A 71,034-nucleotide genomic window follows, 5' to 3' on the forward strand; every position below is an offset into this window, starting at 1 on the left:
CCCATCGCTTTGCTCTCTCAGGTTCTTCGTCCATGGTTTAAAAGGTATATACTATGCAACACTGTAAAAACACATCATGAATTTTAAAAATGCTTCCTAAGAAATGCAATTTCAATTATATGAAAGTGGTAAACAGTAAAAACAGTAAAAAACACAGTAAAAACTGTGTACACTAGGTGTACACAGTTGTCGAATTCGTTGTGGATTCATCAATAACTGTTGGAGGAAAATAGAAAAATGTCACAATTCCTTTTCCTATTTCCAATAAACAATATGGATATTTATGGGCAAACCCAAAAACAGAAATATGCATCTTTTTAAGGGGGGGGGGTAGTGAGGCTTGAATTCAGGGCCTGGGTGCTGTCCCTGAGCTTTTATTCTGCTCAAGGCTGGGGCTGCCTCTACCACTTCAGCCCGCAGCTCCACTTCCAGTTTTCTGGTGGTTAATTGGAGACAAGAGTCCTAAGAACTTCCTTTTGGGGCAGACCATGATCCTCAGAGCTCAGCCTCCTCAGTAGCTAGGATTACAGGTGTGAGCCACCACCTCCCAGCAGAAATAAGTATCTTTTTATAATTAATTAATAAGACAAAAAATAGGTGAGCTTGGTGGCACATGCCTATAATCCCCATGACTTGGGAGACAAAGAAAGGAGGATTCCAGTTCCAGTCTGGCCTGGGCAAAGTTTGCTAGACCTTATTTCAAAAGCAAAGTAAAAACAAGGACTAATAGAGGAAGTGAATTTGATCAAAGTCTATTAAAATGCCACAATAAAAACCCCTTGTTAAAAAAAAAAAACAACACTTGTAGAGGCTGGGAATGTGGCTAAGTGGTGGAGTGCTTGCCTAGCATGGGTTCGATTCCTCAGCACAATGTAAACAGAAAAAGCCAGAAGCGCTGCTGTGGCTCAAGTGGTAGAGTGCTAGCCTTAAGCAAAAAAAAAGCCAAGGACAGTGCTCAGGCCCTGAGCTCAAGCCCCAAGACTGGCAACAACAAAACAAGCAAAAAATGATACCTCCAACCAACTGATACTAACAAAAATGTGAAAAGGAAAAAAAAACACAATTTTGGCCATTGTTGTGGTTGTTTGACACAGGTTCTTAAAATGTCGCCCAGGCTGACCTGAAAATGCCAATTTTCCCCAGTGCTGGAATTACTAGGGTGCAATGGAAAGGTTTCAAAAGTGGCACTGTAAGTGGATAAGTGTTTATGGCTCAAAATTCAATATGAGGATACAAAAGTAAAACAAACAGCCGGCCATAGATGGCTCACACCATAATCCTAGCTACTCAAGAGACTGAGATCTGGGCTGGGGATATGGCCTAGTGGTAGAGTGCTTGCCTTTATACATGAAGCCACATAGATAGAAAAAGCCGGAAGTGGTGCTGTGGCTCAAGTGGCAGAGTGCTAGCCTTGAGCAAAAAGAAGCCAGGGGCAGTGCTCAGGCCCTGAGTTCAAGGCCCAGGATTGGCAAAAGAAAAAAAAAGAAACTGAGATCTGAAGATCAAGGTTCAAATGGTTTCATCTGCATCACAGATATAAAAGCAATTGGGCTGTTTCTCTCTCTTTAATCATTCTTTATGTTCATCGATATCTTAATACTTAAGGATAAAATTGCTGGTAAAAGGACCAAGAAGCAGAGCCAAATAATAAACATCCGTATGGCACCCATATCTTTATTCTCACCAGTGAAATCTTCCTTCTCCTTATTTGGGTTCTTTATTCCATAAGTGAGGGATCGGAGAGTCTGAGGTGCCCAGATATTCAATACACACCCAAGCATTATACCAGAATTCTGGTATCAGGGACTGGGAGTATGGCTTAGTGTTAAAGTGCTTGCCTCATATACATGAAGCCCTGGGTTCGATTCCCAGCACCACATATATAGAAAAAAGCTGGAAGCGGCGCTGTGGCTCAAGTGGCAGAGTTCTAGCCTTGAGCAAAAAGAAGCCAGGGACAGTGCTCAGGCCCTGAGTTCAAGGCCCAGGACTGGAAACAAAAACAAAACGAATTGCGGTATCACTAGTCTTCCGTCCTCCATCACAAGTCACCGGATGACACTCGCCGAGTCCGCGGCCCCAGCGTGCCAGAAACGGTCTTTTATGTCGATCCTAAAGCAAGAGGGGCCCCGTGTGGGATGGCGCTTCGGGATCGGCCTCACTGGGGCTCACCGCTCCAGTCCGAGCCCCTCGGGAGCCCGAGGTCGGGGGACCGCAGCGCGCGGCCGGCCGGGGCGGCACCGTCCGTGACACACTCGGGCGGGACGCGGAGCTGGGGCTCGCTCGGGCGGCGGAGCTGCGGCCTCCGGGGTCCGGGGCCAGGCCGAGGCCCGGCGCCCCCGGTTCCGCGGCCGAGCCGGGGGCTGAGGGAGCGCTGCGCCCCCCACGCCCCCGCCGAGGAACCCCGCGACGCGGAGCGCGCCAAGGGGCGAGCCCAGGCCAGGCCCCCCCCGCGCTCGAGGGCCGCCGGCCACCGGGCAGCTACGCCGACGACCGGGACCCCGGACTCACCGCTCCCGAGGACGCCGCGCGCGGGGGCCGGAAGTCCCGCCCACTTCCGGGCGCGCCGCCCCGGCCCTTCCGACGCGCGCGCTACGACGCGAGAAGCAACGTTCCGGCTGCCGGGGGCGGGCCTGCCGCAGGGGTGGGCCCCGGCCTTCGGGGCGGGGCGGGGCGGAGCGAGAAGGGCGGAGCGTGCGGGGCGGGGCGGGGCGAGCGGGGCGGGGCGGGGCGAGCGGCCGCCAGGACACTCCGTTCCAGCATGGGGCACACCCCCACAGGACCAGCAGCCATATGCAAGGTCTGTGGGAGCTGACGGACCACAGCATCCGCATAGACCAGATCGTGAACGGGAAGAGGATGGAGGAGCCGCTCTCCCAATACATTACAATGCATGCATTATTTATCCACAGAAAATATATCCAGACCTTCCCTAGCCATGTTTCCTAACCTGTGGATTGTAGACATGGATCTGGAAGCTACACGAGAAAGGGTACTAAAGCCAAACCAAACATCCCTAAACTCAGGATACGCTCTCGGCTCGATTATGGCTAATATCCTAATCATATATTGTGGTAGGATAAAAGTTCCCCCCCCCCACTTGTAAAACTAAGGGGCAATAACAGAATAACAATCTGTTCTTTGTTCATGGATGGCTGAATCCAATTCAGAGTTAGGAAATTCATGAGTGACCCACAGAACAAAAAGACGAGGAGAGGCAAGCCAGTCTATTCCAGAATATTTAATTTAAATGAAACAATAATTCCAGAGGAACACCCAAAAGTTCCATAGTGAGACCTTAGTTCACAAAATGAACACATGAAGAATGATACAGTGCTGGTTTGTCCTTTCAGGTAACAGATGGCAATGGTAAAAAGGTAGTAGAATATCGAGGCTGGGAATATGGCCTAGTGGTAGAGCGCTTGCCCTGGGTTCGATTCCTCAGCACCGCATATAAAGGAAAAGCCAGAAATGATGCTGTGGCTCAAGTAGCAGAGTGCTAGCCTTGAGCAAAAAGAAGCCAGGGACAGCGCCCAGGCCCTGAGTTCAAGGCCCAGGACTGGAAAAAAAAAAAAGAATAATCCTAAACTATCTTGTCCATTGACAAAGTCAACCTACAACAGGAATAGAAAACCTAATAGTTGAGCACTGTTTACTGAGTTTTGAACTCAGGCCCCTGAGTTTCACTCAAGGCTGGTGCTCTACAGCTTGAGCCACAGCACCACTTCTGGCTTTTTGGTGGTTGAATAGATAAGAGACTGGGGGACTTCTGTACACTGGCTGACCACAGTAGCACCTTCTGAGAAGCTAGAATTACAGGTATGAACCACAGTCACCTGAGAAAAATCATTAATCTCTTCAATAAAATGAGAGAACAAAAAATGTGTACATATTAAGATCGTCATCGGCAGGAATGTGGTACAGTCAGTGGCAAAGTGCCTGTCTAGCAAGTACAATGTCCTCAGTTCAATCCCCAGTACCAAAAAAGAAAAGACAAAAAAGTTAGGGCTGGGAATGCAGCTTAGTGGTAGAGTGCTTGCCTAGCATGCACGAAGGCCTGGGTTCGATTCCTCAGTACCACATACACAGAAAAGGCCAGAAGTGGAGCTGTGGTTCGAGTGGTAGAGTGCTAGCCTTGAGCAAAAGAAGCCCAGGCCCTGAGTTCAAGCCCCAGGACTAGCAAAAAAAAAAAAAAAGCAGCGAAAAAACTGTGGAGTAAGGAGTAAATGAAATTTTATGAGTATGGGTATGGTATTAACTGCAAATACCAGATGCATTTACTATAAACATTGTCTTTATTTCAAAAAATACAAAGCACATATGACAAAAATTATCACCTGTCACTTCTGCTTTTCTTTTTTTCCTTCGGGTATGGGACTTGAACTCAGGGCCTGGGTGCTAGCCCTGAGTTCATGGTTAAGGGTAGCTAGTGCTCTACCACTTTGAGCCAAAGCAGCCACTTCTGGTTTTTTAGTGGTTAATTGGAGATAAAGCGTTCTCACAGACTTTCCGGCCCTGACTGGCTTTGAACCCTGAGAGCTGAGGCGTGAGCCTTCAGAATTTCTTTAAACTTTCAAAACAACATGGGAAACATCTCATCTACTTTTATGTGAAGATCACACGAAGAGGGTACTTTATAAGTTCATTTTTTTTTAAAGCAATTCCTTGGAACAAAGGCTTACTAGCAAGAAGCAGAAGCACATGTACAAACCATGGGAAGTCAGAATACAAGATACCTGCTAATCTAAATTTTTTGGTGCCAATAATGGGGTTGAATTCAGAGCCTGGGCGCTGTGCCTGGTGTTTTACCACTTAAGCCAAGGCTCCACTTCCTGCTTTCTGCTGGTTAATGGGCGATTGGAGCCTCATGGACTTTCCTGTTTGAGCTGGTGCTGAACTGCAAATCTCAGACCTCAGCCTCCTAAATAGCTTGGATTTCATTTGTGAACCACCACAGACAACCTAAATCTTAACCTTTAAAACTGACTCTGAACAGCTTCTCCAGAGTAGGAAATGGCGTGAGTTCTCAAAGTTATAGCTAGGTAGTTAATGCCAGCACTAACACAGCTTCCTAATAACATGCCTGATGGGAGTTACCACATGTGAAAAACTGTTTTCTTACTTTTATTTCAAGGTCAAACTAGATGGCACTATTTTAACAACATTTCAGAATCATATAACTTGATAACTCTTTCCTTTTTGCATCAGTAGAAGAGCCTGTGGAAACACTGGCTAACCTGCCCTCATCAACTAAGTATCAGCCAGGAGTGACAGAGCACACCAGTCCCAGGACAGCTGAAGCAGGATGATCTCAAGTTCAAGACGAACCTGGGCAAGAAGATCTCATCTGAACAAAACCAAACCAAACCTAAGTACAATGACTTGTAACAACACAGAGTTCAAAACTGAACCCAGTAAAATCGGTGAACGTGCTCCAGTTTCCTTTCCATTAGATGTGATTCCAAAACAATTTCATGTAGCATGTAGAAAAGTTAAGACGATTTTTTCTTCAATTTGAAGAAGTAAATCAGTATTACATGAAAACATTATTTAAAAGTTTATGAAAAACAGGGCTGGGTATGGGCCAAGTGATAGGGCATCTGCCTATCAAGCACAACAAGGCTCTGAGGTTAAACTCCAGTAACACCAAAAAGATTATACAGAAAACAACCCAAATTTGTACATTAAAAATGATATATTTTGAACTATGAATTGCTTGCCGAAGATTAAAGACAAAGACAATTGTTTTGGGGGCCAGGAGTTTGGCCTAGTGGTAAAGTGCTTGCCTACCATGCATGAAGCCCTGGGTTCAATTCCTTGGTACCACATACATAGAAAAGGCTGGAAGTGGTGCTGTGGCTCAAGTGGTAGAATGCTAGCCTTGAGCAAAAGAAGCCAGGGACAGTGCTCAGGCCCTGAGTTCAAGCCCTAGGACTGGAAAAAAAAATTAAGAAAAAAATTTTTTTTAAGTTTTATAGATACCAGCACTGAGGCTTGATGTTCACACTTGGCTTTTTTGCTCACGGCTAAAGGAAAAGGACTACTTCTGGATTTTAGCTGCTTATTTGGATATGAGTCTCCTTAAATTTTTCTCTTGAGGCTAGCTTTATTCTCAAATCCCAGCCTCCTGTGTGGCTGATTTAAATGTGAGCCACCAATGCCTGGCTACTTCCAGACTCCTTAAACTTCTTCCAGCTGAAGAAAAGGCTGCCAGCAGAGCACTGCAAATTTTGTTTGGTTGTTTTTTGTTTTGCCAGTCCTGGGCCTTGGACTCAGGGCACTGTCCCTGGCTTCTTTTTGCTCAAGGCTAGCACTCTACCACTTGAGCCACAGCACCACCTCTGGCTTTTTCTTTATATGTGGTGCTGAGGAATCGAACCCAGGGCTTCATGCATACAAGACAAGCACCTTACCCCCTAGGCCGTATTCCCAGCAGCACTGCAAATTTTAAAACAGCCGAGGCGACTCGTGCACAGAGTTGCCCACAGCTCAGTGAGCAGCACTAATGTCATCAAGCCAGTGGATGATAGGCAGGGAATACCAGGCTTAATACTTTACAAAATATATACAGAACTTGAGCATCGCTGTGAGATACAAGTCCAGTCATAATTATAACTGCACAATTTCATCTGGTAAAAGGCTGGTTAAAAAAGAGAGAAAAGTATTTAGAAATATATAGAATTCTAGCCACAAGTTTAAACTTTGATTTTCAAAAAGTATATATTTACAGTCTTTAAAATTCACATATCTGTTACATTTACATAATCTTAATTATTAGGAAAACAGGAGGACAATCAAAAAATATTTGTAACAATAGGATAAAAATCAATAGGAAGTAGAACACAGTATTAGCTAAAATAGGCAAGTCAGGGACTTGATAATTAGTGGGTTATATAAAACAAACTTAACCAAAACCGCAGGTTAAGAAACCTGCAATTTCACTTTGGAGACCTCAATGCAGGGACCCAGTTATTTTTACTGAAGAATGATGGGGAAAGTTCCCTGGAGGGCTGGAAGGAAGTCACATTTGAGGCTGCCTGTGTGACAGGACACACTGTCGGGAGGTGAGACTTCCTTTTCAGGCCGAAAAACTGTTAAACAGCATTTTGTTCTTAATACAAGAACCATTATTTAAAACAATACATTCCTTAGTTGGAGTGTTCAGCCCAGTTGATAATAAAAAGCTATTTATAAAATGTTTCAATACTGATGATATTAAAGCTACCAAAACTATGTGATAATCATGAAGTTTTGGCTTCCCAGGTTTGAGTCCAAAGTCAGTTTGCCTTCTGAGAACAATGCACAGACATCAGAAAGACATTTTTCACTCTCTCCAGCCTTCTATGTTTTCCGTCTGTCATAATCTCCAACCATTTTCTTGATATGGGACAATTTGCTCTTCAGCTGTTTGCAGTAGTTTCTCTTACTTTTGTAATCTGCAGACTGAAGATGGAGAAATGAATCACATCAAGTCAACATACTAAAAACAGGTCTGCTGAGAAAGCAGGTGAACCAAAAACACAAACAAAAACCAAAACCCACCAGTCATACAGAATGACGAGGGTGAAGGGGATGGATGGACTAAGCTGAGTCTCCTTGTTCAGTGCTATCTCCTAGCCAGGATTTCACCAAGCATGCACTCATTTCTAACAGGGTGTGAAATCATCAAGAGAGTTAGAGGGCCTGTCTGCAAACACCTAAGACAAAAATCTTACATCAGTAAAACAAGAAACTGGCATCATTATCAATCAACTGAGAGGAGAGAGCACGTTTTACTAGCAAACCTTTCACAACTCTTATTAAGATGACCTTGATGTGAGTGGGTGCTGACGGCTCGTGCCTGTAATCCTAGCTACGTAAGGGGCTGTCTCCAAATACCCTGAAGAAAACAAAACGGACCTGGAGGCCTGGCTCCAATAGTAGAGCACCAGCCTAGAATGGAAAAGCAAAGAGAGAATGAGAGGCCCTGAGTTTAAGCTCTAGAGCTAGCAAAAAAATAGAAAATAAAATGAAAACCATGATGCTTGTAATTTTGAAGTTGTAAAACAAGCCAGCCATCGGTGGCTCACGCCTGTCACCCTAGCTACTCAGGAGGCTGAGATCTGAGGGTGGCAGTTCAAATCCAGCTCAGGTAGGAAAGTTCATGAGACTCTTATCTCCAGTTAACCGCCAGAAAACTGAAGTGGTGATGTGGCTCAAAGTGGTAAAGTGCTACATTGAGCAAAAAGGGACAGCACCCAGGCCATGAGTTCCAGCCCCACAACTGACAATAAACAAACAAATAAATAGTAAGGTTTTAGTACAATGTCTTTGAAAAATTAGATCCTTCATGCCTGGTAGTGCCAAGTGCATACAAGGTCATGGATTGGCAAAGCCGGAGTTGTTGAGCGGCACAACCTCCCTGGAAAGCTGTGTGCCAGAATCTTCTTAGTTTGGACATCTACCTGCTAGGCCATCCTGCAATTCCTTCCTAACATGATACCATCCTAGTGGGTGCACATTACAAAATACATTACATGCAAAAGCCAAAAGCATTTGAGGACTCCAATGTTCACTCTCTATGGAACAAGGATTAAGTGAAGTTGTAATCATAAGACCCAATGCTGCAACAGTAATAAAAATAAATCAACCACAACTACATGCCCAAACATGCGTGGATCTCACAAACGTAACACTGAGCAAAGAAAACCACAACAAAATACATAGTTTGATTCCATCTATAATCTACAAGAGGAGGAGCGCGGAAAAATAGAGGGGAGTAATGGGCAGAGTTGCCAAGGGCTCTCAAAATTGGGCTCTGGTGTGTGGCTACTATGTACAAGTTCACCAAGCTGCAAGTTTTGACTTTTTCATCTATCTATATGTAAAGTTCAACTTAAAAAACAACAACAACAAAAACAAGCCAGGCACTGGTGGCTCACACCAGTAATCCCAGCTACTCAGGAGGCTGAGATCCAGGATAGACGTTTAAAGCCAGCCTGGGCAGGGAAGTCCTCGTGAGTCTTACCTCCAATTAAACACCAGAAAACCAGAAGTGGAGCTATGGTTCAAAGTGGTAGTGTGCAAAGAGCCGAAGGACAGTGCCCAGGCCCCGAGTTCAAGCCCCATGACCAAGTAAAGCAAAACAAAACCACAAGGAAAAAAACAGTGTAGCTGGGCACAGTAGCTCACACCTGTAATTCTAGCAGAGAGCTGAGAAGGCTGGTGTGAGGCCGGCCAAGGCAGGACTGTCCAGGAGACTCATCTCCACCATCAAAAAGCCAGAAGCAGGCTGTGGCTCAGGTGGTAGAGGAGAAAGACCTCGCGTTCAAGCCCCTGTACACACACAAAGCAGCTTAGAGTTGCAAACAACTGAAATTTAAGTTCTAACTTCTCAGTTCCAGTTTCAAATAATGATACGGGTTCGTATCCTGGTTCAAAGCCAGCCCAGGTAGAAAAGTCCCCATGAGATTCTTATCTCCAATTAACTACTCAAACACTGGAAGTGGCGCTGAGGCTCAGAGTGGTAGAGTGTTAGCCTTGAGCAAAAGAGTTCAGGGACAGTGGCTAGGCCCTGAGTTTTGGTCATGACTGACCAAAAAAAAAAAAGGGGGGGGGGGCGAATCCTTTTCTACAACCAGTACGTGTCTGTGTCTACTACGTGTAGAGTATTCAAAGTCATAGTAAAGATTAAACAAAACAGACGCAATACCAAGGTCCTTCCAAAAGCTTCTTATAACCTAGGATACTTACTCTTTTTACTTGCTTCAATCTATTGTATTCATCAGCAGCAGCCTGTTAATGACAAATAGATGAGGATGGATTTAGTTAGGCACTTGAGGCAGGCTCGGAGGGCTTACTCCTGTAATCCTAGTTACTCAGGAGGGCGAGAGCTAAAGATCGTGTCTGAAGAGAGAGTGGGTAGGAAAGTCCAGGAGACTCTCATCACTATTAAACTACCCCCCTCAAATTCCTGATGTTGACATTTAAAGCTCAAAATGTCAGCTCATGATAAAAACACAGCTTTGTTTTAAGCTAAAATTCTTAATCATAAAATTTCTGATAGTCTTGTGGGTTTTTTCCCATACATTGTTTATCAGCTTATTTTTTGTTTGAATTGTAATTTTTCCCCTTTGTCTTCCCAGCCTTGCCAAAAAAAAAAAGAAAGAAAAAGCATGTTTCTGCTAATGAAATTGAGCACATATATAATGTTTTATAGGCCTTTTGGGCTGTGAAACTTAGTAATTGGATGTCTTATTATGTAATTGACAAAATGGTGATGCGTATTAATGTTAGTTCAACCATGTACTTATACTGTCTGGGAATGTGTGGTTATAGTTCTGTGGGAGGAATAATTTGTCAGTGTTCACCAGTTTGTAAAAACTTACTGTGAGACCTTAAACATCTAAATAAATAATTAAATGCAAAAAAATACAAGGAATTAAAAATAATGAAGTGTTCAAGCTCTTAAAGCCGTGAAGGTCAGCAGATGGCCTCAAGGAGCCCAGTGAAGAGCCGTATCTGATAGGAAACCTCTCGCACTCCATTCGTGCAGGCCGCTATTTATTCTGCTCCTTCTCCACTGCTTCAGGACAACACAAATGCCACATGAACACCAGAAAATGCTTTTATTTTTTGGTCGGTCGTGGGACTTGAACTCTGGGCCGGGGCACTGTCCCTGAGCTCCTCAGCACAAGGCTAGCGCTCTACCACTTTGAGCCTCAGCGCCACTTCCAGTTTTCTGGTGATTAAGTGGAGATAAAGAGTCTCTCATACTTTCCTACCCGGGCTGGCTTTGAACCCCAGTCCTCATGTGAGCCATTGGTGTAAGCCATCATCGCCTGGCTTCAGAAAAGACTTTTGAAAAGCACCGTTACATCCTACTGTAAAACTGACTTGAGCTGGCACCGGTGGCTCACGCCTGTCTTCCTAGCTACTCAGGAGGCTGAGATCTGAGGATCACGGTTCAAAGCCAGCTTGGACAGGGAAATCCGTGAGACTCTTACCCCCAATTAACCTCCAGAATACCAGAAGTAGAGCTGTGGCTCAAGGTGGTAGAGTGCTTAGCCTTGAACAAAAGAGCTCTGGGACAGCGCCCAGGCCCTGAGTTCAAGCCTCACAACTGACCAAAAAAAAAAAACAACAACAACAAGCCATGATCTACCTGGTGAACTGCTGGAGGAGGCTGAGGATCAAACCCAGGGCTTGAACGTGCCAGGCAGTCCACACACCACTGAGCAACACCTCCAGTCCTCCCCACTAACTACACAGACCGTTTCCTACCTTTCTAGTTTCCGTACCCAATTCCTTAAAAAAACAAAATTAGACAAGTTACTATTTCAAGATTTCTACCAAGTTTTCCTCATAGCTATAAAAATCCTGCAACCCACCCCCTTCTACGTGGAGAATTGTTAGCTGTGACTTCTGAGTGCAACCTTGCCTACACTTGTCAGGTAACATCCGTTCTCTGAAGATCTTGTTACGCAGTGCTTTCCACACACAGTGTGGCACTGGCAGCCATTTAGGGGTCACTTGCCCCTAGAATACAAACTCTTTTTTTTTTTTTGGCCAGTCCTGGGCCTTGGACTCAGGGCCTGAGCACTGTCCCTGGCTTCTTCCCGCTCAAGGCTAGCACTCTACCACTTGAGCCACAGCGCCACTTCTGGCCGTTTTCCATATATGTGGTGCTGGGGAATCGAACCGAGAGCTTCATGTGTAGGAGGCAAGCACTCTTGCCACTAGGCCATATTCCCAGCCCCTAGAATACAAACTCTTAGGGGAGAGGGACCCAGGTTTTGTATTTCTAATTACAGCACTGCTAGATTATCAAAAATACAGTAAGTGATCTCTAAACGTCAACAGAACAAGGCACAGATGGCTTCCGTCTGTACTGCTAACAACGTAGGGGGCAGAGGTTTGAGGAATTTGATGCAAAGTGAGTCCCAGAGACTCATCTCTAATTAAGCATTAAAAAGCTGGAAGTAAAGCCATGGCTCAAGCGGTAGAGTACCAGTCTTGAGTGGGAAAAGCTAAGCCATAGAGAAGGCCATGAGTCCAAGTTCCAGTACTGTCAAATTAAAAAATAAAATAAAATTCTATATAACAAATAAACATCAGGTTTGAATTTACCATGTAGTCTTCACTCTCTTCTCTATAGTCATCCAATTCTTTATCAAGACGAGAGAGTTCCTTGTTGACCTCATCAAGTTCTGCTTGTAAACTCTTGTATTCCTGCAGGCCCGTGTCAAAACTTCTCTTGTAGAGTTGTCTTTGTTGATCTGAAGTGATGGGTGGATATTCCCTATGGAATGGGAGAGAGAATGACCATGAAGGTTTCACAGGCATAAAATCAGTCTACTTTCTCAAGGCCCTAAAGCTGGTGGTGAGGTATAGAAAATCACATTCTCGTTTTCTGGTTTTCATAGGATAAGGGAGGTAGAGTACAAAATATTTTTTTCTACTGAAATTAACAGAAAGAAAAGAATGCAATCAGTTCCCAGGTGTAACAAAGCTTTAAAAAAATGGAAAAAAAAAAAAAAAAGGAGTGACCAGCTGGGTATGGTGGTACTGTCTATAATCCCAGCTACGAGGGGGGAGGGCTGGAGGTAGGAGAATGACACGTTCTAAACTAGCCCAGAAGAAGTTGAGAGACTGTCTCAAAAAATAAAATACGAAATGGGTGTGGCGGCTGTCTGTGACCCCAGGTATACAAGAGACAGATCAGAAGGTTGGCAGTTCAAATTCAGCAGGGCAAAAAGTTGGTGAGAGCCAATACCAACCAACAGACGGAACCTAATGGCACGTATCTGCATTCCCCGCTACGTGGGAGGCCACGGGAGAGGATCAGAGAGCAGGCCAGTCCCCGGCAACGAACACCCTACCAAAACCCCAAAGCAACGGCGTGTGGCCCACATGACGCAGGACTGTCTGGCCAGCAATGGCCCTGAGTTCAAACCTCAGTGCCAGCAAGCCAAACAACGAGGGGCCTGGCCTAGCATGTGGGGGGAGGCCCCGAGTTCAATCCCCTGTACCACAGAAAAGGATCTCAAGTTTGAGGCCAGCCTCGGCTACACAAAGACTATTTAAAAAAAAAACACTGACTAGAAACGCGGTCCAATGGCAGAGCACTTGCCTGGCGTGCGCAAGGCCCTAGGTTTGATAGCCAGCAATACCGCCCCCCCCCCAAAAGAAAAAAGAAAGCGTAGACTTTTTTAAAAAATATTATTCCTCATTAAAAAACAAAAAAAAATGGGGGGGGGGGCTGGGAATGTGGCTTAGTGGTAGAGCACTTGCCTAGCAGAGCATGCACGAAGCCCTGGGTTTGATTCCTTAGCACCACAGAAACAAAAAAAGCCAGACGTGGCACTGTGGCTGTAGAGATAGAGTGCTAGCATTGAGGACAGAGAAGCCAGGGACAGTGCTCAGGCCCTGAGTTCAAGCCCCAGAACTGGCAAAAACAAAACAAACAAACAAACAAACAAAAAAACACGTTGCTCACAATTTTAGGAATGCAATTGGAAATGACTTATGAACTCAAGGTTCTAGTGATAGTGTTGTAGGGAGCACAGCTGACTCCATGTTGACTAGGGAAACATGGAAGAAAATGTTGGGGGGAGTAGATTAGGTCAACCTGACCCCCAAATTCTGCTTCTGTAAATGGCTTGCTTCACTTGTTGCTTGCTCTAGCCCCCCTGCGTCAACCTCCCTGGCTGGTCAGCCCGCTTTTTGCTCCCCCAATAAATCCATCTTTTCGCGAGACTCTCTGAGGGTGGACTCTTGGAGGGACGTGGAGTCTCCTCCCCCCGGACGCCGTAACAACAGCACCTCCCTTATTCTTAGTACACACGCTCTGGAACACTCTAGTCTGGCGTGTTTACAGGAGTACAGGAGTTCTGGGGGCTGGGCCTGTTTTGATCGCAGGGAGCGGCTGCTTCCTACCACACCAACGTCTTCAGACCAGCTTATTTATTTACTTTTGGTTTTGTTTTTCCTAAGTGTCCTCTCTTGACAAACGCAGAAAGCACAGGCCAGGGGCTGGGGGGCAGCTCAGGGCTCAGGGCTCAGTGCTCGCTCGCACGCACGCTCGGCCACGCCCTGGGCTCAAGGTCCAGCACCAGCAACGCGTCACAACTGGGGGAGGAAGCCGCTGGCGACTCCTGAAAGCGGGACGGAGGAAGGCCGGGATTCCTCCCACGGACCCCCTCACCCCCTGTACGTGAAGAAGACGCCATGAGCCCACAAACCCCGGGGGGAACACCTTGAACAGGGTCACAGGAATAAAGAGCTTCGTGAAAATCCAGAATTTCAAGCCTTAGATTCGGCTGTCTGCATCATGGGAGGCCCACGTCGCGAGACGGCCTCCAAGAAGCCCACGAGAGCCCGGCGTTCCAAAATGCCAAAGCAGGGCTTTATTCAGGCGAGCTGCAGGTCGGGCCTCGTCCTACCCAGCGAGGCAGCGGAGATAGGGAGGAGGACAGGAGCTGAAAGCTCACAGGGCTTATAAAGGCAAAAGCCACAAAGTTACAGCAACCAGGGGTTTACAGATCTGATTGGCTCGGGGGTAAAAACATTCCAGGGTGGACAGAAGTTACCGACACAGTCCTTCGGCCGTCTGGGTTCTGACAACCTGCCCTGCTACATGGAGTATTTGGCGGCCTGGGCGGGCTCCCGGTGCCTGTTTATTCTTGGCTAGCGTGGCCGTTTCTCAGAGCTTGTGCAGGCCCAAGGTTACAGGCACAGAGTGGGGCCTGGCTGGTTTTAAGATAGCTTTGTTCAAGGAATTTACAGCTTAGCAGTCTCGGCACAAGCAAGTCAGTTCTTACAGCTCAACATACACAACAAGATGGCTACGGTTTCAAAATGGAGTCACTGCTGCCTCAAAGCAGGATTGACCTTCACTCTTCAAAGAGAGTTGGTGAAAAGTGAGATCAAAATTTGGCATCTCTCAAATCTTTCAACCACCTTCCTGGAACCTACAAGTTACAGACAGAAGGCAACACTGGGCCCAGGTCTTAGGGGGAAGGAAAATGAAGCATCATCATCATCACTGAGAAGGGGATTTGAAGCTCTTCATGCCCCACCCAGCCGTCCTGCAGTCCCGAGAGGCCACGTGCCCGCCAGCCCCACCGCAGGTGATTCTCACGTGTGTCCTGCTCCCAGCACTTGGCACGAGACGGCTGCAATTCATTCATAGCCACGTGTATCTGGTGACAGTAACTAGAACTGACCACCGGCGCCCAAGAACTTACAACCTTGGCTAGAACACTAAATTGTTACCTGGACTATTTAGGAAAATCTGCCAGAGTTCTGTGGGATTAAACTTTAAAAGAAACACTAGATCCAGCAGCCAGTAGATCGTGCCTGTGATCATAGCCACAGAGGAAGCTGAAATCTGAGGATCGGAGTTCAAAGCTAGCCTAGGCAGAAAAACCCGTGAGACTCCAAAAAAGTGGAAATGGAGCTGTGGCTCAAGTAGTAGATGAAAAGAGCCTTGAGTGGAAAAAAGCTAAGGGGCAGTGCCTAGGCCCTGAGTTCAAGCCTCAGGACGGAACAAAAATGAAGGAACAAAGGGAAGGAGAAAGAGAAAGGGAAGGAAGGAAGGAAGGGAGGGGAAGGGAGAGGAAGCAAAGAAGGAAGAAAGGACAGAGGGAAGGAAGGAAGATCTTATTAGGAAGGTTTAACGTAAAGATAAGTCTGATCTGGCCAGGTTAACTCCTGTGCTTCTGCATTTATTTCGAAGCCTTTCTCGGGTGACTAGTGGTGGATAAGTAGTGATGGAGTCCACACCCTCTGTGTCGGGAAGCTGAAAGTGTGTTAGGACCCAGGTACAGCAGCTGACCAATCCGTCCCCTCCCTTCCTTCAGTGTTCATTACAAGAGGGCACGAAACAGATAACTACATGACTAACTGTCCCAAGCCCCACACAGGCCTCCAGCACTGGCTGGCCGCGTGCGAATGGCCCCGCCGAGGCCAGTCTCAGAGGTGGGTGCTGCGTGGGTGGCCAGGCCCGCGAGGGCTCCGGGAAAGAGAAGCCAGGCTTACCTGACCCAGTCTTCCTCGAGCTCGTCGCAGGACTCGCCCCCGGTCGTGTAGTCCGTCTCGTAGTGGTCTGGCTCCGCTCTCCTCGCCGTTCCGGATCTTCCCTTGGTGGGGGCCCTCTTGGAAGGCGTCTCCAAGTTGCCACTGCTGCTGTAACGGGGCTGCCTGAAATCGTCCACGGGTGACGTCAGGGGAAGTTCCTGAGCCACTTCAGGCACCCTAAAAAAAAACCAAAACCACAGTTGTTGCGGATGATCACGGGGCGCCGCTGGACGGGGCAGAATCACCAGCACCCGGAGACACCGACGCCAGGGCGGCCTCCGCGGGCAGCCTTTCTTTTTTTAAAATTAATTTAAAAATTTTTTGACATGGTGTTGTGCAAAAGGGGTACAGTTACATAATAGGGCAGTGTGTACATTTCTTGTGATATCTTACACCCTGTTTTTCTTTCCCTTCTCTAGGTCAGGTAGACATATATACAATATACAATGTATCAAGAACATATACAGTAGCCACGTGGCCACGCCCAAGAAAGTTCGCCTAGGGCTTTAAATGTAACGTCAGCAATAGAGTTTGCTTATCCTTGTTTTATATGAACGTACATACATAGCTTTTGAGCTATTGTGATCCACTGAGAGGTCTATTTTTGGCCTTTATATGTTGAGTAGTTGTTTGGTTTTAGTTACATAATATAGGGTCGCTGACCCAGTCCTGTGGGAAATACCATTTGACAAGAAGTTTCTGGTTTCGCAGACCTGGTCTCTACTGTCTCTCCCTCCCCCCATCACCATAACAGTCATATATCAGGGAGATCATGCCCCTTTGTTCTCTGTGTTCTATGCTTGTCTCGCTCAACATTATTTGTCCGAGTTCTGACCATTTCCCTGCGAATAACAATATTTCACCATTCCTAATCGCTATGTAGTATACCATTGGGTAAAGGTACCATATTTTTTGGATCCATTCATCTGTGGAGGGGCATCTGGGTTGTTTCCATATTTTGGCTATTGTGAATTGTGCCACGATAAACATGGAAGTACCAGATGTCTTGGGACCTGTTGTTCAGGATAGATGCCTAGGAGTGGTATGGCTGGGTCATAGGGTAGGTCTATATTGAGCTTTTTGAGGAACCTCCATACTGTTCTCCAAAGTGGTTGTACTAATTTGCACTCCCACCAACAATGGAGAAGGGTTCCTCTTTCCCCGCACCCTCTCCAGCATTTGTTGTTGCCTGAGTTCAGAGTATAGGCCATTCTCACTGGAGTGAGGTGGTATCTCAGGGTTGTTTTTATTTGCATTTCCTTTACTAGCAGGGATGTTGAGCATTTCCTCATATGTTTCCTTGCCATTTTTATCTCTTCTCTTGTGAAGTCTCTCTTTAGCTCCTTTGCCCATTTCCTAATAGGTTTACTGGGCTTGGAGGGGCTTAGTTTTTTGAGTTCTCTGTAGATGACAGATATTAGGCCTTTGCCTGTTGCTGTGCTGGTGAAGATCCCTTCCCATATGGTCTCCGTGGCCTTGCTCACGCCCATTGTGCCCACTCAGAATCCTCAGCACACAGTGGCTTTCACGTTCTTTGAATGGGGGGTCCATCTTGGAAAAAAAAAGCGATCTCAGAGGGTTTGCCAGGAAGCCCGAGCCCTAAGAAGTGTTTATCTGCCCTGTGAACACTTACGCCACAAAAGGCCACCTGGAAAATAATCACCCTGATTCTTTCCTACAGGTTCTTCCAGTTCCATTAGATGCTGCGTGCGGAAGACACTAAGGCTTATCTGGCACTCAGAGATACGCGCTTTGTGGTACTAATCTTGTGCTTTCAGAATTCTCCTTTCTACACAAAGCCTGAAAACTGAAAACTGACTGAAAGTGGAAAGTCAACGCACACACACACTAATGACCTGCAATGACCTGTAATGACTTATACAGGCGATTGAAAGCCAGGCCCAGGGCTCGGGAGCGCGGCACGCCTGCAATCCCAACGCTGGGCAAACGGAAGCAGGAGGACTGGAGACTGCGGGACCGAGATAGGGTGAGAACATTTCAGCGTTCTTTAGGTGTCTTTAGGTAGCTTTCAGAACTTGCATGGTGGATACTGCGCATTGAACCAGGGGCTGTCCTAACGCTTACGGGTATAATACACATCGCTTCATGCTGCAGCTAATTTTCATTTGGGTCAAATTTTCATTGCATGGAATGTTTCTGTCATACACTGAAAACAAAGCCTACCAAGCGTTGGGACGAGGGCAAGCAAACTTGGGAGTGACAAACAGATTCCTCTTATTTCTGTAGCAGAAGGACAAGAACAGGAAGGGAAAGACCCAGGCCAAGGCTAAGAGGCCGAGGGTTGCGAGCAGCTCTGTCCTGTCCTTCTTCCCGCCACTCCCAGTTCCTGGGTTTGGCCAGTCAGGGCTACTCACTGGTGTCTCCGTGACCCAGAGCACTTGGCTCTCAATGCTGTCACAGACATTCCTTTCCTTTTCTTTCCTTTTTAACTTTTTTTTTTTTTTGGCCCCAGTTCTGGAGTTTGAATTGAAAGCTTCACACCTCACACTCTCAGGGCTTTTTGTCCACTCTGCTGGTGCTCTACCTTTTGAATCACACACCCCTGTCCAATATTTTGCTTGTTAATTGGAGATAAGTGGGTCAGGAGGATTTGTCTGCCCTGGCTAGCTAGCTCTCAACAAGCAATCCTCGCATGTCAGCCTCAAGAAACTAAGATCACAGCTATGAGCCACCAACGCCAGGCAAGTCATGCATGCTTTGAAGAATGTGTGTCGCTTGGGTGGGAGACAGTGCCATTTATTTCCTTTTTCCAAATTCGGTGGGCACCGACAGCCTTGTGTGTAATGGTAATGTTACTCCTAGTAGAAGGAAAGGTGGCTTTCTCCACTAGTCAATAAATAACACATTCTGAGACTCCCAGCCAAAACTGTCAGCTACTGTGCTTCTTGCTTTGTTCAAAGTAGCAAAACAAAACCCTTTTAAAGGCAGTGTCTCCCTCTGAGAAGTCAGGAAGCTAAAGGGCAAACAAAAGTAGAAAAGAGGGGCGGACCAAAAAGAAGATCACTTGGCACAATTTTACAAGGTTAGGTATTGATATTATTAATCTTTACCTTGGAAAACATTTCCGCCTTTCCTCTTCCTGTCTTTTAAAACCCTACACAGTAATAGACTTCATCAATCATGAAAGCAAGAAACAAAATGTTTGACAAGAAATTTTTTACAAACAAAAGAGTTACAGGAAAGCTAGGCACAGATGGCTCACGCCTGCAATCGCAGCTACTCTTAAGGTTATAACCTGAGGATGAAGGTTCAAAGCCAGCCTAGGTGGGAAAGTCTGAGACCCTGATGTCCAATTAACCACCAAAAAAGTGGAGATGTGGAGAGGTGGCCCAAGGGGTAGAACGCTAGAGTCGAGCAAAAAAGCCAAGAGCTGGAGGCCCTGAGTAAAAGGCTCAGTCTAGGCAGTCAGTCTTGATAACCTTGAACTCTCCCTTCAGACACAAGTCCTCTGAGGTGAAAATACGTGCAATGGAGCAGAGGGAAGGAGCTGCCTGCACTCACAGACGGGCATCTGTTCTCAACCTTGGCCTGGGGGCGGGGGAGGGGGGGAGGGCCCCCCTTCCTCCCACACCCCTTCCACATTCCTTTGCTGGTCCTATCAGAGCCTGCCTCTCGGGGCGCTGCGGACTTTCTCCCACCTCTGTTTTGTAAGCGTTTGACAACACGAGCTCGGCGTGTCCAGAGCACCTGGCTCAGGGCTGTAGAGATGCCGGGGCTTCGGGTCATCACGGGACGATGACCGGCCTCGGTGGAAGGAGGCGAGCACCTGTGATCAACATCAGCGCGGGGACGAGGTGAACGAGGCTCATCACAAATGGGGGATTTTAGACCTGCTACCATCGCGGGAGGCATAATCTGAGACTTGCCAGTCCCAGAACTCCTTCTGGCCCCGGAACGGCAATGACCCAGAACGGACAAAGACTTCTTTGTGCTCTGGAAGCTTGGTGTTCTCAGTGCCAGGCTGGAGGACGCGTGCGGCTTCAGGGATGTGGCTGGCCTTCCTACCACAACAGAGGCTGTGCCAAGAACAGAACCAAGGTGCCTACCCAGGACCCTCACCAGAACCAAGCTGATGCCATGCTCTTGGATCTCCCGATCTGTGAGCTAAATAAGCCTCTTTTCTTTATGAAGTTAGCCTGCATAGGGCATTTTGTTACAGCAAAGAAAAACAGTGTCCCAAGAATAAACCAGAACCCTGGAATTCAAATGCAGTTTACCTAGTAGAATGGACGCACACGATTCGGGTTAATAAACATACATCTATCTTGTAAGGTCCAACTGGGGAAGGGCCAGGCAGACTCCTCCCTCCTCTCGGTTAAGTCTCCGCCCAGTACTTACATCACCTAGGTAACTGGCATTCCAGGAGGCAGTGACCTCCCCCTTCTCTGAGGTCACGTTCCCCACCTGGCCACACCTTCTCTCCCCCAGATAAACGGACCCACAGACAGCAGCGGCCCCACCCTTCGGCCCCGGCCAGGCCATAGGGGAAATAACGTTCTCTCTCCTGCCTGAGTACAGACAAGGTGTTCTCTGTCATCCTTTACCAAGTAAAACCTAACACATCTTGCCCTTCCTTCCATTCATGAGATCAATAACTACAAGCAACAGGGGAGACCAAGAGCTATCTGTGTTCCTTTTACTGTCACTTACGCCTCAATCTAGAAGCAAGAGAGACCAGCGCCCAGAATCTCATTCCTCCCCTCCCAACGCGATCAGCAAGTAGAAAGGCCCATTTCCTCTTGGAAGAGAAGCGGATCCGATCCTCCTCAAGCAAGTTTCCCCGGGAGCGCTCAGGCCGCTACCCGCAGAGCAAAGGTCACTACTAGAGAGAAGGACGAGTGTCCAGCTGTTGTGTGCACTGCCGGACCTACTTTAAGGAGAACAGCAGGAAACAATTCACTGTAAACAGAGGCGACAGTCCCTTTTACACTAGATGGAAGCTACTTACAGTGGCGTTGACTTGTAGGAAGACTCCGAGTACAGCCGCTTGCCCCCGTTCGCTTTGCCGTTGGAGGAGTAGGCCAGGGCGCTGTCCACTCGGTCCACGTAGTCAGACGGCGGGGGCGGGTCTTGTGTGCCTGCAGAGACGTTTTTAACCTAGAGAAGAACGCCGAGAGGCACCGTTAGTTACCCAGTGATTTTAAAGGGAAGAAATGGAAGGAAATGATGACATGCAAAATAGCTAATATTTGCTCGGCTCAATTATACTATTAGCTTGCAATGATGGCTTTTCTTGTTGTTGTTGCAAGTCCTGGGGATTCAACAGTCTACCGCGTGACCCATGCCCCCAGCGCTTTTTGCTTTTGTTATTTTTCTAGTAGGACCTCTCTCTCATTGGTGCTCAGGCCAGCCTGGACAGTGATCCTATTTACTCTAGGATGTAGAATAGTAACTGGGATGATAGGTACACCATCACACTCGGCTTTTTGTAGGTTGAGATGGAGCCTCGCTAAACCTTTTGCCCTGAGCCATCATTTTCTCAATTCCCATCTCCCAAGCAACGTGGACTTTTTCATTTTTTAAAATGGGTTTGTATAGGTTCTCAAACTTTTGCCTCGGACTGCCTCTAACCATGTCCTCTTACTGCTTTCTGAGTAGCTGGGGTTACAGGTGTGTGCTACTGTGCCAAACAATGACTATTATTAGCGTGAACAACCAACAATATCTCATGAACAGTGCTACTGCTAGACGATGATGTATTAAGAGTAGGAAAAACTCCCAGACTCTCATCCTGATGCAATTAGGTAGAATGATTATCTTTGATAATTGTCCTACCCACCTACCTTCCTCCATATTACCAAGACCAGGTCACCTTGTCTAGGCTAGGTGAGAATTTTCATTTCAAACAAGCACTCAGGTAATGGTGACACCACTTTTAGAAAACCACTGATCTAGGACAAAGAACATTAGTATCAGGCTCTTCCTAAGTCATTCATCTCTAGATACTGAATGCTAAAACCATAGAAGAAATGAATTCAAACTGACATCTGCTATAGCTTTTGTGTTTTTTTTTTAAATAGGTGATCTGTTTATTCTCCCCTAGCACACATTTTCTTTTGCCAGTCCTGGGGCTCAAACTCAGAACCTGGGCTCTGTCCTTGAGTCTCTCTGTGCTCAAGGCTAGCGCTCTATCACTTGAGCCACAGAGCCACTTCCAGACTTTTCTGTTTATGTGCTATTGAGGATTTAAACGCAGGGCTTCATGCATGTTAGGCAAGCGCTCTACCACTAAGCCACATTCCCAGCCCCCCTAGCATACTTCTTTTTTCTTCTTGTTTTTCTGAGCACTGTCCCTGGCTTCTTTTGCTCAAGGCTAGCACTCTATCACTTGAGCCACAGCACCACTTCTGGCCTTTTCTGTTTATGTGGTATTGAGAAATCGAACCCAGGGCTTCATGTGTGCTAGGCAAACACTCTACCAGTAAGCTGCATTCCCAGCCCTAGCATACATTTTTGTTTTGTTTTGCTTTTTGCCAGTCCTGGGGCTTGAACTCAGGGCTTGAGCACTGTCCCCGGCTTCTTTTTGCTCAAGGCTAGCACTACCAACTTGAGCCACGGTGCCATTTCCAGCTTTTTCTATATATGTGGTGCTGAGGAATCAAACCAAGGGCTTCATGTATATGCGGGCAGGCACTTTACCACTAGGCCATTATTGCCAGACTCTAGCATACATTTTTAATGGCTATAGTATATACAATCTGTTATGACTTGAATAGAAACTATCCCCCAAAAGCTATGTATTACAACCTTGTTTGGTGGCCAGCTAATGAGCTCTCACCTAATTAACACTTGAGGCAATATGAAGAGGTAGTGAAACATAGGTAGTGAAGCCTAGTGGGCGTAAGGAAGTCACTGGAAACATTTCTGGGCTTCCATCTTGCTCTGACCCCTTCCTGTGAGGAGCCCGGATGTCAGACTCCCAACACTGTCTTTCAAATGTCATAGAACAAACAGGCTCAACGTTCTTTTGTTTACTATTTATTTTTTCTTTTGTGCCAGCACTGGGGCTTAAATTTATGTTCTATAAATTCATGTTCTACAACTTGAGAGACACATCCACTTGCAGCTTTTTGAGAGTTGGAGATAACACTCTCAGATTTGTCTGCCCCAGATGAATCAGAATCTCAATCCTCAGATTTCAGCTTCCTAAGTAGTTTCACATTATCAGCTTATTATCTTTTCAAAAATTAGCTAACAGTGAGCTGGGAATATGGCCTAGTGGTAAAGTGCTCGCCTCGTATACATGAAGCCCTGGGTTCGATTCCCCAGCACCACATATATAGAAAACAGCCAGAAGTGGCGCTGTGGCTAAAGAGGTAGAGTGCTAGCCTTGAGCAAAGAGAAGCCAGGGACAGTGCTCAGGCCCTGGGTCCAAACCCCAGGACTGGCAACAAAAACAAGTAAAAAAAAAATAGTTTACATCTGTTATAAAGAGGTATTTCACTGTCTACCATTTTAAACTATTTCACCTGCAATTCTTTTTTTTTTTTTTTTTTTTTTGCCAGTCCTGGGCCTTGGACTCAGGGCCTGAGCACTGTCCCTGGCTTCTCTTTGCTCAAGGCTAGCACTCTGCCACTTGAGCCACAGCGCCACTTCTGGCCATTTTCTGTATATGTGGTGCTGGGGAATTGAACCCAGGGCTTCAAGTATACAAGGCAAGCGCTCTTGCCACTAGGCCATATCCCCAGCCCCCTTCACCTGCAATTCTTTAAAATTATTATATATTCTTCTGCAACAGGTTAAAAAAAGTTGACAAAAGAATCAAAGATTGGAAAGCCACGCACCAGTGGCGCACAGCTGTAATATTATTAACTACTCAGGGAGCTGTGATCAGAAAATTGCTGTTCGGGGCCGGGAATGTGGCCTAGTGGTAGAGTGCTTGCCTAGCATTCCCAAAGCCCTGGGTTCAATTCCTCAGCACCACATAAGCAGAAAGGCCGGAAGGGGCGCTGTGGCTCAAGTGGTAGAGTGCTAGCCTTGAGCAAAAAGAAGCCAGAGACAGTGCTCAGGCCCTGAGTTCAAGGCCCAGGACTGGCAAAAAAAAAAGACAATTAATTGCTGTTCAAAGCCAGCTGGAGCAAGAAAGTCTGTGAGACTCTTTTTTCCACCTGGCCACCAGAAAAGCCAGTAGAGCTATGGCTCAAGTGGTAGAGCACTAGCCTAAAGCAAAAAATAAATTAATTAAAAAATAAAAATAAATGATGAAAGCTCAGAGACAGTGCCCAGGCCCTGAGTTAAAGCCCTAGAATCTGCGCGCGCGTGTACACGCACACGCACACACACGCACACACACACACACACGTGGAATTACTTAGTTGTTTTAAAGGAAAAGGGTATATAAAAATCAAAATAATTTCACAAAGTTGTTCAATAAGAGGAAGGATGGAAGCGTCCCAGCTGGGAACTGCAAGTTTCTAGAGAGCCTCAGACTCCTCGTTTGCATGCAGTGAAAAACCTCTTCAGAAAGTTGTTCTGACAAGTGACAGGACGAATCAGGTGTGGTGGCGACCCAGCAGCAACTCAGGAGGCGGAGGCAGGATTTCCGGTTCGAGTCCAGCCCCAGCGGCCTAGCGAGATCTCAACATCCGCAAGCAAGGCAGTAGAAAGTCCTGGGACGCTGGACTCGACAATTAGGGCCACGGGGTCCGAACAAAGGATATTTCAAAGCATCTGTAGACTTCGAATTCCACTATTTCACTACACAAACCCTTGCAACCAAGATCAGCAACGATCCAGAGTGTTTGTCTGTGGTGTACCCGCCCTCCATCAGGTGCTCCAGCACGGGAAGCGTCCAAAGAGGACCCGCGGAGTCCACAGACACATCGACTGCCTCACGCTCAGACTCAGAAGGAATGGGATCATTTCCCTCAGGAACGTGGAACTTGGCAGCCACGGCCAAACCAGCGGGTGGGTTTCCAAGAAGTGCACCGGAGTGCGCTCTGCTCTGCTCCGCCCCGCCGCAGGGGGACGGGCGGGGACCAACCTCCCCCACAGGCCAGGGCTCTATCAAGCCCCACGGGAATGTCCCCCACAATCCAAGAGGCCTTCATTTCCCTCGAAGTCTACTCTGCACTTCTCAGGATCCCCCTGCTCCTCCCTCCGGCCGCAGTTTTAGCAGAGCTGAGCGTCCTTCTAGAAGTGTCTTACAGCCTAGCGTGCCCATCCCCCTTTCCTTGCCGGCTAATCCCTTCCTTGGCTGCCTCCTCTTAGAGGCCTTCCACTCATTTCCCACAGCTGTGCCTGCACAACTCCGCCAGAGCACTGGCATTGCTAAGCAACGGGTCACTGGCGGGGCCGGCTCTGGCATCAGCGCACAACAAACCCTTCTCAACCCGCCACCAAGGTGGCTCACCACACCGGTCATTTACTAGGCCCAACCTTACAGATAAGCTGGACTCCTTCCTCAGAAACCAGGAAGCTCTGACTCAGGGAGCTGGCCGGCTTTCCAAAGGGCCTAGACCTTACTCAAGAACAAACGAGGCGCTGGTGGCTCACCCCTGGAATCCTAGCCACTCGGGAAGCTGATATCTGAGCATCACAGTTCAAAGCCAGACCAGACAAGGAAGTCCCTGAGATTCTGATCTCCAGTGAATCACCCCAAATCCTGAAGGGGAGCTCAGGTGGCTGAGCACGAGCCTGGAACACCAACGCTCAAGAATACGAATCCCTGTGACTCAGGAGGCAGAGGGACCAAGGTTTAGGGCCAACCCTGGCCAAAAAAAAAAAGGAGCCAGTTAATCAATAAGCTAGGTGTGGTGGCTTACATCTGTCACCCTAGCTAAGGTGTGTGTGGGGGTGTGTGTGAAAGAGTCAATTAGTTATGACCCCCCCACCTTGGGAACAACATCTTTGCCTATCAGACTGAAACCAGATGCAAGAGACATTGTTTTAGTACATCTTGCCTCTGGTCCCCCCTAGCTTTTCCTAGTTACAATAATCTTCCGATGACCTGATTAGGAATTAACAACCAATCAAAATGCTGTACACTAGGGCTGGGAATTTGGCCTAGTGGTTAAGTGTTCACCTCGTATACTTGAAGCCCTTGAATTCCTCAGCACCACATATATAGAAAAAGCCAGAAGTGGCACTGTGGCTCAAGTGGCAGAGTGCTAGCCTTGATCAAAAAGAAGCCAGGGACAGTGCTCAGGCCCTGAGTTCAAGCCCCAGGACTGGCAAAAAACAAAACAAAACAAAAAAAGCAACATGCTGTGGACTGTGATACAAGTGTTACCTTCTAAAACACCTAATTATAAGAGGGGCAACCAGTCAGGTGCCGGTGGCTCACACCTAGTATCCTAATTACTCAGAGGCTGAGATCTGAGGATGGTGGTTTGAAGCCAGCCTGGGCAGGAACGTCTGTGAAACTCTCCAATTAACCACCAGAAGTGGCGCTGTGGCTCAAAGTGATAGGGCTCTAGCTTTGAGCAGAAAAGCTCAAGGATAGTACCCAGGCCCTTAGTTCAAGCCCCACAATCAACGAAAGAAAGAGAGGGAGAGAGGGAGGGGAGGGAGGGAAGGAGGGAAGGAGGGAAGGAGGGAAGGAGGGAGGGAGGAAGAAGGAAGGGGCGTAACCAGTGAGAGCACAGCCTAGGGTGTAAGAACTCCATTTTTCAGAGACTATGTGGGGAAGTCCAGCCGGTAAGAGGAGGGACAAAAACAAGGCTGAAAGGACAGGTCCCGGCCATCCCAGAGGACCATGCGGAGCTAGTCACAGGCAGGAGAAGAAGGCTCCTAAGGTGGTTTATTAGTGGGGCCATAGTTCCCACGGGAGAGGGAGCTACATGGCGTCTGCACCTTATCCAGGTGGCAGCTTCTCTCTCTGGGGTAAAGGGGAAGTGGGTAGGTAGTGAGTAGGAGTGGCTCATTAGGTCTGGGTGGATCTGAGGGCCAGTGGGAGGAGCCTGAGGATCTGAGGCTAGGGAAATGCTAACACACACACTACAAAGCAGATACAAGCGTTCTTCACGCTCACCCTCCATTCTCTTGGGTGGACTTGATTCTGTAAGAGTGGATGAGACATGAACCCCAAGAGGAGGCTACAGCAGCGCTGGCAGTAGAGCTGCCACACAGGCAGATGCTGTCTGCTGCCGAGCTAAGTGGGCTCAGATGATAATAATAATAATAAATAATACCAAGGATAGTAAGAAGGCGTAGCCAGCTACAGAGATTGCTGAGCCAGAGCGCTGTCTCAACCCTGCCCAGTGGGGTTAATAGAAGGAAATTCTGCATCATAAATAGGAGGACTGGGAGGCATAAATAAAAGGATGGTCTAGGTAACAAAATCTCAAGATTCTACTTGAAAAATAAAGCAAAAAAGGCTGGCAGTGTGGCTCAAGTGGTAGAGCACCTGCTTGGCAAATCCAAGGACTTGAATTCACCACCACCCCCCCATACTGCCTTCTCCTAAAAAAGAAAAGACATAGGGGCTGGGAATATGGCCTAGTGGTAGAGTGCTCGCCTCATACATATGAAGCCCTGGGTTCGATTCCTCAGCACCACATATATAGAAAAGCCAGAAGTGGCGCTGTGGCTCAAGTGGCAGAGTGCTAGCCTTGAGCAAAAAGAAACCAGGGACAGTGCTCAGGCCCTGAGTCTAAGCCCCAGGACTGGCAAAAAAAAAAAAAAGGAAGAAGAAGAAAAGATATAGACAAGAGACAATTACAATGAGGATGAATATTTATTCAAAATCTATTAAATTCATTAGAAGGACTCTGTCACATATGTGCAAATCTTCTTAACAATAGCTAACCCTTCTCCTCAGAGAGTAAAGGAAAACATCTCAAATCCCTGTGGGAGACCAGGGCACACAGAGAGGAAAGCTGGGCTTTAAGGCTCAGGTGCTCTCCAGATACCTGCCCCTCACAGGCACCAGGCTAGAGAAGACCCAGCTCCAGGAGGACCACAGGGCCATCAGCCCCACTCCCCAGCTCCCTTCAGCCAGGGGGAATGGACAGGCCAAAGTTTGAGGGGGAAAAACAACTACAATCAACCCCATTACAAACAGATATCCTGCCACTGGGAATTAGTAAACGCATAAAGTAGCCATGACCTTCACTCTCCATTCTCCCTTCATTCAAATTCACATGGAGAAGGAAAGGAAGAGAAAAAGCTCAACTGTGAGCTGCACATCTGGCCTGGCCAGGCAGAGGCTGCCCCTGTTCGCACATCAGCGCTGGCTGGGGAGAGAGGATGAGCAGCATGTTCAGCTGAGGAAACACAGCCAGAGGCTTACATTAACTTACTCAAAGTCACACCGAACGTGAAGCGGGAGGTGGGGAATGGGAACTCCGGCCCCCTGGCTCCACCGGCCCAACAAAACCGGCACCGCCGAATTCAACGTGGCTGGAGTAGCCATTGTGACTCTGGGTTTCGATTATTCTTTGTAACAAAGAACTTCTTCTCAAGGCCTTAACCGCCTTCCTGCACCCTCCTGGGATGCAGTGGGAAACTCCTAGTTGCCTGGACTTTGAGAGAGCAACTTTTGCCACCAGACAGCCGTGGGGTGTCCCAGGTTTGGGCTGGGGAGGAATACCTCCCAGAAGGGCTTCGCCGAGGAAAGTGAGGAGCTCGGAGCCGGCTAATCTCCAAGTCCCATCGACGGTTTTACAACCTGCCCACCCCACCTGCGTTGGCCACGGTCCCGGTAGGACTAGTTCCCCACGGGAAGTGGTCCAACTCGTTTTTCCTGTTTTCTGGTATTTTTACACCTGCAGATGCTGAGCCCCAACAAAAGCGATCTTTTCTTTTTCTTTTTTTTTTTTCTCCTTGTGCTTCTGGTCACTTGAAAGGACATACTTCCATCCATAATAATAAAAAAAAATCCCAATTGCAATGGTCATAAACAAATACGGGCATGACTGGTTAGATCAGGTTAGGTTGTTTAGACAGTGGCGAGGACTCGGCCCATACGCACCAGCAAAGGTGAATTCTCAAAGTCATGGGTTATTTAGAGGTTTGGAAGCAGGTGAGGGGAAGAAACATTACACTCACACCGCAAACCTTGTAAATAATCTATCTCATGCATGGCTCTCTGCTGTGGAAATGGAGATCTTGGTAGAAATGGAGACTACTTTAACACACATGTTCCCTGGTGCTACCGTGGGTCTACAGGTGTTCCAGAAGGCATGGAACATTCTAGAGCCACAAATCACCTGCAGTTCCAAGCCCCCTTCAGCTTTATTCTCGCACGATACACAAAGCATGCCACGCTATGGAAACGCTTCCCGCCCTCATCGCCTCTCAATACCAAGTAGGCTCGCAGCGTGACAGATGTCGCAAGACTCTAGGGAAAAGACCAGCCATGTCAACACCACCTGCTCAGACCTGGCCTGCTAGGTCAGGTCGGCTGGTTTCCAGTTTGCTTGTTTGTTTGTTTTTGTGCCAGTCCCGAAGCTTGAAATCAGGGCCTAGCTGCTGCCCTCGTGCTTTTGTGCTCAAGGCTAGCACTCCACCACTGAAGCCACAGCCACTTTGGGCTTTCTGGTGGTGAGAGGGAGGAGTTTCAAGGTCTTCTTCACCTGGCTGGCTTTTAGCCTCAACCCACAGATCCTGGCGCCGAGTGTAGCTAGGATCACAGGAGCAAGCCATCTGTGCCCCGTCAAGCAAACTGTTCCACCAGGGCAACCAGGAGTCACTGATGGTGACAAAGGTTGAGCTTGAGGATGCAGGCTAGAATGGTTCCTGCTACAGACAACTGTGCCCTGTGTAGACCACGACATCTACGCTCATGATTGACTTTAAAATTAGTTAATTAATTAACCAGTGCCAGAAATCTAGGAATTCCTGCTTTTAGGGAGCCACAAAAACCCTTCCCAGGGGCTGGGGATATAGCCTAGTGGTAACAGTGCCTGCCTCGGATACACGAGGCCCTAGGTTCGATTCCCCAGCACCACATATACAGAAAACAGCCAGAAGCGGCGCTGTGGCTCAAGTGGCAGAGTGCTAGCCTTGAGCGGGAAGAAGCCAGGGACAGTGCTCAGGCCCTGAGTCCAAGGCCCAGGACTGGCCAAAAAAAAAAAAAACCCTTCCCAGCTCTGAGCCCAAGCTCTACCTCTTCAGACAGCACCCTCTAAACCGGCTCGCTGGATTCCCGGCCTGACCCCCGACCTGTCTCCATCACAGTGGAGCTGCTCTCCTTCTGGGCGGATCTACCAGTCAGGTGCTTCCATGAGCCCGCCCATCACCACTCCATCTTTCCCAGGAGAGACCCCAGCAGACCAGTAGTGGGGAGCCCACCAGCCTGCTTTTACGTTAAGAATGTCTGTCCCGCCAAGCGCCAGTGGCTCACACCTGTAATCCTAACTCCTCCGGAGGCTGAGATCAACAGACGAAAAAGAAAGAAAGAATGTTTGTCCCAACCAGGCATTAATCACCACGCCTGTCATCCTAGCTACTCAAGAGGCTGAGATCTGAGGATCACAGTTCAAAGCCAGCCTGGGCAGGCACATCTGAGAGACTCTTACTTCTAAGTAACCTGCAAAAAGCCCTAAGTGGAAGTGGAAGTGTGGCTCAGGTTGTAGAGCACCAGCCTTGAGTAAAAAGCCAAGCAAGAACTCTAGACACCGATTTAAGCTCCTCACTGTGAGTTCTAACCATCGTTTTTCTAGCTAAAAATTATCAGGTAGGAATATAACATGTACTGAACCCGAGCCTGACTCCAGATGTTACAGAACTGGCATCTGCATACCTGTTCATGGAGTTTTCTTCATCCCTCTCCCCTTCCCCACCTGCAGAAAAGCTGTCTAGTCAATGAATTGGCAAAAAGACCTTGGAGCAAAATAAAACCCTCCTCAGAAGTCAAGGTCAGCCGGGGGCCAGCCAGTGGCTCCAGCTTGTAATCCTAGCCGCTAAGGAGGCTGAGAGCTGAGGCTCACAGTTTGAAGCCAGCATGGGCAGAAAATGTCTGAGAGGCTCTTATCTCCAATAAACTACTCAGGAAAAGTCAGAAGTGGAGCTGTGGCTCAAGTGGCAGAGCACTAGCCTTGAGCACTAAGAGGCTCAGGGACAGCACTCAGCCTCTGAGTTCAAGACCCAGGACCAGCAAAAAAAGAAGGGAGGGAGGGAGGGAGGGAGCAAGCAAGGCCACCAAAAGCCACCTTAGGTGGATCACAAATGGCAAGGCTCAAGTTCCATAACTGGAGACACTTTTTAAAAAATTATCTTTTATTGTTATTATAAAGGTGATGTACGAAGGGGTTACAGTTACTTAAGTCAGGTAATGAGTACATTTCTTTTTGGAAAGGTTACCCATTCTCTTTATCTGTACTTTTTACTGTCTTTTTTTTTTTTTTTAAGCATTTCTGCCAAAATTAGTGTGAAGCTCAAATCCAAGTCGGCCTGGAAGGAGTACGGAACAAGCCAAATCTAAACCTAAACCCGCCTGTCGGCACCAGCCACTATCTTAGCACCGCACCGCGTGGCCTCTCAGATCCCCGGCTCCTCAGATTCTTCTACTTTACTACACTGAAACTGCAGCGCTAGAGACTGAAGCTCTTACTTTGTTAACTACGTCACTGGAATTGATAGATATCAATAAAACTAATCTCTAGCACACCTGCTTTACAATCAACCTTTAGTATTTACTGTATAGGTGTACACTTTTCCAAATCCAGGCTCCAGGAATAAGTATTTACCCTAGAGAAAATCAACAGGTATGTTTCCTTACATTTGTAACTTCCTAAAATTGCCGGTTCAGGCTCAGGCCTACAATCCTAGCTGCTCAGGAGGCTGAGATCGGAGAATGGCGGTTTGAAGCCAGCTCAGGAAGGAAAGTCTGTAAGACTCTTGTTATTTATTTTTTTTTTTGTCAGTCATGGGGCTTGAACTTGGGTCCTGGGCACTGTACTGTTCCTGAGCTCTTTTGCTCAAGGCTGGTGCTCTACCAATTTCCGGTTTTCTGGTGGCCAGAGACGAGTCTCACAGACTTTCCTACCTGGCTGGCTTTGAACTGCCATCCTCAGACCTCAGCCTCCTGAGTAGCTAGGATGACAGGCGTGAGCCACCAACCTCAGGTTCCAAGAGACTCTTATCTCCAATAAACTACTACGAAAAGGCCAGAAGTGGCTCTGTGGCTCACGTGGGGGAGCACTAGCTTTGAGCCAGAGAAGCTCAAGGACAGTGCCCAGACCCCTGAGTTCAAGCTCCAGGAATGGCAAAAAAATAAAATAAAATAAATAAAGTCCAGGATACACCTGTAATCCTGGCTACTCAGGAGGCTGAAATCTGAGGATTGAGGTTCAAAGCCAGCCCGGACAGGAAAGTCCGTGTAACTCTTTATCTCCAATTATCCACTGGAAAAAGAAGTGGCGCTGTGGCTCAAGGGGTAGAGCGCTAGCCTTGACCTGAAGAACTCTGGGACAGTGCCCAGGCCCAGAGTTCAAGCCCCATGACCAACAGAAAAAAAGTCCCGGAGACCCCATGGAGGAAGGAGGGCACGATGGCAAATGCCTGTGAGCTCAGCAAAGCCTAATACAGCAAGTAGATTGTGGCTCGAGCACGCACGCCATCAAAGAAATGGGGAGGATTACAACTAACTCACACATCAGGGGTACATGCACCTGTACATTACCTCTTCTCTAAGACCATCTCTCCATTCCACTCCATCAGCTTCGGGAACACCCTACGCCCTCCCTGCTAAGTGAGGCAGACTCTGGCTGGGGCCGCGGAGGTGAGCGTAAGGGCAAGGCTGCCAGGCAGGGGCCGTTCTGGACAGCTTCAAGCAGAGCTCTAACACGAAGGCTCTAAGGGGCTGCTCTCTGCCCGGGGTCAACGGGAGGCAATGGTGACCGTCCAAAGAGAAAGTCAAGGTGAGAAATCGCGTCCAAATGGCCTTTAAAAAGTCCCTTGCTTTCCCTGTGCGTCATACGTGGCCACACCCTTGCCTTAAGAGGCTAGGTTGTTATAATTCTTTCTAGGATTTTATGTTACCACCCCAAATCTTACAATAATTCTTTGGGGGGGGGGATGAAATCAGAGCCTCCCACTTGTTACAGGCACTCTACTACTTGAGACATGCTCTTAGTCTCTTTTTCTACTGGTTACACACACACACACACACACACACACACACACACACACACACACACACTGGGGCTTGGGCACTGTCCTTTAGCCTTTTCACTCAGGGCTAGCACTCTACCACTAGAGTCACAGCTCTACTTTTCACTTTCTGGGGGTTAAGTGGAGGTGAGAGTCTCATGGACTTTCCTGCGCGGATCTCAGTCTCAGGTAGCTGGATTACAGGAGTGAGCCATTGGGGCCTGGCTATGGGTTACTTGTGAGGTAAGAGTCTCCAGTTAGGCCCATGCCAGCCTGAGCTATGATCTTCCTATGTGTGCCAGCGGTTTTCCTTTCAACATCCCGGCAGGAAGACAAGCACGCTCTTACGGATTTCATCCATTTTCTAGATACGCCTCACATCCATCTTCAGAGGCAGACATGCACTGCCTGGTTTTATAACATAAGGAAGCTGAGGTCCCAGAGCATTAAGCTGTTTATCCGTGAGTATTGGAATCTGTGCTATTACCCTTATATGGTGAGGAAATGTCTTTTCTATCCAATCAGTTTGCTTCCTTTCTATTAGTCTTGAGAGAATCGCATTTTTCTGGAAAGTTCCTGCTTTGGCCAGGTGGTTTGGCCCTTGTTAATGACATTTTAGGTATACCGTTTTCCTGCTTAACTTTAATGAAGAGATCCTGTTAGAAATCCCTTCAATTTTAGTGATATCCTGTTAATGAAGCCGCGTGTGCTCAGCCAGCGTGAGCAGAGGGGCGGGGCCTGCCAGGTGCGCTTGCCAGCTTGGGGGCTGATGGCATACCTTTCTGCAGAAGTCAACCTTGCCTGTTGAGCTGGTGCCCTTGTTCCTACGCAACACCTCAACATCATCCATCCCAAGCTATTTTGGTGTTGTCGGCGGTAAGGCCTGAGCTCAGGGCTTGGGCGCTGGCCCTGGCCCTGAGCCTCTTTTTTTTTTTTTGCCAGTCCTGGGCCTTGGACTCAGGGCCTGAGCACTGTCCCTGGCTTCTTCCCGCTCAAGGCTAGCACTCTGCCACTTGAGCCACAGTGCCGCTTCTGGCCGTTTTCTGCATATGTGGTGCTGGGGAATCGAACCTAGGGCCTCGTGTATCCGAGGCAGGCACTCTTGCCACTAGGCTATATCCCCAGCCCTCTGAGCCTCTTTTTGCTCAAGGCTAATAACGCTCTACCACCTGACACACAGCGCCACTTCCGGCTTTTGAGAGGGTAACTGGAGGTAAGTCTCATGGGGAGTTTTCTGCCCCGGCTGGCTTCAAATGGTGATCCTCAGATCTCAGCCTCCTGAGTAGCTAGGCGTTCAGGTGTGAGCCACCAGCACCTGGCTCACAAGCTTTTTCTAACAGTACCAGGCCCAAGCTCCAACCGAATCTCCTTCACATATTGATTTAAAATATCCAAACTCATTTGCCTGAAGTCATAACCAAAGCTGTGATGCTAGAACGCCACCCCTGGTTTTCCAACTACTTGAGACACCATTTCTGTTAATGAGCAGAAGAGAGAGGAGTACCCCCAAACCCACTAGACTTATCCAATATCTATCTTACTTACCTAATACCTGTCTAAGAACTGAAACTTGCAATGATTGGAAGACTTTACTTACAGAGCATCACAAAGCCAGCAGGGCCTGGCTTTCCGTTTGGGTAAAAAAAAATAGAACGATTTCAAACAATTGTGAAGTTCACTCAGAATGAAGAGCACCTGAGGTTTTATACACTCTATTTTTTTTCTTTGTTCTTTCTTTTGTTTGTTGAGATAGGGTCTCCCTAGGCTGTCCAGGCTGGCTTCAAACTCCTGGGCTCGAGTGAGAATCTCCTGCTGCAGCCTTGGGAGTAGCCAGGAAGAGAGGCAGCCCACTGCACCCGACTTAGGGCTCCTGCTCTAATCTCACCGAAAGTTCAGTTCACTCAGCCCACTGCACCCGACTCAGGGCTCCTGCTCTAATCTCACCGAAAGTTCAGTTCACTCGCGGCTCCTAAGCAGCACCTCCCTCAAATATCGATGGAACAGAAGGAACACAATTGAAACCAGAATCTATCTAAATAGTTACCTTGTAAAAGTTCACTATCATCATGAAGTAGAGGACTACCTCGGAATTATGATTCATAAAAGTTAACCTTTATCCCATCAAAACTCTTACAGAATCAAGATAGAGAAACTGGTCAAATATTGCCATCTCGGCAATTGCCAAAAGGTAAAAACTAGAAGAGGAAAAAAGCACACTGGACCAGTGAATATGACCTGCCCAGAAAAAATACAAACCAAGAAAACAGGGATACACTGTTTCGACCACAAACATCCTTTAACAAGACCAGGAGTTGCTAGCAAGATGGTAATCAATAAGTTTTAGAAGACAACCTAGAGGTAAGAGGGTCACAGTTAGAGTCCCTAGCTCTACATCCAGCTTTTGGGTGGTTAACTGGAGATAAGAAGTCTCACAAAGCTGGGCTGACTTTGAACCCGTTCCTTAGATCGCAACCTCCTGAGCAGCTAGAATTACAGGTGTGACCCACCAGAGCCCAGGAGTCTTTTAAGAATCACCATCACTGGGCACTGATGGCTCTTACCTATAATTTTAGCTACTCAGGACATTTGAGATCTGAGGATCACAGTTCAAAGCCAGCCTGAGCAGGAAAGTCTGTGAGACTCTTGGTTTTTTTGTTTGTTTGTTTTGTTTTGGCCAGTCCTGGGCCTTGGACTCAGGGCCTGAGCACTGTCCCTGGCTTCTTTTTGCTCAAGGCTAGCACTCTGCCACTTGAGCCACAGCGCCACTTCTGGCCATTTTCTGTATATGTGGTGCTGGGGAATCGAACCCAGGGCTTCATGTATACGAGGCAAGCACTCTTGCCACTAGGCCATATTCCCAGCCCTGTGAGACTCTTATCTCCAATTAGCCACCAGAAAAGTGGAAATGGCAGTGTGGCTCAAGTGGTAGCACACTGGCTTTGAGCTGAAGATCTCAGAGACAGTTGTTCCCAGGCCCCAAGTTCAAGCCCCACGATCGACCAAAAAAAAAGAATCATCATCACTTCCCTTAGTTGCCATGACTATCTCTTACCAAATTATCAAAAACACAGCCTTCGTGATAGAAAAAAAAAAAGTCAGATGACAAGCCAAAGTTCACTGGGGCTGTAATAGCGCTGGTACTGGGTTGTTTTGTTAACCTCTGGAAACCCTAAGTAAACAAACCCAACACCTAGTGAAAACGACACACCCAGAAACTCTGGGTGAAACTTTGACTTCATAGCTCACAGCAGATTGCCCTATCATGTGGCAGGGAGCAGCCCGGCTTGAGGCTGGGGGTGGAAACACGGCTCCCACGGTGATCCCACCCCAGGGCCACGGGGAAGGAGGGCCTCCCGCCACGGAAGGCAGAAGCAGCGACCATCTCTACAGCAACCACACGCCACGCTGTGCCCAGGCTTCCCTAAAACGGCTTCAGCTTTGCTCCTTAGCCAACCAGACGTAGTTTCATTTCTGCTTCTAGGTTTCCTGAACGCTCAAGACCTCCTGGGAGCCTGCGGGATACCGCCCGCCCGCCGGCCCGCTGGTCCTCTCTGTACCCCGCGCCCACGGGCCACGGGAGCCCACTGGGGAATCCATGCTGTCAAACTGGCCTCCCTGGCAAGAAACTCACTGTGGCTAAAGAAACCCGTGATCGCAGTTTCACAGATGGCTCCTAACAGCATTCTAACAAAAACCATCTCCCTCCAGACATCTCTAAAGACAGTACAGGAACACACATTTCCTTTGTTCTGGTGCCCATTGTGGGCCTTGAACTCAGGGCCTGAGCACTGTCCTAAGCTCTTTTGCTCAAGGCCAGTGCTTTACCACTTTAGCCATGGCTCCACTTAGGGTTGTTTTTTTTTTTTTTTTTTGAGTAGTTTAGTGGAAATAACAGCCTCTCAGACTTTCCTACCTGGGACAGCTTTGAACCATGATTCCCCAGATCTCAGCTAAGATTAGCTGAATAGTAGCTGAAATTACAGGCATGAGCCCAGCAAGCACATACATTCCTGAGGTGTTTCTGGAAAGGGATTTCTTGGGCTTTCACAAATTGCATCATATAGGAAGCCCGGTGTGATGGAGAGTGTATAGCTCTCCTGAGTCAAAACTTCTCCAGTAAGCGGGTGCTGGTGGCTCATGCCTACAATCCTAACACTCAGAAGGCTGAAATCGGAGGATCGCAGTTCAAAGCCAGCCTTGGCAGGAAAAGTCTGTGAGACTCTCATTTTCAATTAAGCACCAAAAAGCTCAAGTGGTAGAGGGCTGGCCTTGAGCAAAAAAGCTAAGTGACAGCACCAAGTCTGGAATTCAAACCCCAGGACTTGCACCAAAAGAAAGGAACGCCAATGCTTTTCTTTCCCACACAAACGATTTCACAGGCAGCTGTTAGGCCAAATTAGTCATTGTGGTTTGCCATGCTGTCATCCACGTAAAATGTTTAAAAAGTTGTCCATCGTGATCAGTCTCAAAACACCCTGGTAGCCAATCCTGATCCCTCCTGGCCAGGGATTTCTCCAAAACAATGAGCAGCAAAACAAAAGGTAAGAAGAAAGATCTGTCCTTTTGGTTTTTTGTTGTTTTGTTTTTTAAGAAAGATTTGTTTTTATCGTGCAAAAGCCAAACTTTTTCTGCTTGGTTTCTTGAGAAGGCATTGCTTTTCAGAGACTAGATCTGCTCTTGAAAACAGAAATGATAAAACAATTTCCACTCATCATACCCCTTTAAAATACTGAGTAAACACTAAAGCGGCAACTTTCGCAACATACATAGACAATCATCCTAAAGACAAGTTTAACAAGGCACTAATTGAAAGACAGAGACCTAGTGATTTAATGAAAGATGAAAAGGTTTTATTACACTTACCCACTCTTCCACATTGGGGGCCTGTTCATCATAAATGTGCTCCTTGTCCCACAAAATATTGGATTTGTCATAACGGTCCATCTTTCTTCGTGTTTTCACAGCAAAAAAAATGATTAAAGCAAAAGCCACAATAATCATGAAGCCCAGTACAATAGCAATGGCCTAAAAACAGATCAAAGATAATTAATTAATTTGAATTGCATACTTAATTGCAATCTACCTACAAGTTAAAACCTATCCCCACCTAAGGACTGTAGCTTCACTGATGTAAAACTGAATCATAGTTGAACATTTTTAGTTAAGTTATAAAACCTAACCCAGACCAACTGAGCTAAAATAGCAATATACAAGTATGTATGTACACAAACACACACACACACACACACACACACACACACACACACACTTTCTCTCTCTCTCTCTCCCCCAAAAACAGAAGTAAAGCTGTGGCTCAAGTGGTAGAGTAGCTAGCCTTGAGCAAAAAAAAAAAAAAAAACACAGGGACAATGCCCATGTCTCGAGTTCAAGCCCCACACAAAAAAGAACATGTTATCACGATTCTACTGGAAAGCTGTTGAAAACCAGTCCTAAAAACGTGTCCACTTAGCAGCCACATTTTTATTAACAGGTGAAGATAAAATAAATTAACCCAATGATGTTGTAGTTTAAAAAAAGAAAAGAAAAAGACCACACCTGCCTATGTATCCCAGGCTGGTCCAGAACTCACAACCAACCTGCAGCCTTGGCTTCCTGAATGCTGAGGTTAAGTTGTGTGCCACCATCCCTGGATTCCCTGCTAAAGGGCTTGAAAACTGCTAATCTTGCCAGCACAAGTGGCTGAAGCCTGTATTCCCAGCTACTGTGGAGGCTGAGAAATGAAAATGGGGCTGAAGCCAGTCCAGGCCAGAAAGTCTGTGAGACTCTTATCCCCAATTACCCACCAAAAAGCCAGAAGTTGCCAGGCACTGTTGGCTCACGCCTCTAATCTGAGATCTGAGGATGGAAGTTCAAAGCCAGCCCGGGTAGGAAAGCCCTTGAGATCCTTATCTCTAAACAACCACAAAAAGACCAGAAGTGGTGCTGTGGCTCACGTGGTAGAGTGCTAGCCTTGAGTTGAAGAGCCCAGGGACAGTACTCAGGCCCTGAGTTTAAGACCCACAACTGACCAAAAAAAAAAAAAAAAAGCAGCCAGAGAGCTGGGAATATGGCCTAGTGGCAAGAGTGTTTGCCTCATATACATGAAGCCCTGGGTTCGATTCCTCAGCACCACATATACAGAAAATGGCCAGAAGTGGCGCTGTGGCTCAAGTGGCAGAGTGCTAGCCTTGAGCAAAAAAAGAAGCCAGGGACAGTGCTCAGGCCCTGAGTCCAAGCCCAGGACTGGCAAAAAGAAAAAAAAAAAAAAAGCCAGAATGTAGCTGTGGCTCAAATGGTAGAGCACTTGCTTTGAGCAAAAATATTCTAGGATAGCACTCAGACCCTAAGTGTAAGCCCCAGGCCCGACACCATAAAAAAGCTAATCTGAGAAGGAGCTTTACATATCCAGTCATGCCTAGTCTTTTTTTTTTTTTAAGCATGTATCAGTCATACAAGGAGGAAATCTCATTGTAACATTTCCACACACGACTGTATTCCAATTCATCCCTTCCTGTTCCCAGCTGCCTACATGCGTGGCAAATCTTTTTTACACTAAATGTAAGTTTCAGTCCTAGCTTTGTTTTACCTTAAATGATGAAGACAAATTAGAGCAAATGGACTAACAGTTCATTTGATCTGGCGGATTCCCACGTTTACAGTGTCTTGTATATGTACTACAAAGGGCCCTGAGACACGGACACGTCCGACAGGGACCGTCATGCAATGACTGGCAAGTGTATCAAGTGGCCCCTGGGCTTGGGAGCCTCTGAGATTTGGGCAGGTACCAAACCTGGATTTCCGCTGGTGAGTAAAAGGACGCAGTGTGGATGACACAGTGACATCCTTTCTCAGAGAATAAGTTTTAAGTAATCAGAGGATCAAGGGTGACCAGGTGTGGTGAGATAGCACCGGCATTTGCTTAGCACAGACATGTCTGAATGGCAAGCTGTGAAATCTACACCTGCGGGGAACCATTCGATTCGGAAAACCGAGAGTTACTAGAGAAAGTCTGGCCCCCAGAGCAACTCATTCAGGCCCAACAGTGGGCATTCCTGAGTCAGAAAAACAAACAAAGCCAAACCAGAACCTTTTCTGGTGCTCGTGTAATTAAGATGACTCATGGTTTCAGAAGGCAGAGTTCCCAACCCCAGCTGCACATCTGAATCACCTGAGCAAGCTTTCAAACACAGGGCCAGTGGCGGGCCAGGGGCTCACACCTGTGACCCTCGCTACTCGGAAGGCCGAGACGGACGATCATGGGGCAAAGCCAAGCTGGGCAGAGAACTCCAGGAGCCTCTTCTCTCCAGTCAAAAGCCAGGAGCAAAAGGGTGGCTCAAATAGTAAAGCACACTAGCCATGAGCAAAAAAGCCAAGCCACGGTGCGAGGCCACAGTACCTGCGCGCGTGTGCGTGCACACACACACGTATACACACACGTATACACACAGGACCAAAGAAAAACTGGATAAATTAGACTCCAGCAAAGCTACAAGCTCTGTACAAAGATTATCAAAAAAAGGAAAACAGACTGGCAAAATGGCAAGTGTTTGCAAACTGTACATCTAATAAGGGACTTGTCTCTAACTTATAGGGAAGAAAAAATGAGTAAAGATTGTGAATACATTATTTCTCCAAAGATGATGGAAAGATGGAGAACATGGCCACTAAGTACATGAAAAGATGTAATGATACCATCTTCATCACCATGAAGTAAACACGAATCAGAACCACAATCAAGTCATACTTCACACATTAGCACATCTAGAATCAGACAAGTAGACAGGAACAAGTGTTTGTGAAGAAGAAGAAAAGCTGGAACCCTCATCTACATTGCTGGTGGGAATTTGGAAAACCTTCAAAGATCTTCAAGAAGGTAAGTTAACATATGACTCACCAATTCTATCCCTAGACACACAGGCAATAAAAGAGAACCAAATTCAGGTCATCCAAAAACTTGTACATAGATGTTCACAAAAATTTGTACACCATGGGCTGGGAATGTGGCTTAGTGGTAGAGTGCTTGCCTTGCATGCATGAAGCCCTGGGTTCAAGTCCTCAGGATCACATAAAGAGAGAAAAAGCCCAAAGTAGCCCTGTGGCTCAAGTAGTAGAGCACTAGGCTTGAGAAAAAAAAAAAACAACAACAACAACAAAAAGCCAGGGACAGTGCCCAGGCCCTGAGTTCAAGCCTCAGGACTGGCAAAAAAATAATAATAATAATAATTAAATAAATAAATTTGTACACCAGTGACCTAACCAGTATGGAAACAGCCCTAATGTTTACCAACCAATGGGTAAATCGAATGGAGCATGAACATACATTGGAATACAATTAGCAATGCAAAGGACCGAGGTTGGGGCTGGGAATATGGCCTAGTGGTAGAGTGTTTGCTTCCTATATATGAAGCCCTGGGTTCGAGTTCTCAGCACCACATATATAGAATAAGCCGGAAGTGGCCCTGTGACTTAAGGGCTAGAGTGCTGGCCTTGAGCAAAAAAAAAGCCAGGGACAGCGCTCAGGCCCTGAGTTCAAGCCCCAGGACCGGCAAAAAGGAAGTAAGGGACTCATCTGTGCTGAAATATGAGAAACTTTTTAAAGCATTGTGCTAAGTGAAAGAAATCAATCACAAAAGACCACAAATTGTGAAATTATATCAAGTACCCAGGAAACGGGCAAATCCATTTGGGAGGAGTAGTGGCTGCCTAGAGGAGGAAGGGAAATGACTGCTAAGGGATACACAGGTTTCCCCCTCGGCGAAGAGTAAGCTTCTTTTGTGCATGTGTGTGCGTGCGTGTGTGTGTGTGCATGTGTGTGTGTGTTTGCGTGTGTGTGTGTGCATGCACGCCAGTGCTAAGGCTAGGACTTGCAGCCTGAGCCTCTCCCTTTAGCTTCTGCAGTCAAGGCAGGAACTCTACCACTAGAGCCTTAGCTGGGGGAATGAGACAGCGAAAATGTTACAATGTGGTAATAATGCGTGCATAACTCTGTGAGTACACTACAAACCACTCAACTCTTCCTAAACTGGTAGAATTAATGATATGGCCCATCCGAATGCTGACACCCAAGCCCTTAGCCCCAGATTCTGATGTGATTATGAGTGAGGCCTTGTCATCCACCCTTTTCCAAGTCCCCAGAGTGCCTCCAACACAAATCCCAAATTGAAAATGTCTGACCTTCCTTAAGGGGGGGCAGGGGAGAGGAAAACACGAACGCCTACCTCCTGGGGGTCCACCACACAGTAGTGATACAAATACTGATCCATGATGAGTGTGGGGCCTCCAGGCCCATAAAACTGGTTGCAGAGTGCGTATATCTGTTGACCGTACATAGATCCAGTGGCCTGGGCAGTTGGGTTGACTCCCATTATATAGACAATTGTCGCAATAAACACCATGATGCCTAGGATGGCACTTACTATTATCACCGTTAGGTAGTATCTTCTCGTTCTAGACATATCAGATCTTATCACGCTGGTAACAAATATCACCAAGGAGGCAATGAAACAAAAGGCAACCATGGCCAACAGGAAGCCCTTTGCAGCTCTTGGATCTGTATATCCTCCTCCGTAGCCATAACCATAACCGTAATTATAGCCGTTCCCATAGCTTCCAAAGCCACTTCCTCCGTAGGGGTAGCCCAAGCTACCACCAAGGAAGCTGGACCCGTAGCCCCTGTCCCAGGCAAGTGTCGAGGCTACGCAGGCAAATATGGCAATGCACATGACAAGAACGAGCATAGACAGAATCCGAATCACTCCTGGGGGAGACGTCCACTTGTAGAAATGAAGGATCTCATCTTCGGGGTAAAACGAGTACGCTGGTTGAGAGAGCATGGGCCGAACGTGCATTTCTCCACCGTAGATGTCATTACTCGGTGCATAATGGTTTGGCTTGCTGGAATGCAAATGAGAAGAACTTTAGGTCAGCATACTTTGGGGGTAAACAGAAGAAATGTACATAAAGTACTTGGAATAACTTAAACTAATCACTGGGAAATGAAACGATGACCGCTGTCCCACGGAACCCTGGAAGAACATTGGAGGGCTTGTTAAAAGATGGATGGATGGACGGACAGAGAGACAAACAGATTGCAAGCCCCGTCTTGGAGTTGCTGATTTTGCAGATCTTAGGTAAAACAAGTTTCCGAATGACGCAGATGCTGCTGATCTTGGAAATACACCTTGAGGATGACGGTAGGGCTAATCTAACACGGAACGACGATTCTCCAAATGCTCTCCATATTAGGATCGCTTGGGAAAGAGTAAAGAATCTCAAGTGGTGTGCACTATGCCAATTACAACATAATCCCTACGGACGAGACCCACACCAGTTTTAGAACAATGGTATTAAGCTTTCAGCTAGTGTGACACAAGATGGGCGTATTCAAACAAAATACTGGTTTATCCACAGTACTTCCTGGCCGCTTCACTCTCCTGCTTATGTGCTCTCATTCCTGTATTCAACAGACAACTCTTTCCTGGAGTTTCTGGGCACTGGGCTGAGTACCAGAGATACAGAAGTAAACGAGATAATCTCATTCCCCAGGGTTCATTTGCTGTTGTTGTCCATGCAGGAACTGGAGCTTGAACTCAGAGCCTGGCGCTACCCCTTAGCTTTTCTACTCAAGGTTGGCACTATGCCACTTAAGCCACATCTCCACTTCAACTTTCGGCTTATTAATTGGAGAAGAGACTCTCACAGACTTTCCTGCCTGGAATGGCTTCAAACCAAGACCCTCAGGTCTCGGCCTCCTAAGTAGCTGGTGTTATAGGTGTGAGTAAGCCACCAGCACCTGGCTCATTCCCCAGTTTGCTCTATAAAAAGCACTGCATGACCAGTAGTTAGTTATGACATAGCTGCAACATACAACAACTCAGCACTGAGATCTCATCAGAGTAATATCTACTTGACTCTTGGATCTCCTTTATGAAAGCCACTTTGCACATCCCAATAATTTAACTATAATAGACTGCTTGTGACAGACACACTGAATCTCAGAATTATGGGCCCTCAGGAGGCCAAATTCAGTTCTAAAGTGACTGAGTCTCTTGGTTTTCCTTGTATTTTCCCAGACCTCCTATTTCCCTGCTCCAAACAAGACATGTTACTGCTGGCTTCTGCGGACCATGAGAATTCAGCCCAGGCAGCAAAGTCCATGACACGGTTATCTCCAATAAACTACTCAAAAAAGCCAAAAGTGGCACTGTGACTCAAGTGGCACAGCGCTGGCCTTGAGCACAAAGAGGCTCAGGGACAGCACCCAAGCCCTGAATTCAAGCCCCAGGACCAGCAAAATAAATAAATAATTAAAAATTGTCATGCCTCAATCAGATATCCTGGATTAAAGTAAAACACATAATTTAATTTTTCCTTTCATTTTTAATGTAGTTGCAAGGAAATGCAAATTCTGTATGTGGCTAGCATTAGATTGTTTTTCTTGCTATCTTTTTGTATGGTTTAGAGAAATGAACCTAGAGTTTCACATATGCCAAAGCACACGCCCTATCAGAGAGCTTTATCTCAGGCTGTATTTTCAAGGTACTTCTGTAGCCAGTCCAGGCAGAAGAGCCTTAGAGACTCTTATTTCCAATTAGCCAGGAAAAAGCATGACTGGGAGGTATGGCTCAAGTGGTAGAACACCAGCTATGAACAAGCAAGCCTGTGCTGGTACAAGCACACACACACACACACACACACACACACACACAAAAACCACACCTAAAAAACAAAAACTGACAATACTGACAATAAAATGAAAAATTAAAAATAAATTTAAATAAAAAAAGACAATGTTACCACAGCCATCTAAACAAGGCTTTTGGGTGGGTGTGGTGTGGGTGTGGGTGTGGGTGTGCGCGCGCGTGCCAGTACTGGGGTTTCAGGGCCTCACACTCTTGCTTGTTTTTTGCCCAAGGGCTAGGGCTCTGCCATTTGACCCTCTCCTCCAGTTTAGAGCTCAGTCCGCCGAGTAGCTAAAATTATAGGCGTGAGCCACCAAAGCCTGGCTTTAATACTAAAGTTTCATATCATGGATGAAAATCAAGTGGATATATACACACGCAAATATAATCTTAGATAACTGCTTAAGGCAAGCGTTTGAAATGAACACTAGCAGTGAAATCTACAGAGGAAACATATCACTTTGGGATTCAAGAGTAAGAAAGAGCTGGGCGCTGGTGGCTCACGCCTGTCATCCTAGCTACCCAGGAGGCTGAGGTCCGAGGATCTCGATTCCAAGGCAACCCAGGCAGAAAAGTCTTGTGGAACTCTTATCTCCAACTAGCCACCAGAAAAGACAGAAGTGGTACTGTGGCTCAAAGTGGTAGAGCGCTAACCTTGAGTTGGAAAAGCTCAGACAGAGTGCCCAAGCCCTGAGTTCAAGTTAGGGAAAAATTCACTTTTCATAGTGTGTGTGTGTCCCTCCCTTGGTACCCTTTAAATTTACAAACGTACACATTGTTTAATTTTTAAAAATAAGCCGATGTTTCCATGTGATAATGGGGGGAGCAACAAATAATTATCTACTTACAATTCATCAGGTCTATAAGGAGGTGGACTTTCAAAAGGCCTTGTTGACATGTTGATGTTGCTGGTTACTGATCTTTAGACTCGCAATGTTCCCAAGATGAGCAAACCTAGGCAACAAAAGGAGAGCAATGGGATTACTATGGATGCCTAAGTGTTCCTGGACGGCAAAAGAAAAAACTACTAAAAACACTCCACAGTTACTTCTCTCATCCACCGCCATCCCCTGTTGGATCATTAATTCCTTAAGCACAGGAAACAGTCTAGAATTCCTCCTAACAACACCTCTCATCATGCTCTGCACAGCCATGGTACGCAAAGATCTTGAAACCTGGAACTCTTACGTTATAGTAATGACAACTTCAAAGCTATCACGGTAGGGGCCTTGGGGTATAGACTAGTGGTAGGGCGCTTATTCATTTATAGAAGAGCCTGGGTTCAATCCCCAGCACTGAAACAAATCGCTTTAGAGCACAGGTTGAAGTATAATTTTTTAAAATTTTTTTTTGTCGATCGTGGGGCTTGAACTCTGGGCTTGGGCGCTGTCCCTGAGCTCTTCAGTTCAAGGCTAGCGCTCTATCACTCGAACCACAGCATCACTTCTGGTTTTCTAGTGATTAACTGGAGATCAGAGTCTCACGGACTTTGCTACCCAGGCTGGCTTTGGACTGTGATTCTCAGATCTTAGCTTCCCGAGTAGCTAGAATTACAAGTGTCCACCACTGGCACCCAGCTAGGCCCAAGTATTCTGAAAGTAGTCACTTCAAAAACCAAAGATCCATAAGAGAAAAGTGAAAGTTTCTCAAAAATAAGTTGCGCACTGATGGCTCACACCTAGCCACTCAGAAGGCTGAGATCTGAGGATCACAGTTCAAAGCCCGCCAAGACAGAAAACTCCTTAACGATTCTCAAATTAACCACCAGAAAGCCAGATTTTTCTGGCATTTGGAGGTATACCTTATGTGGTCAAGCTCTAGCCTTGAGTGAAAAAACTAAGGTAGAGCATGAGACCGAGTTCGAGCCCCACTACTAGCACGCGCGTGCACACACACGCACGCACACACACACACACACACCTCAAAGCTAGGTTATTTCAATGCTGGGCATGGTGGCACACAACTGAAATCCCAGCTACTGGGGATGCTTTAAGACAGTAAGCTCTCAAATCTGAAGCCAACCTGGACAACACACTTAGATTCTATCTAAAAGGCAGGCTGCAGGGTACAGGCTCAGTGGCAGAGCATTTGCCTAGCATATGCAAAGCACAAGAGTCAACTCCTAGCACTACAGGAAAAAGACAAAAAATCATTTCGTGTTACTTTTTAAAGTTCCTATGAGAACGCACATAGAAGTACATGTACTTTGTCAGCAGTGTCCAGCACATACTAGTTCCTTAGTGTGATCCACTCACTGCCTAATATAATTGATCTAAAAGTAGGCCTTTATTAGTTTATTTAAAATGACCATATTCTGAGTGTAGTGGCACACCCTGGTACACTCGGCACCTGAGCGGTAGAGGCAGGGATAGCATGAAATCTAAGGCTAGGTTACCTGTAACTACAGACTCATCCAGGCCAGCCCTTGAATAGCGGAGTGGAAGTTGCACTCAATCAACAAGTATTTATAAAGTAACTTACACAGAGTAGTAGTCTGCGGAAGGCAAGCTCACACACAGAACAGCAATGACACCCGCAGGCATTATTTGGGGCTCCGTGGAGGCTAAGTCGAAAAGACGTAACAATGAGGAAAGAGCCAGCAGCCAGGGTCTGGGAGGAAGGGTGGGCGTCCAGCATGTGGCTGGTTTATAGGAAAGGAACTGAGGTGGGGACCTGCTGATCTAATGAGTCTCTTAACATGTGAGTATAATGAGAGCAGAGAGAGTTCTGGAAGCGTGGTGCGGGCGTCTTGCCTCCTTTAAGTAGGAACAGATTCAGGTCACCATTTCCAGCAGGGGAGATGCGCGTAAGAGGAACTGTGGCTCAAGTAGCTGAGTGGAGAGCACAAGGCCCTGAGTTGAAGCCTTAGAGCCGGGGGAGGAGAAAGACGGAGCTCCGTCTGGGATACACTGGCTTTCCTATGAAGGGGTCGGACGATGTTAATTAACGTACGCGAGAGACACTGAGGCGACACGTCATCCGCCTAGGCCTCAGGAGGGTCCAGGGGTAGAAGAAACCGTCCTGGGGAAAAAAGACTGGCCCATCAAGCCTAAAAAGCTGGAGTTGTCCCCCCCCCCCAGAAAATCCAGTGTTGGGGGCTGGGGATATGGCCTAGTGGTAGCGTGCTCGCCTCGTATACATGAAGCCCTGGGTTCCATTCCTCAGCACCATATATAAAAAAAAGCCAGAAGCGGCGCTGTGGCTCAAGTGGCAGAGTGCTAGCCTTGAGCAAAAAGAAGCCAGGGACAGTGCTCAGGCCCTGAGTTCAAGCCCAGGACTGTGTTGGTTTAGCTTCAGCACCTGGTGTCTCCTCCGGTGAAACGTCCTAAGTAACACCAGAAAGACTGATCAGTAAAGGTAAATTCCATGAGAGCAGGAATTTCTGCCTGGCTTGTTCACTGATGAAAACAATGCCTGGCACATGGTAGATGGGCAAATATTTGTCCAACATTTATGCGACCATGGATAGTTCTGCCTACAAAAACCTCTTGTGCTTTCACGTTGAAGGTAATGGGGAAAATATTAGATTAACTTCATGAGACAGTCCCCTCCCGCTGACACCAGCCACATCGATAGAATCTGAGTATATGAAAACATAGTATGCTTTCCTCTTCAAATAAAGTCTGTGCAATTGTGTATTCTGTGAGGGGAAAACAACAACAACTGTCTTTCCTATAAAAGTGTGTTGCTTAAAAGTTCCTGCTTGGGCTGGGAAGGTGGCTTGGTGGTAGAGAGCTTGCCTAGCACGCATGAAGCCCCAGGTTCCATCCCTCAGCACCACATCCAAAGAAAAGGCCAGAAGTGGTGCCATAGCTCAAGTGGCAGAGTGCTACCTTGAGCAAAAGAAGCTCAGTGACAGGGCCCAGGCCCTGAGTTCAAGCCCCAGGACTGGCAAAAAAAAAAAAAAAAAAAATACCCAAAAAAGAAAGTAAATTTTGATTTTTAAAAATAATGAATAGTATCCATGTAATGCCTAAAGTTAATTTAGAAATATTTCCATGAGTTTTTATTTAAAATAAACGTTGGATAGAAATCACCGAGGTAATTATCCCGCCTCCTCCAAAAGTAACTGGCTCCTCTTTGGAGCAACACTTGGGATTTTTATTCATTAACTCCCAGTGGTAACTTAGTAGAAAAGAGAAGTACAATTGAGGCCTGTGTAGGGAATAAAATATTGCCAGTCTGTGAAAATATTTAATTTTACATGTTCTGCTCCATGGCAGAGAACAGGATTGGTTCTGTTGCTTTAAAAAATGAGTAAGTGATTTCTTGATACGTTTAACAGCATCCCCTCACTGCTGATCCTTGAACAGAAACTATTTGTTTTTGATGGATGTTTTTTTAAAAAAAAATCTTATCAAGAAGTGTACAATGCTTATGTTCATTTAGAGTGGATTTGCTTAAATACAAGGTCTCAGACGTCTGCAAAATAACACTGGAAGGCTGGATTTAGAAAGCACAGTCTGGAATTGCTTACCAGAGCCTAAAGCGATGAAGAAAAAAATGTTTCAACTTTGAATTACAAAACCCCATTTATGGTTTTTAAAATATACTTGACATAAAAATGATTAAACTGAAAAAAAAAAAAAGGTTACCCTATGTGCATATGCTTAACCTTCCTCAAACTAGCCAATCACGAGTGGATTGTGACCCCGAGCTCAGCCAATCTGAGCAGAGGGGCGGGGCCTGCTGTGTTAGGGATAAATAAGGGGCAGCGGGCCTGCTCGGTGGGCTTGCTGGTCAGGTTCTGGCCGATGGCACACCCTTCCACGGGAGTACATTGTGCTTTGCTGAGACAATTCTTTACTTTCATGTCTCATCACTGAGACTCCATCAGGTCTTGGAGAGCATATTTATACCATTCCTAGGTCAGTAGCAGCAAATCAATTCAGTCTCTACCCTTGGTTCTACAAAATGAATAGCACCTCTCTTCCACACCCTTCAGCGCAGTCAATTCCAAATCTCTCAGAAGAAAACACTGCCCAACTGTACATTAGATGGAACCTCAAAGATAGAAAAATATGGATGTTAGTAACACAAGTGCATAATTTCCCAAACACAGGGAGGAGAGACAACTTCTCCACATTCTTCCGCAATTCATTGAAGCACAACACAAATAACGTATACTGTTCTATAATTAGCCCTTGGTTCCAATTCTTTGGTCTGACAATGAAGCACCTGTGTTAATGAGCAATTTAGGCCAAAAATGTTATAGTACTCAGAAAGGCTGAAATCCAGATTAAATGGCTGAGAATGAGAAAAATTAAATGTAAACACTACTTCGGATGCAATGTACTAAATAAGATGAACTATAACAAGCACTTTTGCTCTCAAGGTTAGCACTCTACTACTTGAGCCACAGCTCCATTTCTAGCCTGCCTTTGGTGGTTAATTGGAAACAAGAGTCTCACAGACTTTCCTGCCTGGCCTGGCTTTGAACCGAGACCCTCAGCTCCCAGCCTCCTAAGTAGCTAATATTACAGGCAAGGGCCATCAGTGTCTAGTTACTTCTTTCTATAACTCAGTCACGTTCAAGACTATCCCTAAAATTCTGGGCTCGGTGGAGTTAAATTTTAAGCCTGTAGTTGTCAGAAATCCAAACAAAATCCCTTTTCAAATTGTGGCTTCTGTTTAGTTGTTCAGTCTCTTCTAGTAGCACAGATTTTAAACTGTGAAACAAAACTTGTTAGAAAGCTCATTAAGAAAGCCCAAGCCACACCTTGGTTTGTTTTTTGTTGGAGATCACTAGACTGGTAGTTGGAGAATAGAGAGAAAGAATCCTGAAAATCCTGAGTACATGCTTGTGTGACTGGACAGATTCCCAAATGGCTAAATAACAGCAACTAATTAGCACAGAAAGAATGGGCCGTTTATGTTCACCTGGAGGGAGGTCTCCCGTGACCACGGACAAGGTGAGCCAGACACGCTTATCCAGATTTGCAACTGCCCAAACATGGCAAAGCATAACTCACTGGCTCGCCGAACCCCTCGGCAGCCTCCATGTACCAGCTCCTAAGCTGAAACAAGTTCCTCATCGTCTCCAGCCGCAGTGACCTACCCCCGAGGTCGGAGAAAGGAATAACCCAGGCTTTCTCCCCAGGATAAGTAAACAGGCGTGGAAAAGCAGCAAATGCATTCACAGTAAAGTGGATCCTGAAGTGAAGACACTTACGGCATGGTTGGTTGTTTTTCCTTTTTGTGACTGAACCAGGGCTTGAAATCAGGACCGTACCCTCATTTAGCTTTTCCTGCTCAAGGCTGGTGCGCTCCCACCATGACAGAGACACCTCTACATCCAGTTTTTTTGTTGGTTAACTGGAGATGGAAGAGTTTCTGGATTTTCCTACCAGGGCTGGCTTCTATCCACAATCTTCAGATCTCGGCCTCCAGAGTCGGGAATTACAGGCATGAGTCACCAATGCCTAGCCCAAGGCGTAAACATTTTGAGGCACAAATAAGTATCTTAAAATACAAACCTGCAGTCAGACACTGGTGGCTCGTGCCTGTAATCCTAATCAGGAGGCTGAGATCTGAGTATCTCCGCTCAAAGCCAACCCAGGCAGGGAAAGTCTGTGGTACTCTTCTCTCCAATTAACCACTGAATACCCAGAGGTGGAAATGTGGCTTAAGTGAGAGCACTAGCCTTGCCCGAGACCTCAGGGACACTGTCCAAGACCTGAGTTCAATTTTCAGTACCAAAAAAGTAATCAGAAGTCAGCACAGGATGATAAAGGAGACCTGGCTTAATAGATAAATTTTTTTTTAAAGAAAACTTTTTTAATGCATTTCCTTAATGAGAATTTCAACAAAAACTAGCAAGTTACTTGACCTCAGGAAGCATTCACAGAAATAATGCTTACCTCTAGGAATACCACAGCAGTTATTAAAATGAAACAAAGAGGTCTGATCCCCAGCAAGACAAAACCAACATTGAAATCCATACATTATATTACAAACTAGGGGCCTCTCCAGGAGGGGCACTGTAACTATTAAAGATCTGCAACAAACATGTCTTATGACTAATTGGAAAAACAGGAAATGATTGGCCTGGAGAACTTGACACTAAAAGGACCACTGGGTCAGCCCAAACCCTAATGTACAAACGGTTAAAAACAAAAGACAGGCTCAGATTCCATCTCAGTGCTAGGAGGCCTGTCCTCTCCCTGACTCCACGCCCGCCCCGAAGAACAACAAGCTCCAGAGCTCGGGCCACTTAGGCGAAATGCAAGTTATTTGAGGTTTGTTTTTTTCTCTTTTTTTGGAGATTGAATTGGAAGATTCCAGTATCTCTTCCAAGGCCAAGTCCCATCCAGCAGCTGAAGGAGATGGGGACCACTTTCCAAGCAAAAAAAAGCACAGGCTGAGTGCAGAAATAATTTAATAAAAAACTATAAAACTAGGCTAAGATAAAAACATGTCTTATAGATGCTTTTTCCTCAAATTATTCTTTTAAAGAAGACTGTCGGTGAGAAATAAACTTTACCGAAGAAGATTTGTGAAGAGAAAGAAGAATCACAATGTTACAACTACTAAGACTGCACTATTGCTGGGAATGTGGCCTAGTGGTAGAGTGCTTGCCTCCTATACATGAAGCCCTGGGTTCGATTCCTCAGCACCACATATATAGAAAAAGCCAGAAGTGGCGCTGTGGCTCAAGTGGCAGAGTGCTTGCCTTGAGCAAAAAGAAGCCAGGGGCAGTGCTCAGGCCCTGAGTTCAAGGCCCAGGAGTGGGAAAAAAAAAAAGTTTAAGTTGTGCCTGATAGTACATGATTTTATTTAGATTACAGGTCCATCATCTATAAACTGCCCACATTTTGAAATCAGGCAGATTTTTGAAACAGACAAACTCTGTGTCAGAAACTGAATTGTAATATGATATAAGAACATGATTGCTGGGCTCCGGTGGCTCACGCCTGCAATCCTACCTACTCAGGAAGCTGAGATCTGATGATCTCGGTTCAAAGCCAGCCCAGGCAGGAAAGTCCTTAAGACTTTTTTTTTCTTTTTCATTTTATTGTCAAGAGTGATGTACACAGGGGTTATAGCTTCATACGTAGGGCAGTGCATACATTTCTTATCCAACTTGTTACCTCCTCTTTTCCCCTGCCTTCCCCCCCTTCCTCCCCCCCCCAAGTCTCTTATCTCCAATCAACTCCTAGAAAACCATGACATTGTGGCTCAAACTGGTAGAGTGCTTGCCTTCAGTGAAAAAGCTCAGAAGCTGTCCCCAGGTCCTGAGTTCAAGCCAGATGACTGACAAAACGAAACAAAAACGGAAACAACAAAAACTAAAACAAAGGGGTTGGGGGAGAATAAGTACCAGAGGGGAAGCTGAGTGGGGCCTCCTACCTCCCATCCTCCCAACTCAAGAGACTGAGATCTGAGGCTTTCGGTTCAAAGCCGGCCTGGACAGGCAAGTCCAACAGACTCTTATCTCCAATTAACCAAAAAAGTCAGACCTGGAGGTGTGGCTCAAGTGGTAGAGTGCCAGCCTTGAGCAGAAAAGCTAAGAACACAAGCCCCAGTATGGACACCAAAAAAATAAAAGGGGGGAGGATGTAAATTTGATGGCAAATATGGGACTATCACAGTGAAACTCCTTTGTAGAATTAATATACACAAAAGAGATTTTAAATTATCCATCTGCTCAAACCCAAACTGCATTTTGAGTAAGACCTACAGGTGATTTTCTTTTTCTTCTGGCTCCAGTCCTGGGGCTTTAACCCCGGGCCTGGGCATTATCCAGAGCTTTTTTCTTTGCTCAAGGCTGGGGCTCTGGGACTGGAGCTACAACTCCACTTCCAGCTTCTAGGTGGTTAGAGATAAAAGTCCCCTGGACTTCCTGCCTGGGCTGGCTTCAAACCTCAATCCTCAGTCTCTAGAGTAGATAGGATTCCGGACATGAGCCCCCAGCACCAGGTGCTCGGTGTTAAGCATACGTGTGTATGTGTGCATTATATGTGCGTGCACACGCATGCACGCACCCCTCCCGGGCCTGGCGCTATCCCTTAGTTTCTTTCGCGAGCGCGTGACCACTTGAGCCACCTCCATTCCCGGCTTTGTGGTGGTTCACCGGTGACAGACGCCTCAAGAACCTGTCTGCCTGACTGGCTGGGAACTGGGATTCGGACATCTCAACCTCCGGGGCAGCCAGGATTACAGGCGTGAGCCACGGTCTTCACTACTGCTTTCCCTCTGGTCCCTGCTGGAGCCAGTTCCCGGCACCGAGGCAGAGTCCACCCATACTCCATCTTGAACAATGGCCACCAACGCCCCCGTGCGAGGTGGGATTCCCATTCAGCAGCAAGGCCTGGCCCCTCACACAACTAAGAGAAAAGGGTTAGGTGGGCTAGATAGTGCAAGGGAGAGGGAGGGGGAGGGAGGGAAGGGGAGGGGGAGGGGGAGGGAGGGGGAGGGGGAGAGAGAGGGAGGGAAGGGGAGGGGGAGGGAGAGGGAGAGGGAGAGAGGGAGAGAGAGGGAAGGGAAGGAAGGGGAGGGAGAGGGAGGGAGGGAAGAGGAGGGGGAGGGAGAGGGAGAGGGAGGGAAGGGGAGGGGAGGGAGAGGGAGAGGAAAAGAGAGGAAGGGAAGGGGAGGGAGAGGGAGAGGGACAAGGAGGGAGGGAGGAGAGAGAGGGAGACAGAGAGAGGGAGAGGGAGACAGAGGGAGGCAAGGGGACCCACAAGGCAGGCATCCCTGGAGGGCTTGCTCCAGGCCCCAGGCCTCACCCCAAATCCCACCCCGTGGGTGCACGGGGGTCGGTGGATGCCGGCGTGCCCACTGCGCGGGGGGGTGGGGGGCCCTGGGTTCCCCGCCCGCCCCGCACGCCCTCCCCTCCGCTCTCGTCCAGGGTGGGAACAAGAGGGGCGGGCTTGAAAGCCACTTGGGGGAAATGCTTCTGGAAGTTTCTACCGGAAACGGGACCCCCGGCGGGCCGCTGCCGGGATGAGGGCAGGTGTCCTCTCCTTCCCTCAGTCTGTGCGCGGTCGGGGGCCCGAGCCGCACCCCTAAGGTGGGAGGGCGGGGGCGCGGCGGGGAGGGCGGGCGGCGCGTCGGGGGGGGGGGGGGGGGGATCCCCGCCCCGCCGCCCCCCCCCCGCCCCGCCGCCCCCCTCCCCGGCCCCGCCGCCCCCCTCCCCGGCCCCGCCGCCCCCTCCCCGGCCCGCCGTCCCCCTCCCCGGCCCCGCCGCCCCCCTCCCCGCCCCGCCGCCCCCCTCCCCGGCCCGCCGTCCCCCTCCCGGCCCCGCCGTCCCCTCCCCCCCGGCCCCGCCGCCCCCCTCCCCGGCCCCGCCGCCCCCTCCCCGGCCCCGCCGCCCCCCTCCCCGGCCCCGCCGCCCCCCTCCCCGGCCCCGCCGTCCCCCTCCCCGGCCCAGCCGCCCCCCCTCCCCGCCCCGCCGCCCCCCTCCCCGCCCCGCCGCCCCCCTCCCCGGCCCCGCCGCCCCCCTCCCCGGCCCCGCCGCCCCCTCCCCGGCCCGCCGTCCCCCTCCCCGGCCCCGCCGCCCCCTCCCCGGCCCCGCCGCCCCCCTCCCCGGCCCCGCCGCCCCCCTCCCGGCCCCGCCGCCCCCCTCCCGGCCCCGCCGCCCCCCTCCCCGCCGGGCTCCCCTCGCGGGCCGAGCCGGGGCGCAGCCGCCGCCCCTCACCCGGGCCCCGCCGCCCCCCGCCCCTCACCCGGGCCCCGCGGGCGGGGGTCCGGCGGCCGGGCATGGGTGGGCGCCGAGCGAGGACGGCTCCCCGCCGCGCGCGCCCCGCCGCCCCGGCTCAGCCCCGCGCCGGCTCCCCGCGCCCCCGGCGGACCCGGCGGACGGACGGGGCGGGCGGGCGGCGGCTCCCGAGCCTCCCTCCCCCCCCCCCCGCCGGGGCCGGAGAGGCGGGCAGGGCCGGGGGCGGCGGCTCCGCGGGGGGCGGCGTGCGGGGACCCCGAGCCCCGAGCGCCCCGCTCCCCGCGAGCCCCCCCGCGCCCCCGCTCCCAGGGCCCCCGGCGCGCCCCCCGCCCGCCGCCCCCGGCGCCCCGGAGCCCCCGCCCTCCACGGCGAAACCGCCACCGAAACCGGCGCGGCTCCCCCCGCGGGGACCCCGGGGCGCGGGGACGGGGGCGCCCGCCCGCCCTGCCGCCCTCGCCCGCCGGGGCCGCGCGCAGCTCACCTGCCGAGGCCGCCGCCGCCGCCGCCCGGGCCTGGGACTGGGACTGGGCTGGAAGTCCGTCCCCGCCGCCCGAGCCCCGCGCCGCCGTCTCCCCCCCCGCCCCCGGCCCCGCCCCGCGCCGCCGTCCCCGCCCCCGGGCCTGCGCGCCCCGCCCCGCTCCACCTGCAGCGCCCCGGCCCGGCGCCCCGACGCCCGCCCCCTCCTCCCTCCGCGGACGGGCGCCCGGCGCGGGGCGGGGCGGGGGGGCGGGGCGGGGGGGACGCGGGACGGGGCGGGGGCGGGGGGGGGGACGCTGGGCGGGACGCGGGGCTGGCCCCCTCCCCTCCCCCGTGACCCGCTCACCTGAAGCTCGGGTGGGAGGGGAGGGCGCGGCGGGCCCGAGGGGCGGCGCGGGGCGGGGCGTCCCCCGCCGGGCCGTCGCGGGAGGGCGCGTTCTGGAGCCCGGGGAGGGGGGGGAAGGAGTGGGGGGGAAGGAGGGGGGCGGACCGCAGCGTCCCCCCGAGTCAGGCGCCCGGAGGTCCCCGCGCGCCCCATCCCGACCCCCCGACCCCGCGGGACGCCCCCCCCCCCGCCCCGGGCGCGGGGTGCATCGGGGTTCGCGCGCAGCCCGGCGCGGGCCCTGGGGAGCCTCCTCTCCCGGGAGCCGCCGGGAGCCGCCCGGGGGGGGGGGGGGGGGCCGGGCCCGAGGCGCCGCGCCTGCCCCGGGGCCCCGAGTTCAAGGCCACGGGCCGACCCGAGCCGCGAAGCCCAAGAACGACGAACGACCTGCAGCCCAGGTCGCCGCCCCGGGCCGACCGTGAGTGCGCGCGGTGTGAGTGCGCGCGGTGTGAGTGTGCGCGCAGGTGTGGGTGTGCGGGGGTGTGAGTGTGTGCGCACGCGGGTGTGAGTGCGCGCGGGGTGTGAGTGCGCGCGGTGGTGAGTGTGCACGCGGGTTGGAGTGCGCGCGGTGTGAGTGTGCACGCGGGTGTGGGTGTGCACGCGCGGGTGTGTGAGTGCACGCAGGTGAGTGTGCGCACGCGGGTGTGGGTGTGCACGCGCAGTTGTGTGAGTGTGCGCTCATGTGTGGGTGTGTGCACGCGGGTGAGTGCATGCGTGGGGTGAGTGTGCACGCCCGTGTGAGAGTGTGCACGCGCGTGTGAGGGTGTGCGCCCGTGTGAGAGTGTGCACGCGCGTGTGAGTGCATGCGTGGGTGAGTGCACGCGGGTGTGAGGGTGTGCACGCGGGTGTGCGCGCGCGCCACGCCCGCAAAGGCCCCCGGGATGCGGCATCCCGGGCCTCTGGTTGGAGCGCGGACCCCCGTCCAGTCCCGCGTCTCCAGAGGTGGCACCCCGGGCGCCCGCCCTTCCGCCGCCCATCGCCGGGTCCCCGGGAAGGAAAGCCGCGGTGCACACGCGGGGCGTCCCGTGGCCGCGGCCCCCCCACCCCCAGCCCGCCCCCGCCCCCCCAGCCCGCCCCCCGGCGGCCCCTCCCCGGGCTCCGGAGTCACCGGGCCGCGCATTCCTGCCGTGACCCCGCGGGCCGGCCGGAGCCGCCCGGGGACCTGGGTGGGAGCGTCGGGAAGCCGGGGTCATCTCCTCGAGGGTCCCGTCCGAACGGCCGAGGGCTGCGCGCCTTCCCGCGGGCTCATGATGAAGCGAGGGAGCATGTCCTGACACCCCCCGGGCCGCACACACGCACGCGGGCACTGCCGTGCCAGGCGTCCCCACGATCAGAGGTCTTACCCCCACTTAAAAAAGAAATAGGGGAGCTGGGGGGCATCTGGACGGCAGAGCCCTCCCCTGGGCTGCTCAGGGCCCTGGGGCTGTCCTTAGTGCAGCGGTGGTGGGGCTTGAACTCGGGGCCTGGGTGCTGTCCCTGAGCGCTTTTGCACAAGGCCAGCGTTCTACCCCTTTACGAGCCACTGCTCCACCAAGATCCTGGGTTCGAACCCCAGCACAACAGCAACAGCAGCAAACATGAGAAGGATGATTCCCATGCTGAACACTCATCCTTTGAAAGTGGACATTCGACGCATGGCTGCTGGTGATCTTCACAAAGATGTAAAGTCATTGCCATGGTCCAACACAGAACGCTTTTATTGTTCCAGAAGAGAACTCCGAGTACCACCAGCGGCCGGTCCTCATTGCTAGCCCGGGCAGCCACTGAGGCACTTGCTGTTTTGTTGATTTGCCTATTCTGGACTTTTATATATATATGAATGAGTAATACAGTATGTGGCCTTTCTGTCTGAAAGATTCACACACACACACACACACACACACACACTCAGAGTTTTCCCAGGCCCATACAGTCATCAGGCAAAACTCCAGGTAGGAGCTGACCTGCTTCCATGTGGAGGCAGGGCAGTTCATTCACCTAAGCCCAGCTGTACACAATCCCTTACTGGTCCAAGGACAAGCCACCGACTTCCTAGACCTAGTGGCGCTTTCAGTAACCTCTGCCTCCCTGCTCAGACCCCAGATAAGCCTGGTCCCCCCAAACTCACCCCCTGGCACAACCTACAACCCCACGGGAAGGTCTGTGCCCTTCGCTGTTTCGCTGTTCCTCAGTAAACAGACTCATCTGTTGAGGATCGAGTCCAGCCTAGTCCTTTTCTGTTCTCCGTTTCCCAACAGTGTCTGCTCTTTCATTTAGCTTACTCTCTTCAAGGTTCACTCATGTCATAGCATGTATCAGAGCTTCACTTTTTCTGGCTGAATAACAATCCATTGCATGGTTATAACACAGTTTTCTTTTTATCCGTTTATCAGCTGATAGAAATTGAGTTGTTTCTCCTTTTAGGCTGTTATGAAAAATACTATTTATGAATATCATGCACAAGTTTTCCTGTGAACATGTTTTCAGATCTTTTGAGCAAATTAGGTTTTTAAATAAAACTTTTTTTTTTATCATTTTAAGAGAATAACATGAGTATCTTTTTTTTTTCCTTACTGTAACTCAAAGGCACCTTGTGTTGGGGGAAAAGGCTGGTTAATTCTTTCTTACTTTCTTAAAACAGTACAGACAGTACAGTAAGGGTACAGAACTATTTGCATTTCTAATTAATAGACAACTTTGCTCCTCTTCTTTCTTTCTCTTTCTCCTTCCCTTTCTCTTGCCCCCCCCACTTCCTTCCTTCCATTCTGGGAATTGAACTCAGGTTTTGTACACATTCTACCACAGCCACCCCCAAGTCAACAACTACTTTCTACGCGCTTCCTCTGGTGCACAGTGTTAAACAAAGCCCCCAGACCCTTTTTAAAAATCTTTAAGTAGGGGCTGGAATGTCAGTTAGTGGTAGAGTGCTTGCCTAGCATGCATGAAGCCCTGGGTTCGGTTCCTCAGTACCACATACACAGAAAACAGCCAGAATTGGTGCAGTGGCTCAAGTGGTGGAGTGCTAGCCTTGAGCAAAAAGAAGCCAGGGACAGTGCTCAGGCCCTGAGTTCAAGGCCCAGGACTGGCACAACAAAAAATCTTATAAGTACTTGTACAAAGGAGTTGCCATTCAACAAAGTGGTTTATGAATACAAACGAATCTTGATTATGTACTCAGGCGGGGTACTGATGTCCCACGCCTGTGATCCTTGCTACCCAGGAGGCTGAGATCTGAGGACTAATGTTCAAAGCAAGTTGGGACTGGAAAGTCCATGAGACTCAGTTCCAATTAATATGAAAGTGCAGCTGTGACTCAAGTGGTAGAGCACCAGCATGAGAGCAACAGCTAAGGGACAGTTCAAGCCCCAATACTCACACACACACACAATGTATTGTAACCATAAACACATGTGTAATTAGAAACTAAAAACTCCTCATTGATAGATAAAGTTCACATTGCATTATAGCTGAATTCAGGTATATGGAATAGAAGAATTTAAGCTGAGCTGCACAAAATTGGTAATAGTTGGTTATCTGATAGTCAAATGGCAATTTCATATGGTTTTTTCTTAGTGCCAAATGAAATTTTGTTGAAATGTTATGTACCATTTTAATTTTCCAAAACCTGCTTTTTCAGCATCAAAAGATATAAAAACTGTCCTTTTCATGGTTGCCTAATATTATGAATATTAGGTAGCATTTGAAAATATCTAGAAAGAAAGTCTAGTCTTAGAAGTTAAACGTTCTCATTCCACCAGTCAGTGGCTTGTGTTCATAATCCTAACTCCTCAGGAGACTGAGATCTGAGACTGAGGACCTGTAGCCAGCCTGGGCAAGAAAGTCAGTGACACTCTTATCTCCACTTAACCACCAAAAGCTGTAAGTGTCGTTTTGGCTCAAGTGGCAGACTGAATAAAGCCTCGAGAGCAAAAAGCTAAGGGAGAGCACACAGGCCCTGAGTTCAAACCCCAGTACCCACTCCCCCCACAGCCACACACACCACGCACAACAAAATTACTTGAATGCTAAATGATGCTATGCTCAGTTTAAGACATTGTAAAAATGAATTATCGCCAGGCACCGTGGCTCACACCTGTAATCCTAGCTACACAGGAGGCTGAGATCTGAGGATTGTGGTTCAAAGCAGAGCTGGCTGAATAGTCCCCTTGAGACTCTGATCTCCAATTAACCACCAAAAACCGGAACTGGAGCTGTGGCTCAAAGCCTAGAGCAAAACAGAGCCCGAGAACAGTGCCCAGGCCCCGTGACTGATTTTTCTCTCTCTCTCCTATATACATATACCCTATATACCTATATACCCTATGTATATATCCTATATATTTCCCATATATCCTACATATATCCTATATCCTATATGTATCCGATATATATGTATATCCTATATATCATATATATCCAAATATTCCTCTTGGACGATCACAGTTGCATTATCTACTCTTGAATCTTACTTGGTCAAAATCTGCACCTCTCAGAAACTAAGTATTATTATTATTAAAAGTTATTGATTTTACTACAGCCAAATGAATTATAAACAAAAAACAAAACAAAACCCTTTTTTTGCTCCTGAGCTAGAAGTGTGGCTCTTCAAGAGGTAGAGCTTTTACTTAGCAAGCACAGGGCCCTGAGTTCAAACTCCAGTACACATCAGGAAAAAAAAAATAAGAGAGTTTTTTCCTTCCTTTATATGTAATAAGACGATAAGAGATCCGATTATGGTGTCAGAAGCCTGTGTTCAAATTTGATTCTGTTTACTTAGTGGCTGGATAAGATCAAGAGAAAATGAACCACCTAGGTCTGATTTTTTTTTTCCTCCTTCCAATGTGGATGACAATAAATAGTAATAACTTTATAAGGTTATTGGGAAGCATGTGGAATATACCCTAATAAATGTTAACAAGTCATTGTTGTACCCCATCTGTCTAAAACAGTTTGCTGTCAAGCAAAGTCATCTTGATTCCCAAATCAGGATGTACCTGTACAGTCTCTTCTCTCGCCGACCCACCTGCCATTGTGAAACTAGCACATTCTTTAGCGACACTCCAGGCTTCGCCCACAGCCTGCTTCCAGAGTGTAGAGGGAGATGGAACTATTTCACCTCGACCAAGCAGCTTAGTGCATGCATTCCGGAGCTGGCCTGTGTTGAAGGGCAGCTCACCTTGGAGTTGCTGAGGCCAGGCCCCAGCCAGTCACGAGGAAGGAGGCTTCCAGGCCCCACAGAACAAATTCCTTGGACACGTTTATGGAGGAATTTATGGGGAAGGCATCTGGAAGGAAATTTCTGAGAGCATAATTACACTTGGTGAGTAAACCTCAAACTCTTCAATTCCTATGCATTAAGCAAGGTCTTCCCACCCAGGAGGAATCACGGTTAAAGATCATCAGCAACTGAACAGGAACTTGAACTTCAGCAAGTAGGAAATAATAATAGTCACCACTGGCTCAGGATGAACATGCAGGCCCTGGACTAGGTGTTTTATGAGTTTGTTTATGTGTATTTTTTGCTGTTTTTTTTTTGCCTTTACAACAGTCTTGAGATGTCTTATTATTTTCCCCCCTCGATGCAAACTAAACCTCTAGATGATTGAATCATTTCTTTAAGTTATCTACTACATTGTAAAGTCAGGATTTTAAACACAGGTCTTCTGATTCCTGAACTTACGTTCCTAACGACTTTATGTATTTTAGGGGTACTTATTATCTATAGGAGCTATTCCATAGTATAAGACTACTTTGTTTACTCGTCTTGGCATATACAGTCCATAGCGATTAGTTTTGTAATAATTTATTAAACTGTGCATGTATGTAAGACATATATTCTTTTGGAAGAACTTTGCATTTTATAATAAGAAACTTTAGAGACATTGAAAGAAGATGTTTGGAAGTACTGTGTTCAAGAAGAAGTAATTTTATGTTTGCTTTGTTAGTCAAGTTGAAATGATTAAAATTAAAGACGTGTAGCTGGGTGGCAATAGCTTATGTCACAGTGCTTGAGTCACCTCTAAATAAATCAGCCCCACCTGGATGAAGAGAGGAAAAAAAGAAAGAAGATGGGCAGGTCTGAACCAATGTGCGGGTCTGATGTTCTGTGAGGAAATGTCTCAGAGACTAACTTCACAGCGTGGTGAGCAAAGATGAGTTCATCCTCTGAAGACGGAGTGAAGAAGGTTGGTGTGAGATGGACTATTGTCAAAATTACATGAATAATATGCAAAGAAAGGTTTTGGGGCTGATTTGTGTGTGTGTGTGTGTGTGTGTGTGTGTGTGTGTGTGTGTGTCAATACTGAACTAGGCCTGGGCACTCTCCTTTAGATTTTTCACTCAAGGCTGGAGCTCTACTACTTGAGCTATTCCTCCACCTTCAATTTTTGTTGGCTAATTGAAGCTAAGAGCCTCACAGACTTTTCTGTTCTGGCTGGCTTTGAACTCAATCCTCAGGTCTCAGCCTCCTGAGTAGCGAAGATGATACCAACCTCCAGGTCTGATTTTTTTTCTTAATTATTATCAGCCATCCACTGCAATGGAAAAGTGCTTTATGGGCTTTTTTATGATCTGACCTTCCTCAATCTTTTTTTTAGAATATATTTTTATTATCTTCAACATCCTGAATCTTTTAAGCTAGAAAAAGAACAGAGGAAAAAGTAAATACTGAGCAAATACTGCAGACACAGTATTGACTCTTTATTTATTTTTATTTTTATTTTTTTGCCAGTTGTGGGGCTTGAACTCAGGGCCTGAGCACTGTCCCTGGTTTTGTTTGTTTTTTGCTCAAGGATAGCACTCTGCCACTTGAGCCACAGCGCCACTTCCGGCTTTTTTCTATATATGTGGTGCTGAGGAATTGAACCAGGGCTTCATGTATACGAGATGAGCATTTTACCACTAGGCCATATTCCCAGCCCCACAGCGCCACTTCTGGCTTCACGTATAGGAGGCAAGCACTCTTGCCACTAGGCCATATTCCCAGCCCTCAAAAGAAATGTTTATGCCGGGTACCTGTGGCTCACACCTATTATAATCCTAGCTACTCAAGAGGCTGAGCTCTAAGGATTGTGGTTCCAAGCAGCCCTTGCAAGAAAGAGAGGCCATGAGACTCTCATCTCCAATTATCCACCAGAAAACCAGAGGTGGCACTGTGGCTCAAAGTGGTTGAGCACTAGCCTTGAGCGAAAGAACTCAGAGACAGTACCCAGGCCCTAGTTCAAGCCCCACGACTGCAAAGAGAAAAAATAAAGCAATTTTCATGCAGACACAAAATGTTTCCTTAGGAAGCTAAGGATACTTCTCTGTAGTCAAGCCCCGAATTCAATCCCAGCATAGAAATCTACATGCTAATTTACTCAGTTCCTATCATGTAAATTCCTAGACACAGTGTGCTCGTGAAAGACACGGCCCCTTAGAGAAGGAGGGTTACGCTATAGGTAGGAGAAGACATCCAACAACGATGATTGAACTGCAAACAAACAGGTGATTTCAGATCGTGATGAGTGATAGACAGAAGCAGGCTAACCGGGGCGGGCAGAGGGGTTGGGAGAGGCCGGTGGGAACTGGCTCGGTGGGGTAGACACGGGAGGCTGTTCTGGAATGGTGACGTTTGAGCTGAGGCTTCCTAGAGGGAGCCAGCCCACCACGGCAAGAGCTGAGCCTGGTGCAGCCTCCCGCCCCGTTCCAGGACTCCAGGAGAACATGCAAGTGGCTCTGTAGGAGGCTGGAAGGCAAGAGGGGGTGGGGGTGGGGGGGGAGAGGGGGGAGAGGGATGAGATGAAGCCCCTGGAAAGCAGAAGTCAGATCCTGGGGGCTGCCAGGGAATCTTTCCTTCTCCTTGCAGCAGAATGACTTTGAAGGAGTTTAGGCATTTCTCACTGACAAGTGTGTGTGTTGGATTGTGTGGGATTTGAGGGTACATCTAAGCATTTTCCTGTTTGTTGGTTTTTTAAATACTTACTTCGGGTCATTCCATTTTTTCTTTTCGGGTTTGAAGTCTGAACAGAAAAGATTAAACTTGAGAAAGAGAGCAAGGGCGACTTGAAACCAACTGATAGCATCAAGAGAAATGTAAAGGACTCCTGCTTATCTTTCCCGCAGGAATCTTCAGGAGGAGGACAGCTAGCCTGTGTGCCGGGAGGCGGGGAGGCTGGGGAGGAGATGCAGGAGGGACGAGAAACGGGGAGAGGAGAACTTCCCCCGGCTTCACAGACATCTAGGGGCAAAATGCTAGTGTTTTGTTTTGTTGCCAGTTGTGGCCTTGAACTCAGGGCCTGAGCCCTGTCCCTGGCTTCTGTTTGCTCAAGGCTAGCACTCTGCCACTTGAGCCACAGCGCCACTTCTGGCCATTTTCTATCTATGTGGTGCTGAGGAATTGAACCCAGGGCTTCACATATATGGAGGCGAGCACTCTTTCCACCAGGCCATATTCCCAGCCCTCCTCAGATCTTAACCTCCCGAGTAGCTAGGATTGCAGGCATGAGCCACAGGTGAGCAGCTAGGGATTCCTTTCTAATACTATAAGACATGACTAGCCATACTAGCAAGGAAGGAAGGCTTTCTTTCGTCTCTTTTTACTGGCACACTGTAACTAAAGCAGAGGGTCTCACTGTGACATTTCCATGCATGGATATAGTGCCCTTTGATCAAATTCTCCCCTTCTATTACTTTCTTATCCCTCCTGCCTTTAGAAACAATGTAATGGCTTTCGTTACTCTGTTTTCATACATGCACATGAAGTTCTGTGATCATATTCTCTCCCCTCACTCTCGCCCTCCAGCTATCCCCAATCAGTACCCCTATTCTACACTTACATCATTTAAAAAACAATTTTATGAGGCCTCGGTTCTGCACAGGAGCAAGAACAGGTGCTCTGTGCCTCTCTGAGTCTGTGTTATTCCACTTAACATGAGGGTCTCCGGTTCCACTTCCCCACAAATCCTTCTTACAGCTAAGGAAGAAATACGGACTTCTCGCGAGTGAACGTCCTTCTAGCGATACGTTTTTCTTTCTCTTTTCCCTTTCATGAGCCCCGCTCATCTGGATAATAACCATGTTCTTAGTCATTCACTGTGGAGGGCAGATGAGATGGAACAAAACCAGAGCGTGCTTTCCCCCACCGGGACTGGGTGACGAGGCCTCCTGGAAAGTGAAGGCCCCTGAAAGGCAGGTAAGGGGCTGGCTGCAGCGGGGTCGGGCGCCGTCCGCGGAGGAGAGCTGCTCGGCTGCGTGCCTGGCCCATCTCCTGGGACCTGTGGGTGGCTCACATCTGGAACGCTTCCCTCTTCCTTGGTGTCTGGAGGTCAACATCTGGCTCTTACCAGTGCTCCAAGCATGAGCTGAAATCCTCTCTTCTGTTTGTTTGTTTTGCTCATCCTGGCACTTGAACTCAGGGCCTGGGCACTGTCCCTGACCTTCTTTTGCTCAAAGCTAGCACTCTACCACTTGAGCCATGGTGCCACTTCCAGCTTTTTTTTTTTTTCTGTTTATGTGGTGCTGAGGAATCAAACCCAGAGCTTCATGCATGCTAGGCAAGCACTCTACCACTAAGCCACCTTCCCAGCCCCTCCTCTCTTGAAGCCTCCTTCAATTCTTATTCTCCTTCTATTAGAAGTGACTTCCCTCCAGTTCTATACATACTTCGAAAAACAATTTAAACCTCCTGACCGCCTGGCAGGAAATCATTTTCTAAGCTGGGTTTCATAGACCTTCGGGAGGTCCCTTCTCCTGGACTGTGTATTTTGCAGGATGGCTCCCCACGAGATCCATCTGTCCTTCCTTTTGACATGTGGTACTTGTGTCACTGTGACTGAGCACATGGACAGCATCTGGGCTTCAGTAGTCTGACTGGACATACTGAGGTTGAATTCTGCTGGCTAGAATGTGGCTGAGAGTCTCTGCTCCCACCCGGTGTTGGTTTATTTATCAAGCAGGCTCCCTACTGGAGGAGGTTAACAAGGAAGTTTTCTTTGCTCCCTTCCCCTAGACAGAGGGAAAAAAATAACAGGAAACCAACTCACCGAAAACAATGAAGATGGATATCACACATTTATTTATTCCTTTCCATACAAGAAAAGTTAGGCAAATATTAGGTCATCATGGTAGCAATTGAAACAATCAAAGTTTCTTTGGGCTTTCAGAATTTCCAGAAAAGCCTTGGGCAAAAGAAGCTCAGGCACAGTGCCCAGGCCCTGAGTTCAAGTACCAGAATTGGAAAAAAAAACAACTGCACGGCACGGGCCTGTCATCCTAGCTACTCAAAACGCTCTGGCCACTAGAGCCTCCTCCCTGCGAGGAAGGGCGTGGCGCCTGGCAATTCCGAGATTAGTTGTGTAGAAAGGCCTTTAGAAAGGGCGACGGTGGCCTCGTAAAAGGAGAGCATCCCTCACCTGCTAATCTAAACACCAGCAGCCTGCATTCCATACTCAGGGGGAACTCCCAAAGGGCTCAAAACGGGTCTCCAACGACTCTGTGTTCTCAAGAGCACCCGGAACCGTCGAGCTGCCCGGTCCTCCCACGCTTCAGCCTGGCTGAGGCGGCTCTCATTTCATCCTGGGTACTTGTACACTGCTTTTGTTTATTTGTTTTGTTTTTGTTGCCAGTCCTGGGCCCTTGGACTCAGGGCCTGAGCACTGTCCCTGGCTTCTTTTTGCTCAAGGCTAGCACTCTACCACTTGAGCCACAGCGCCACTTCTGGCTGTTTTCTGCATATGTGGTGCTGAGGAATCGAACCCAGGGCTTCATGTATACGAGGCGAGCGCTCTACCACTAGGCCATATTCCCAGGCTTGTACACTGCTTTTGCTGGAAAGCACCGGCTCTCTCCTTGGGCCCACGAATTAAGGAAAAGCAGAAGGACAGCCATTTTGCATCCGTCTCCTTCCCTTGGGGTCTATCCTGTCATCACGAAGCATTCCAGGGAGGATAGGGCCCACTGACAACATCTTTACAATAAGAGATCAAAACCAGCCCCAGGGAAGGAAGGGGCCAGCAGGCACCTGCAGACAGGAGCCTTCCACGAGAGGACCGCGTTGGGTAACGACGAGGGCGACCCTGGAGCCGGGCTCGTGCCCGTACCTCCGCACAGTGTGCCCGGCGTGTCACGCGTGTCCATTCTCTGCCCCTCACGGCTACTCATCTGGTAGCTGGCATGCTGGGACCAGGGGCCTGACCTGATCTGTTAGACACCATGGGATTCCGCCTCGGGGCTCCAGCTCCGGCTACACAATTCCTGAGAACACGGAGGCCACCGTCCTCTTCCTTCAAGTCTCTTTGGAGCCAGTTTCCTCTTCCAGCCCCTGCTTTCCATCCATGGCTGTGAGCGAAATCTTAAGCCTGGTGCCAATGGCCCACGCCTGTCATCCTAGCTACTCAGGAGGCTGAGGTCTGAGAATAGCGGTTCAAAGCCAGCCCAGGCACAAAAGTCGTGAGACCTCCTAACTCAGAAAAAGCTGGAATTGTCTATGGCCGTACCACGCTGAACGCGCCCAATCTCCCTTGATCTCGGAAGCTAAGCAGGGTGGGGCCTGGTTAGAACTTGGATGGGAGAGAAAGCTAGAATTGGCACTGTAGCTCCAGAGGTACCCTTGAGCACCAAGAGGCTCAGGGACAGTGCCTCAGCCGTGAGTTCAAACCCAGGACTGGCAAACAAGCAAACACCTCAGGAGAAGTTATCGCTCCCCTCTTCCTCCTCATAGTGAATCTGAAGTTCTCCAGCTGTGCTCCCCAGGGCGCCACCCACAAACCCCAAGGTGGAAATCCTTTCCTTGGCTCCTGTAGAAAAATGCAGAGGTTCTTTGTCTTTTCAGTTTCTGTTGGTGGCGCTAGCAATCAAATACTACCCCAGGGCTTCTTGAGCGCTAGACAAGTGCTCTACCACTGAAACCACACCTCCAGCCTGCTTTATTTATTTTATTTTATTTTTTGGCCAGTCCTGAGGCTTGGACTCAGGGTCTGAGCACTGTCCTTGGCTTCTTTTTGCTCAAGGCTAGCACTCTGCCACTTGAGCCACAGCACCACTTCTGGCCATTTTCTGTATATGTGGTGCGGGGGAATCGAACCCAGGGCCTCATGTATACGAGGCAGGCACTCTTGCCACTAGGCCATATCCCCAGCTCCCCTGCTTTATTTTTTAAAATTTATTCTTTTTAAGGAATGAATTTCTCTTTAGGGGGTGGGTTTGGGGGTTTGAGCTCAAGGCTTTGCACTTGCTAGGCAGGTGCTCTGTCTGCTGCTTGAGCCGTGTCTTTAGCCCAAGGAATAAGTTCTATGTAAAACTAAGAAATACTACAGGACTTATTTTACGAGGAGAGCCAGGCACTGATGGCTCGTGTCTAATCCTGGTTACTCAAGAGGCTGAGATCTGAGAATCATAATTTCAAGCCAGCCCAGGCAGACAAACTGTTAAAACTCTTACCTCCAATTAACCAGCAAAAAACCAGAAGTGGAGCTTGGTTCAAGAGGTAGAGCACCAGCTTTGAGCTAAAAACATGACTAAGATTGTGAGGTCCTGAGTTCAAGCCCCAGTATTGGCACCAAAAGAAAAAAAAAGATGGGCTGGGAATATGGCCTAGTGGTCGAGTGCTTGCCTCGTATACATGAAGCCCTGGGTTCAATTCCTCAGCACTATATGTATATATATCTCAACCCAGAAGTGGTGCTATGGCTCAAGTGGCAGCCAAGGACAGTGTTCAGGCCCTGAGTTCAAGTCCAGGACTGGCAAAAAAAAAAGAGAGAGAAAGAAAATAAAAAAATGAAAGAAGTAACCTGTCTTTACGATTCAGAAGCCAGAGTGCAAGTGGAGTCGTTTCAGCCACTGCAGACATGTGGGCTTTCTCCTGCTCTTCATTAACGCGTGGGCCCAGGCAGTTTAGGCACCTGCTATACGAGCATTCCAGTCATGTTTACACTGAGTCATTCAGCGCTGGGCTGAAAGACTGAGCTGCTCAGAACTTTGCAACACTCCCACTATGCCAACAGATAACTGGGATTCCTCAGTCTTCTAGCTAGAAGACTTTGTTACTGGAACCTGACTGATGCTGACCCAGGTTGGTCTTCCAGTCTTAGATTAGCTTACACTTTCCTTTTAAAGTATCAATGATTTCAAGTGTGTGTTTCCTTTAGCCCATATTGTTTTTGTAACACTTAATAGCACTTTGGATCCTAATTTCTTTTTTTGTTTTGTTTTTATAGCCAGTCCTGGGCCTTGAACTCAGGGCCTGAGCACTGACCCTGGCTTCTTTTTGCTCAAGGCTAGCACTCTGCCACTTGAGCCACAGCGCCACTTCTGGCTGTTTTCTATATATGTGGTGCTGGGGAATCGAACTCAGGGCTTCATGAATGCAAGGCAAGCACCCTTGCCCCTAGGCCATATTCCCAGCCCTGGATCCTAATTTCTAAGGAGCTAGATTAAAATGTTTATGATTTTTTTTCCCCAATGCTAGAGATTCAACCTATGGTCTCATGCATGCTAAGGAGTTCTGTACTTTTGAGCTACACCTCAGCCCACAAGTCTAATATGCTAGTAGAACTCCTTTAGACTCTGATTGCTAAATCAGATGTTTGTATGACTTTTTTTTTTTTCAGTTGTGGGGCTTGATGTTAGGGCCTGGGTACAGTCCCCGAACCTTTTTGCTCAAGGCTAGAGCTCTACCACTTTGAGCCCAGTACCATTTCCAGTTTTCTTGTGGTTAATTGGAGATAAGAATCTCATGGAGTTTCCTGCCCAGGCTGGCCCTGAACCCCATCCTCAAATCTGAGCCTCCTGAGTAGCTAGGATTACAGGCGTGAGCCACCAGCATGGGCTGACAGTGTATTTTTTTTTTTTTAATGTTTTGGCTGGAATTGTGGCTTGGTGGTAAGAGTGCTTGCCTAGCATGCATGATGCCCTGGGTTTGAGTCCTCGGTACCACATAAACAGAAAAAGCTGGAAGTAGTGCTGTGTCTCAAGTGGTAGAGTGCTAGCCTTGAGCAAAAGACCTCAGGGATAGTGCTCAGGCCCTGAGTTCAAGCCCCATGACCGACCAAAAGAAAAAAAGTATTCATTACCTGATTTATGCAACTGTTACCCTCTGTATATCACCTTTATTTTAACAATTAAAAAATTCAAAAAAGAATAGATCAGGCTTTGGGAAGTATCTCAAATCAAAGTTTAATAGTAAATGATCAAAACATTTCTTTCTTTTTTTCTTTCTCCCCCAAGTCATGGGGCTTGAACTCAAGGCCTGGAAGCTGATCCTGAGCTTTTTTGCTCAAGGCTGGCACTCTACCACTTGAGCCACAGCGCCACTTCCGGTTTTCTAGTGGTTCATTGGAGATAAGAGTCTGTGGACTTTCCTGCTGGCTTTGAACTGTGATCCTCAGACCTCAGCCTCCTGAGTAGCTGGAATTACAAGTGTGGGCCACCAGCATCAGCTGATTCTTGACTAAATGAAAAGACAGAGTTTCCTGGGGACAAGAGTTTTGTTTTTTGTTTTTGTTGTTTCCAGTTTTCTGGTGGTTAATTGGAGATAGGAGTCTCACAGACTCTCCTGCCCAGGCTGGCTTTGAACTAGGATTCTCAGACCTCAGGCTCCAGAGTAGCTGGGATTACAGGCTTGAGCCACCAGTGCCAGGCTTGAGGCCATGTTTCTGACAGAGGGGCCTGCACAGGGCTGTTTTTCTGCAGGTGTGTTTTATCCAGCTGGCCTTTTCCATGTAAACCTTTTCACTGACAGGACAGTTGAGGAACCTCAGGAAGAACAC

At 48.4% G+C, this 71,034-nt stretch overlaps 2 protein-coding genes across 3 annotated transcripts in view; both read right to left on the reverse strand.

Moving 5' to 3' along the window:
* Positions 1-61, reverse strand: part of Gtf2h2 (general transcription factor IIH subunit 2) — a 20,274-nt gene extending 20,213 nt beyond the window's left edge. For both annotated transcript variants that reach the window (XM_048368123.1, XM_048368121.1), the window contains exon 1: positions 1-61. This exon is cut by the window's left edge and continues 22 nt beyond it. In XM_048368123.1, the coding sequence (XP_048224080.1) occupies positions 1-34 (34 nt within the window). In that variant the 5' untranslated portion in view covers positions 35-61.
* A 7,021-nt stretch (positions 62-7,082) lies between these two features.
* Ocln (occludin) lies at positions 7,083-45,755 on the reverse strand. The gene is made up of 8 exons (XM_048368120.1): positions 45,644-45,755; positions 42,333-43,008; positions 37,978-38,139; positions 21,026-21,174; positions 16,018-16,233; positions 12,106-12,277; positions 9,730-9,771; positions 7,083-7,440 (listed from the first exon to the last, which is right to left on the reverse strand). Exons 1-8 carry the CDS (start codon positions 45,691-45,693, stop codon positions 7,339-7,341), a joined length of 1,569 nt encoding a protein of 522 aa, XP_048224077.1. The 5' UTR covers positions 45,694-45,755; the 3' UTR covers positions 7,083-7,338.
* Positions 45,756-71,034: the final 25,279 nt, after the last annotated feature.

The sequence above is a fragment of the Perognathus longimembris genome, chromosome 19 (assembly GCF_023159225.1).
Source record: "Perognathus longimembris pacificus isolate PPM17 chromosome 19, ASM2315922v1, whole genome shotgun sequence".
NCBI classification, from domain to species: Eukaryota; Metazoa; Chordata; class Mammalia; order Rodentia; family Heteromyidae; genus Perognathus; species Perognathus longimembris.

Bases quoted from the DNA above. Each gene is read 5' to 3' on its own strand.
- Ocln (XM_048368120.1), bottom strand. From the start codon at position 45,693: ATGTCAACAAGGCCTTTTGAAAGTCCACCTCCTTATAGACCTGATGAA. The intron at 43,009-45,643 runs GTAAGTAGATAA...TTTGCATTCCAG, and splicing joins CCTTATAGACCTGATGAATT to CAAGCCAAACCATTATGCAC. The intron at 38,140-42,332 runs GTAGGCGTTCGT...ATCTGTTTTTAG, and splicing joins GTGTGGTGGACCCCCAGGAG to GCCATTGCTATTGTACTGGG.